We start from the raw sequence: 72,089 nt of genomic DNA, 5'->3' as shown, positions 1-72,089 counted from the left end.
TATCACCTTACCTGAGCCTCTGTGATTGATCGCCTGGTTCAATGGAAAACCGTTAACTCATCCTCCAGTCACAGATCAGAAAAGTGGCTGGCCTCTTTTGAATGACAATTCAGTCAGAGGTCTTTCAGAGCAGAAGAAATGATGTGGTCTCTTCCCCGTATGGTTTCATGCCACCTGGCCCATCTGACCTGAGGCAAAGTGAGAGTTTCCAATCCGAAGGACTAATCTGTCAAAGGAAAAACAACTTCAAAAAGATCAACGCACGGCAGGTTCAGGTTAAGGCACTTTAATCTCGCAGCAAGGAGACAAAAACGTGCTAATACAGAGTTTGTCTAACTAGAATCAGGAAGTGAAACTATTCTTATACATTTCTTACAAGACATTGCCTACTAAGCTGACGTAATAAATCACAAGTTCTTTCAATATTATTTCATAGCAGCTGTTTGTCCATGATTTTCTGCTGGCATATCAAGTTTACAAAAAATAACTTCCTAAGAAAAACAACGTGGCCTTGATGACCACCGGTCAGATACAACTTCTCACTATGCAATGTTACCATTCAAGGTACGATGGCTAATTCGAGCACAAAGCAAGTACAGATTATAGTTCATTTCTTCAAGCAGTCTTTGTTCAACTGTATCTATCTTTTCTGCAGCTGTGCATGTTCTCATAACACGAACAGAGCTGATTGTTCAAGTTCAATAACATTATAGAAAACAGTATTGTTCTATTCATTATTTTCCTGATCTAGCAGATAATCACCTGCTTCTCAGTAAATTTCCAAAAGGCATAAACATGAATTTTGCTGTGCTAGCAAATACTAGGTCAGAGAGCATCTTGCAGTTTCAGACAGCATATCGCAGTTTGAAAAGCATCTTGTAGTTTCATACAAAACTAAGCTGTACATAAAATAGAATGAAATGTGTTAACCCTTTTAGTTTCTAATAAGCACTAAACATATAAATTAATACATATTTTTCTAACAACTTGCAACTATATTTATGCATTTTCCACATTTCTTGACTTCTCATCTGGTTCTTCATCTTATATTCTTTCTTTTACTTTTTGGCACATTCAGTTGCTGTCTGATTTTTATCTACTTATGGTTTGATTTCCATTCCTGCTTGATGCCGATATGGTTCTGCTAGATTAAGCAGAGAAGTCGTCTTAGATTTATTCTCCTCATGTTTCAAAACTTTCACTATGTTTGGGTCTTGTGAGGTCAGCAGATATGTGTGGAGTCCCACGATTGCAGATCTATACATGTAATCAGTTTCAAGGAGGCCCATCCCTCCTTCAGAATGGAGAATATATAATTTGGTGTGCACTGATTTTTATAAATCAATTGGTGAGCATGAAGCATCCTTTTTGTTTTCCTATCTAATCTATCTGACACATTTTGGGGTCAGTCATTCACTCCAAAACTGTAAGTTAGGACAGGAAGAGCAAACTGGTTTATAGATTGGATTTTGTTCCTAGAGGTCAGTGCTGTTTTCAGGATTAATTTAAGTCTTCTGATGTATTCCTTACTAAGTTTTATTCGCATTTGTTCGTGTTTTATTGTTGATCCTTCATCTATACCCAAATATTTATACACTCCTTCTTGCTCAAGTTTTTTATATCACATTCTTGTCCCAAACTGATGTTTCCCTGATGTTGTGGTTTGCCTTCTTTAAACGTTGCTTTAGAACATTTATCATGACCAAATGACATTCTTATATCATCTGAAAAAGTTCTGACAACTTATAGTTTTGCTTTCAGTTCCTCATCTGATGAGCCATACAGTTTTAAATCATCAACAAAGTGAAGATGAGAAGTCTTTACACTTTGTTGTTTTCTAGGAGCCAGATTATATCCATGGCGTAAGCTGTTAAGTAGACAGCTTAATGGGTTAAGGGCAAAGCAGAATAGCAGCGGTGACAAAGAGTCACCCTGAAATATCCCCCCTTTGAATTTTTATCCCTGGTATAATAATTTGCACTTTATCGTGAGCTTAATTGCAAAGTGGTCTGCCACTGTTTCATGGTCACTGTAATGTAGTTGATCAGCGTACGGTGTTATCCATGAATGTGGGATACTATCAAATGCTTTTTTGAAGGTAGTCCATGCCATACTTAGATTCATCCCCTTTTTACTGTTCTCCACTATGACTTTATCTAACAACAAATGATCTTTTGTTCCATATGACTTTTTTATTGCCCTTTTATTCTACTGCCATAATTGAGTTTTCCTCGAAATGACTATCAACTGAGTCGGTATCAATTCTTGTGTATAATTTATACGTCGTCAGAAGGCAAGTTATTGGTCTATAATTTTTAGGGTAGCTTGCAGGTTCACTCTTAAGTAGGAGTATTGTTTTTCCTGTTGTTAGCCAGGTTGGTGTCTGTTCAGGGTGCACATACAGTATAAATGGTTCTTACACATGGCTAAATCTTCCTGCAAAGATGTTAATATTTCTAGCCAAATGTTAGGTACTGCATCTTGACCTGGGTTTTCCAATTAGAGACTTTTCTTAACTTTGTTTCAATCTCTCTGGCTGTTACTTCATCCCATTTCATATCCTGTACCTTTAAACTTCTTATTTTTTCTTTAACTTTTTCTATCCATTTAGCATCTTTGTTGTGTTCCACAGGATCTTCATAGATACTACCGAAATGTATCTATTTCTGTTTTTTTTACAGTCTTTCAATTCCTTTTACCTTGTTTCCAAATTCTCTATAAAACTTTTTTGGGTCATCAATAAATTGCTTATTTTGTACTTTTCCTTTATATTTATCTTCTTGTCTTCTAAGTTTTTCTGCTTGTGCTGAAATTTTTAGTTGGTTATTTGCGATAGTGCATGACAGATCCTGGTATGTTCTAATACTGCACATTGCTTTTATCACATCTATCTTTCTTAGTATTTTTGTTGATCTGTTCCCTCTTTGATCTGTTCCTCTTCTATATTCTTCTAACAGTGACACTTCTTGTCTTAACTTTTTCTCTATTTGATATTTCCATGATGGTATTCGATTTCTCCCCTTCCTTTCCCTCACTACTCTGTGTTCTTGTAATAGAACTTTATCAGTTATTAATTTAGCTGCACAGTAACATATCCTGTTTACTTCTGTTATATTGCATGGATCTCTATGGACAGTCCTAATTACTGTGTTCATTTATTTTATCAGACTTCTGACTTTTTGTGTTTTATTAACCTTCTGCAGTCTATTTCATTGATCTTGATATATCTGTCTATGTCTATTAAATCAAGTAACTCTTGTCTTAGCTCATTTTCTTCTAAATTGAGGGCACATCCCTTGTTTTCCGTTTCCTGCAGGCATTCTATAGAAAGTTCTATAGCATCTTCCTGTGGCACATTCTCTTCAATTTCATCCTGTGTCATCTGTTGCTCTGTCATACGGGAACTCACTGGCCTATCACTCCACAACATTGACTGCATCAGAGTTTCCACAGTTTCTTGTTCCCTCCTTTGCTGTCTAACTTCAAGTGAACGTTTAAAATGGTTTCATGTGGAAGGCTCCAAAATATCTCCATATGGCACCTGACCAATTGCTTCCTGTTCCACTGGTTTCCCCTTAATTTGGATATCCATTGCTCTATATGGTTGTGGTGCTTTCTGAATTAGATTTTCTACATTGAATCCTTCACTTTGCAGGTACTCTATAACCTCAGTCTCTATTTCTTTAACTTCTCCATTACTAATCTCCTTTTCTACTTTTCCTCTTTGTCTTCTTGTTTTTGTATTGTCCTTTGCTTATATTTCTCATCAAATATCGTTGGTGCTGCTCTTTTTATATTGGTTAGTTTTGCTTTCTCCTTTGCATAAATATTACACCATTAAATCTCTTTTTCTTTCCCATGTCCATATTTCTTCTTCAGATGTTTCCTGATCTTTCTGCTTCTCCTTACTTTGGGGACTCATTCATTCATGCTGTGATGTAACCTGTGTTAGACCTTCTACACCAAATCCTTGACTTCGCGGGCACTCCGTAACTTCAATTTCTATTTTTTTTTAACTTCTACTTTACTAATCTTTTTTTCTACATTTCAACTTTGTGATATAATTTTTCTTGTGAAATTTTCCATATCTGGATACCTTTGCCTGTATTTCTCTTCAAATATCTTTGGGGCTGCCTTCTTTATATTGATTAATTTGGCTTTCTCCTTTGCATAAATATTGCACCATATCAATTTCTCTTTCTTTCCCATGTCCATATTTCTTTTTTATACTTTTCAAATATCTTTTGGTTTTGTTGTTTATATTTTCGCACTTCCTCAAATACTTTTTTTTTCCAAACAGATCAAAGTTTCTTGATCTATATCCTGTTTTTCACAAATATGTTGTATTAATGACCCCCTTGTATATGTTCTCAAATGTAACGTGAGAAAATAACTTGCTCAGAGCTGCATAATATATAAGTAAAGTTTGGAAGAATCAAACCTAGGCATAAAAAATTTAACATGCCACCAGCCCACAACATTAAGTCTGTATACTGTCAACATGTCATTAAGCATCATTTGGTTTCTACTGCTTCTTTAATAATGGATTTCCTTAGCCAGTAAGTTCACTTGTTCTGGCCTGGATGGTACCTGACCATCAACAGAAACATATTAAATGTTTCCAGGTAGGTTTTATTCACAAGTTAACACAACTTAAAGAGAGCCATAACATTCAGGAATGACTTCCTTCTTGCCACTGGCATATTGTTTATTGTTCTGTCAACTGCTTTTGCCAGTTGTGGGCACTCTGAGCCTAAGACTGATTATTGCTGTGATTTGTAAATTTGTACTAAAACCTCACATTCTTGTCTTCTCAAGATATAGCCGATACATTCAGCTCTAGCCATATTCCTCGTCACCTATTAACTGTCCCCAATTTATTAGTACACCCTCAGTACCCCTCTCTGATCACCTCTGGGTAAGTCCTGAATGCTCTCTCCAGTGCCAAGAAGACAAACTCTGTGGGTTCTTATAATGTACCAGGCTGCCTTCTTGTCAATGTCTGGTAGATTCACTACTAAAGCCTATTCAGCCTCTGTCCCTCTGCTGGATTTGTGCCAGAGAATGAAGACCTGTGGTAATGATCCCAGTCCACAAGGAAGGTTCTACTACTGATACAGGAAACAGACCATTAAGCCTCAACAGCCTTGTCTGCAAAGCAATGAAATTCATTTTTATGGACCTTATTAACAAGCATACAGACAGTCTAGAACCCTGGACACAAGCCAGTTTGGATTTGTTAAAGACAGAGCCTACCTCCTGAACCTGGTGGGATTCTTTGAAGCAAGTCACTGAGGAATTAGACTCAGAAATCACATCACGATACCTACCTAGACCTGGGCAAGGGCTTTGATACCATCCCACATTTTGGCATTATTGGTAAGCTGATAAAACTAAATTTGAACTTCTATATTACCCACTGGATAATAAACTGACTAATGGACAGAACCCACTCTATTAGTGTGCACTGTATGAGGCATGCTGTCTTCAGAAAGAATAGTTAACAGCAGTGTCCACCTGGGGATGGTCCCAGGACCACTTCTCTTTGACATTTACTTCTCTGATGTCAACGCTGACATGAAGTGCACGTGGCTGACCAAATCTGCAGATGATTGTAGACTTGCAGCTGAAATTAACTCTCCCTCTGACTTCCAGATGCTTTTGGAAGGGCTAGTGCCTGGACCACAGTCTAAAACAAATTGCTAAAAAATGCAGCATTGTGTCCTTTGACAAAATTGGCCACTAGTGTACCTATCACACAGGTGATGCCACTTTGAAAGTTCACTTAATTTTTAATGACCTGAGCACTTTTGTTGACAATAAACTATCCTTTGACCACCAACTAGAAGATAATTTTACTTAGCCAGACTAATCACCAAGGAGATTTCTTCCAAATATAAAGAAGTTATTATTATCCCTTTTAACTCCTCCTTCATCTGGCCCATAATAGAGTATAAGGTCTTTCCTGTTATGTACTTGTCTAAGTATATGACTCGGCTTGAGAGACTGCAACATTTCCTCAATAAGATATGCAATGGCAAGGTTTCCTTGAGCTACCCAGACTGACTTAAAGCACACTCTCTCTCGCTTTTCTGTTTTCTACAGACTCTTAGAAGTCACCTCTGACTAGCCTACAGAACCTTAAAGAATCTAGTTCTGCGTGACCTGCTTCACATACACAGAACTAAAATATTGTAAATAGCTGCTCAACAGAACTTAATTTCTACTGGAGTATAAATATCACCTGCTGATGAGATAAATGTGTATCTCTGAGAACCCCTCTTTATGGAAGACTTCCTTTGGATATAAAGCAAAGTAGCTCCCTGGCCCTGTTTACCTGTAACATAGATAAATGGATGAGCAATCATAAATACACCCTGAAATGGGTCAGTACTAGGTATAAATCAGTCAGCGGGTACCTATCTTTAAGGATATTGTGAATAAGCTACAAATTGCACTCTGGATAAACAGCTTAGTATTGCCCTATGAACCTATAAGCTCATTCTATCAAATTGTACCATCAGAAATGAATTGGATGACTATATGGGTATCCACAAGTCCCACTCATGTGGTCCAGCTCCTCACTGGCCAATAGTTATTTTGAACTTGTTCCAAACTCTTCAGTCTCTGTACTTATGGATTAGTTTCCAAACTCCTTCCCTTTTAGACTTCCACTGCTGCAAGTTCTGCTCCCTTGTTAAGCTCTCCTTCTTCCATTATGATATTATTTGCTGTAAGAAGACTGCATATTTTTTTTTCCTCAGTTCACAAGGGAGAAACCTATCCAGCCTTGGAAACGTGTATCTTAATCACACCATCTCTGTCCTGCAAAATGACAAGATAAGCTTTCGGCTCCAGAAACAGCTTCACATATAATGTAATCATCTGTATATAGTTACTATTCTGCTGCACTGAGTTAGGCTGCCACAGTCTGATGTCTGTGTACTATATGCTGCCTACCACTTTATTCAGCCAGACTAAAGGTTTTTTTCCTATTTTATTTTTGGCCCTTTACCAGATGAACACCAAGGCTCCACTTGATTAGGAATTTTCCATTTTCTTCTGTTATTTAGGCAGCTATAAGGATATTTTGTGCTTTTTCCAGCATCCCACCAAAAAGACCAATCTTGAATGACCAAACCCTACCTTCTAGGGTGGGGTGATTGAAGTACCGTATTGCTAGAGTGACATACAGTGCTCTTCCCTTGCAAGTCTGAAGCTCTACACATTTCTTCTGAAGGCCACCACCGATTGTTGATTTGGTGTACCTAATGTCCACCCCCAGGCCATCCCTTTGCATCACCTCCTCTCACTTTAGCTAGACAGTGGCAGAACGTGTGCATTTTTGTGTGTGTGAATAATCTCTGCCCCAGAATGGGTCTGCTTGTCTTCCCTACAGACTTTAAAATATGCTTCTTGCAAGGGCCTATGTTGGGGAGGGGCTGCACCTTGCAGCTCTAATATTGAACAATCATCGAGGAAAGGGCATATTTTCCTACCCCAGGGATTACTGATCACATACACACACACACACCTATTGACCATCTGTCTTTTCAACCAAAGCATGTCAACAAAACAACAGTTGACATTACATCCTTTTGATATTTTGAACTAATCTCATATATGAATTTAGAAGCTCGAAATATTGAAATATTGAAATTCGGTATTTTGAGTCCATAAAGTGGAATCCTGACAAGACCGAATCCTCAGAAGCGCGAAATTCAAAACCTTGCATACCGGAGGTTTTGAATTAACGCTTATAGGTTCTTAGGTTCATAGGTTCATACTAGGCTATCTGCCCTAGGGCATTTATAAGCCTAGCCAGAGTGTGTGTGGCTTTCACCACCCCTTAGGATGTGCCTCTGTCCAGCAGTGACACAGAGATGATTCCCGGGGTAAACCTACGATCTCCCATCCACTCGTCAAGATTTCTCTTGAACAGAGTCAGTGAGGGGCTCTGCCTCACATGGACTGGGATTCTGTTCCATAGTGTAGGGAGTCTCTGGGTGATGAATCTGTCCCTCCAGCACGTCCTATTTATATCTGTGTTGAGGTTTAAGTCTCTTGCTCTCGTGGCCCTGGTGGATTTGGATTTTTTGAGGTGGAGCATGTCCATTAATTTCGGGTTGGACATGGCCTTGTATGTCAGGCACAGATCACCTCTGAGCAGACGGTATGTGACTGAATAGAGCTGGAGTTTCTTCAGTCGGGCATCGTATGACATATGTTTGAGCCCCTTTATCCTTTTGGTGAGGAACTTTTGGGGTCTTTCCAACTGCTGCAGGTGTCGGGTAAGGTACATTCCGAATGGGGCGTTGTACTCAATCATTGGTCTGATAAGTGAAGAGTACAGGGGTACAATGATCTCTCCTGATCTGGATGTGAATCCCTTCATGATCAGGTGGGCAATGTAGAAGGTCTTCCTAACCACTTTGGCAATGTGAGCGTCAAAGAGAGGTTACTGTCAACTTGGGTCCCCAGGTCCCTGATAACTTCTTCCGTGTTTAATGGATTACCACCTATGTGGTAATTAGGGGTTACCTTGTTTTTCCCAAAGGGTATGACTATACATTTTTTGGCATTTAGCTTAAGGCCATGGCTCTGGCACCAGTTATCCATTTCTATGAGACCTCTCTGGAGGATGTCTGTGTCTGATGGAGTGTCAATTATGGTGCCCAGTTTGCAGTCATCTGCAAATTTTGTCAGCCACAATCCCCCTATGTTTGCCTGCACTTCAGAAAAATAAATGCCGAACAAGAGGGGGCCCAGGACTGAGCCCTGTGGGACACCGCTCGTGACCGACTTAGAGTCTGACATGGCACCAGCAACTCTAACCCTGTGTGTTCTGGTGTTTCGTTGTGGTTATGGATTCAGGTAAGAGTTGATGTGCTAAGAGTTTTGGGTAGGGGCTGTGTGTGTTAGTGTGTTTTGTTGCTGTGATGTGTGAGTGTGGGGGTACCCCCTGCTTATATGTAGTACAGAGCTTGTGTGTGTGTGTGTGGGGGGGGGGGGGAGGTGTGTGTTTGTAGACAGCAGAACTGCTAATTCAAAATCTCCGATATGCGAGATTTTGAATTTCGCACTTCTGAGTTTTCGTTCTTGTTAGGTTTCAACTTTATAGCCTCAACATACTGAATTTCAATATTTCAGTATTTCGAGGATATAAAGTGAATCCATATATATATATACATATATATATATATATATATATATATATATATATATACATATATATATATATATATATATATATATATATATATACATATATATATATATATATATATATATATATATATATATATATATATAAGTTACGTGCTCTGTTATTGGATCAGTGCTTTCATACCGGTCAACAAAATGAATTAAATAAATAAGTAAACAAACAAAAGAATTCTTGCTGAGAAAACTATTTTGTACAATATGTCTAACATGTCGGTTTCTTAAACCTGCCCGGAAAGATTGCTTTCGTGGTTTACTAATACTAATCCTGCATTCATCATCATCTCTTAGAACTTCTTCGGTCAGTACACATTGCAACTACTTGTTCTGTCACCTCCAGTAATTAAATGAGAAGAGAGGAGGCAATGTCTATCAGAGTCACTTTCAATTTCATCTTTTTTAAATATTCTCAGCCTAACTCAAGCTAAATTATGCTTTCACAAACATGTTATACAGCCAGATTTATGTCCACTCCCAGTGGTGTAAATACGACCATCTTCCAACAGCAAGACATATATGTCCTGTGTTGGTTCAAATCTCACGATCTCTTGATCAGTAACTGTGTCCATGCATGTGTCATGGCACCAGCCAGAAACATGGAACCTGGGTTATCTGCTTTGTACAGTGCCCTCTATGAGTTGCTCAGCCTTTCAAATGGCAATCTGTCTAATTTACCTACTGTGTAACTCTGTCTAGGCAAGTCACTTAAGCATATTGTGCTGCCAGGCTGAGTCGGAAAAAAGGTCCATGTGGATCAGTGCTCTAACTAAATAAATGAGCAATATGGCTAGACACAGTGTCACAGAATTGACAGTCATGATAGCTCCTCCCCAGACAATCAGAAATAAAATGGCGCTTTATGATAGCAAAGCCTTGTCTATGTTAACCGAGTAGTAAGCTGCTAATGCATTGTTTTTTATCATCTAGAACACTGTGCAATGATGTTTGCCATTTTACTACAAATATTATGTCCACCTTTTACTCCTGCCATCCTTTTGTTTGCTCCTTCTTGTATGTGCTCTATAATTGAATAATCTGAGGAAAATGCATCTCACTCATGGAAGGCAGGTATCCTAACATGGGAGGATATTTAGCAGAGCAAACCATGAAAGAGAAGCAGTAGGTGAACACTGCCAGGAAGGCCAAGACTGTTCTAATGACGAAAATTAATTTCCTCGATATCTGTCATTATAACACAAAATATTTCACTGTTCTTGCAAGCTGCAAACGACAACAGTATGAAACCATTATTTCAAATGCACAGAGTATTGCATCAAAAGATACTAATAAAATGACAACTGAAGTCTTGGAAATAGAATTCTGCACCAGATGTTTTACTGGCTGCAAAATGTGTAGCCCATATTATATTGTGTTCATTATGCTACAGTTTTATGAGACAAAACCGTTCGGATAAGGAGCTTAAAGCAAAACTTTCATGCAGTGTGTGATGTCAGTCCCTACTCTTCAAGTTATTAACCTTTCTTATTCTCCTATTCTCTCTGTTTGATGTTTTATAATCAAATGAAGGCAGGGATTCATTTTTCCAAACCTTTTAATGAGCCTGCCCTCTCTGTTTACTAGCTTCTCAATGTAAAGAAGGGGCTAATAGAAAATGTTTATCTGCTGTCAGTTTATAATGCCTCATCACTAACCTCAGAGGTCAGTGGGGATTGACACCTTCACCCGTTGGCCTAGGGCCTGATTCAGTTTCCTTACAGATGCACCAGGCTGTCAGTAATGTGGCCAAGGGTTTATTCATTTAAGATCTTAAGATCTGAAAAGATAATCTGGGAATAATTGGGAGTTAAGGAACTCTGAGAATCTCCTTTTCTTTCTGCTGGTCTTCCATTCAGAGAACAGATGGACATCTTATTTCTGTTTAATTTAATGCATTTCTTGACAAAATGACAACAATTGCACAGTGATACAATAATGTGCCAGTCAAATGTGTTGAGAGTTTGTGTGTATTTCTGCTTAATTAACCACTTATTTATTTCCACTTGGTGTACATTTCTATTGCACTGTCTGCTTCCATGGCATGTCAGCATTCAGTGCAAAATAACTTCAGTTATATTAAGTGAACTATTGTCAAACTTTTGTGCTAAACAGATGTGATATTATTTTTGTGAGTTTGGCTTACAGAGACACAGTATTACAATGAATGCTAAATGCAACTAAGAAGTGCTAATAAATGTTTGTCCCAGTATGAGAAGGCAAATGTTGTACTGCACAAATCCAACAGGCAGTTTCTTGATAGAGTGATTTTTTTTTTTTGCAGATGCCCTCTGTTTGCATAGCAAAGTTTGAGTATTGTGGAAGTATTGTTTTTCCGGGTAAGCATGCTGGCTTCAGCTTTCTGAGACTTTTTTTATCAAAACCCAGTCCACAAGAGCAAATGGCAAATATGTATCTATACCTATATCTATGCAAATTGAAGAATCTGTCAAGTATCTTCTGTTATGTTGATGGACCTTTCATCAGCTTCTTTTCCCCTATGTTATTAACAACCTCTGAGCATGTTATATTAACTTAAAGGAAACAGAAAAAATATGCATGTATACATGCATGTACAGACAGATACAGATATAGATAAGGATATATATATATATATATATATATATATATATATATATATATATATATATATGTATATACACACACGTGTATTGAACAGTATGCACGCATATAGTTGCATATCTGCATATACTGTATATTACTGAATCTCCTAGTACACTTTACTGAAGTACAAAAATTCTGAACTCCTCAGACCAATATCCAGAAACTGAAAGTAACTGGAGGACAATATCCTGAAAGGTGACCTTATGATATTCCAAGATTGCAATTCCCAAAACATCTAGAACGAATTAGCAAAAATGCAGTCTTACATATACTAATTCTGAAATCAGGGTGTCTTAGTGCATTCTCTTTTCTCTGAAGTACAGTAGTGTTACATATACTAATTCTGAGATTAGGGTGTTTCAGAATGTTCACTTTTCTCTGAGGTACAGTACTTTTACATATATTAATTCTGAGATCATGGTGTTTACATATACTGACTCTGAGATCAGGGTATCTCAGAGAGTTCTGTTTTCTCTGATGTACAGCAGTCTTACATATATTAATTCTGAGATCAGGGTGTCTCATAGCATTCTCTTTCCTCTGAGGTACAATAGTCTTATGTATACTAATTCTGAGAGCAGGGTATCAGAACATTTACTTTTCTTTGAGGTACAGTACTCTTACATATATTAATTCTGAGATCAGGTGTTACAGTAGTTTTACATATATTAATTCTGAGATTAGGGTGTTTCAGTAGTCTTACATATACTAATTCTGAGATCGGGGTGACTCAGAGAGTTCCTTTTCTCTGAGGCACAGTAGTCCTACATATATTAGTTCAACCTCAGCTGTAGCTGAGCTATGCTGTTCAACCTCAGCCTCTCCAATAGAATAGTGCACAGCAACGGTTATTCCACTCCACAAAGGAGGGTCCACAACTGACCCTGGTAACTATCACTCCATAAGCCTGACTAGCCTGGTCTGCAAGGCTATGGAGCGCATTATCATGGAACTCATTAACAAAGACATTGGGAACCTCCAAACACTTGACTTGATCCAGTTCAGAATGTTAAGGGCAGATCATGCCTACTAAACCTGGTTGACTTCTTCGAGACAGTCACCAAGGCAATAGATGAGGGAAAGGTGGTTCACACAGCCTACCTTGATCTCGCCAAGGCGTTTGACACCATTCCTCACTCGGGTATTATAGAAAAACTCACCAGCCTGAACATAAACCCCTACATCACAAGATGGGTTGCCAACTGGCTTACAGACAGAACTCACATGGTAAGAATAGCGGGCTCTAGGTCCAACTCTAAACCAGTCACAAGTGGTGTCTCGCAAGGCTCGGTTCTGGGACCCCTACTGTTTAGCATATATTTCTCAGAAGTACAGGCAAACACAGGAGGACTATGGCTAACCAAGTTCGCCGATGACTGCAAACTGGGAGCCATAATTGTCTCTCCAGCTGACACGGACATCCTTCAAAAAGGCCTTACTGAGACAGACACCTGGTGTCAAAGTCATGGCCTCAAGCTAAATGCCAAAAAATGCATAGCCATCCTGTTTGGGGAAAACAAAACACCCATGAATTACCACATAGGCAGCAGCTCCCTTAATACAGAAGAGGTAATAAGAGATCTAGGGACCCAGGTAGATAGTACTCTCTCCTTTGACAGTCATATTGCCAAAGTAGTTAGGAAAACCTTCTATGCGGCTCATCTAATTACTAAGGGGTTCGCATCTAGAAATAAAGAGGTTATAGTGCCCCTCTACTCATCACTCATCAGACCCATCATAGAGTACAATGCCCCATTTGGGATGTACCTCACAAGACACTTCCAACAGCTGGAAAGACCACAAAAGCACCTCACCAAGAGAATTACTGGCCTCAAACATATGTTCTATGCAGCTCGACTGAAGAACCTCCGGCTGTACTCAGTGGCATATCGCTTACTCAGAGGTGCTCTCTGCCTGACTTACAAAGCCATGTCCAACTCAGAATTAATGGACATGCTCCACCTAAAGAAATCCAAGTCACTGCGACCCACGCGCTCTAGTGAGCTAAACCTCACCACAACAATAAATAGAACATGCTGGAGGGATAGATTCCTGTCACAGAGACTCCCCATGCTTTGGAGCAAAATTCCTAACTACATTAGGCAGAGCCCCTCACTAGCACTCTTCAAGAGAAGCCTTGACGAGTGGATGGGTAACAGAAAATACACCCCTGGGATCACTTCATTGGCTCTGCTTGACAGAGGCTCAGTTAATTAATCAATGGGGCGGCGAAAGCCGACACACTCTGGCTAGGCTTATAAATGCCCTCAGGCAGATAGCCTAGTACCTACCCATGAACCTATGAACCTATTATTTCTGAGATCAGAGTGTTGCAGTGGTGTTATATATATACTAATTCTGAGATCAGGGTGTCTCAGAACGTTTTTTTTCTCTGAGGTACAGTAATCTTACATATATTAATTCTGAGATCAGGGTACCTCAGCAAGTTCTCTTTTCTCTGATGTACAGTAGTCTTACATATACAAATTTTGAGATCAAGGTATCTCAGAGAGTTCTCATTACTCTGATGTATGGTAATCTTACACATACTAATTCTGAGATCAGGGTGTCTCAGAGTGTTCCCTTTTCTCTGAGGTATAGTAGTCTAACATATACTAATTCTGAGATCAGGGTGTCTCAGAGTGTTTTCTTTCCTTTGAGGTATAGTAGTCTTGCTAAGGTGACCTTATGATATTCCAAGACAGCAATTCTCAAAACAGTGAGACCGAATTAGCAAAAATGCAGTCTTACATATGCAATATTAATTCTCTTATCAGGGTGATGCAGTAGTCTCATATATACTAATTCAGACATCAGGGTGTCTCAGCGTGTTCCTTTTTCTCTGAGGTATAGTAGTCTAACATATAGTAATTCTGAGATCAGGATGTCTCACAGAGTCCTCTTTTCTCTGAGGTACAGCTGTCTCACATGTACTGACTCTAAAATCAAGGTGTCTCAGAGTGTTCTCTGTTCTCTTTTTCTCTGAGATATAGTAGTGATAGTGTTGGAGATGGTATATATATATATATATATATATATATATATATATATATATATATATATATATATATATATAATATATATATACAATATATATATATATATATATATATATATATATATATAAGCTCCATAAGTATAAGGGGGGGCAGTGATGCTTGACATTTCCTGTTCTGTATTTTCATGGGGTTTTGTGGTAATTTTGGGCTTACACTTACGAGTCTCAAAATTACAACAGGAAGTCACCCAAAAACCTAACTTCCTACCTACTTTACTCTGAAATTCTACAGAAAGAAAAAGTGAATATGAAGACAAAGGCCCAAAATAAGGGATCATTTTTAAATATTACTCTAATTCACTTACAAGGTAAAAGAACAAAAGGTTTTGTATCAACATATATTTTCAGAACAATAAAAAATGGGAAATTTTAATGTCTGGCATTTACTGACCCTCAGTAATCTCATTGATTAACCAGAATATCAAAAAAAAAAAAAAAAAAACATAAGATATGACAAAAATATGAGGCAAAATAAGTGACAGTTGAGAGGTATGCTTGAAAAGAACACTATTAAAGACCTAAAGGTTACAAACACTAGAAAATAAAACCACTAAATACTACTATCATCACTAGATACATAGTTCATAGGTTAGTACTAGGCTAACTGTCCTTGCGAGCCATTTTAAGCCTAGCCAGTTATCCCCTGTGAGATTCAAACCTTGTACATTGTGTTTGTAAGGCAAACACCTTAACCATTAGGCCACCCTCCCAAGGGCCATGCCCCCTGCATTCCTCATGTGGGGGGAGGACTGCACACTCCACGTCCGTGACCCTTAATTAATGCACGGACAGCTTTGGACATAAGTGCAATCACAGGTTTCAGCTGAATCTGAGTGCTGCCCTAATCTCCAAGAATGTGTTAGCTCAGAGTGTGAATATTTAAGAAACAGCTGTTGTAGATGGGTGCTCTCTCCCATGATGCAGCTTGTACAGGGGCTATACCTCCTACATATGCACTGTTAAACAGATCATATTCTTCAAAATTCTCTTTTTAAGACCAAATTCAGATTTTTTCAGTATTCTTTGCTTTATGTTTATTCTCTTTCGGGGTTTTCTTCTTCACAGAAATGTGCCCCAGTAGTCTGTAAAGTTGCATCTCTCTCTCTCTCTCTCTCTCAGTTATCCTGATCTCATTGAACTAAGAGTCTTTTTACTATGGCAGTTGGCTTACAGGATTAATGAGCTGTTTTCTGTGGTCCAGTGGTGCAAGGTTTGATTCTCTCAGTGTCCAATGTCTAACCGTGTAACTTTGAGCAAGCCACTTAAGAAGACACCAATGCCAGGATGAGTCTGAAAAATTTCCATGGAGATCAATGCTCGATAATGGAAAAGAAATATAAATAAAACAAAAACAAAATAAAGGGGTCTTATTAAGTTCAACAAGGACAACTATGAGGTCAGGATAGGCTTGCAGGCTAATGACAATCACAATCACAAGGCCTTCTTCAACTATGTCCAGAACCTTAAAGGCATACACAGCAGTATATTGAACTGGTGGTGTATGGTACTGCTTTCACTGATCAGGGTGACATAACAAACCTACTGACTGATAAATTTAGCTCAAACTCCACCCTCCACTCCCTCCATCTTCACCAGGTGAAATCCCTTCCAGCATACATCCCCCAGCTATTAGCAGGGGCCAGGTACTTCTATCACTTGCTGAAGTCAAGACCACTGCCTCCTAAATGGTCATTCGCCACCACAAGGGTGGACCACCAGCTGACCCAGGGAAGTATAGACCCATCAGTCTAACAAGTCTAATATGGAAAGCAATGAAACAAGTCATCATGGAAATAATAAACAAGAGAGTTGGCAACACGCAGACACTGGACCCATGCCAGTTTGGCTTTGTTTATGAAGGCCATGGCTGCTTAACCTGATTAGCTTCTTTAAGCTGGTCACCATATTTTGACCTAGCCAAGGAGTTTGATACAATACCACACTCAGGCATTGTTGACAAGCTGTCTGAGGCATTAATCCCTACATAACTCACTGGACTGCTGGCAGGCTCACAGACAGGACCCAAAAAGTCAGGGTCAGTGAGATCACCACCTCCATTAAGAGACCAGTCACCAGCAAAGTACCCCAGGGATCCATGGTGGGCCTTCTCCTGTCTGGCATCTGCATCTTGGAAGTCAAGACTAATGCTTAAGGCCTCTGGCTCACCAAATTCACAAATGACTGTAAACTGGGAGCTATTATAGATTCCCCCAAGATACCAACATCTTGCAAGAGGGTTTAACATAGAAAAATAACTGATGTCCAAACCATGGCCTAAAACTCAATGCTAAAAGTGCATATAATGCCCTTTGGTAAACTATCAACTCAAGTTAATGACTCCATTGATAAAACACCCCTAAGAGTCATCCAGCAGTAAGGGATCGGAGAACATATGCAGATAGCAATCTAACTCTTGGTCAACACGTAGCTAAGATAATAAGAAAATCAGTCTATGTTGCCCAACTTATAGGCAAGGGTATGGCATTCTGGTCCAAGGAAATTATAGTACCACTCTACTTGTCCCTTAACAAACCTGTCATTGAATATAGTGCCCCTTGGGCATATTTCTAACCAGGCATTTGCAACACTTGGAATGCCTACAAAGATTTCTCACCAGGAGAATTCGGGGCATGAATACCCTGTCCTACACTGATCACTTGAAGGCACTTTGTGTTTGATCTCCTAAAGGCTGCTGAAAGGGGATCTTTGCCTGGGCTTCAGGGCTTCCTCAGACTCAGTCCTGATGGATCTATTGTACATGTGCAAAATAGACAGCACCAGAAACACTAAATCCAGGGATCAGAACTTCATTTGTGACATAAACAGACTGTGCAGGAGGGACAGATATGTGTCCAAAGGATCCCCACACATTGAAATAGACTCCTCATCCATGTAAAACAGAGCTCATCCCTGACCCTTTTCAAATGAACCTTGAAAACAGGATGAGAAATCATAAATTCACCCTTGTTCTGGCCCCCATGTCACCTCCTTACAAATCCTTGGGTACTTTCTAACTAATATGCCTCCCTATAGATGCCCATGCTACTCAGGGACCCAAAGGTGCATGATTGGGCTTATAAGGACCCTAGTGGTCATTAGCCTGGTTACAACTGATGAAGCTATATTGATAGTTACATATGCTTATATCATCACTGGTAGAAATTACAAGTGAGAGAAAAATCAACAACACAAATGTGAGACACACAAAATATGAGAAAGGCTTACAAAACACTGACAACCTTTTTCCTTCTATGAGTAAATCCCAGCTACAAAACCAAGATCAAGCATAGTCCTAATAATGGTACTGTTAGGGAAAGAGGTTTTAGTAATGTAATGTTTAGAGTTAAGGTTAGGCTTAGGGTCAGAGGTAGGGTTAGGGAGAGCACACATGAGGAAAATTCCCATTGTTAAACCACAATTATCTGAGTAGTGATACTGTTAAGGGAAGGCGAACACCCCTGGCCACATTACTCAGCATGCTAACCCTAAATCTGTGCCTTTTCCTTCCCTCAGAGCCAATAATTAACTTGCAAAAACCCCTTTCCCTAATGGAATCAGTAGACAAGACATTCAGATATACAAACATGCACCATTAAACATATGCAACACTACATCTACACCCTCACCTTATTCTTATCCTAAAAAAGCTTTGTACCTTTTGGTTCAGAGGTTGGTACTAGGCTATCGGCCCTAGGGCTTATACAAGCCTAGCCATAACAATTCCCTGGCTATTTCTTCCCACACTATTTACTTCCTGTGGACCCCTGTCTATCAGGGTGACTGACGTGATCTCTGGGGTGAATTTCCTTTCTCCCATTTAATCGTCAAGGTTCCTTTTGACCTTACACAGTTCCTGAACATAAAATTGTATTATTTGCATGCAGCTCCTGTCCTGTTAAAACACTATCCCAAAGGTGTATAAGCAAGTCCCATTGCTGTTTTCATGTTTTCATAGATTCAGTTCACCTTGTCCCCCTTCTGTTTCAGTCTGCTTTGACAATATTACTTTCTATATCATGACCTGACTTTAATAACCATCTTTGGCTGTTGGATTATGGGAAATGTACAGTTTCCATCTTAGAGGTAGTCTAAAAGCCACTCTTATCTCACTTGCTCCTGATGAGTCTACATTGCTTTCTGACACACCTTTATTTTAATTTGCCTTCAAGCAACTTATGTAGGTATGTCAGTCTTCTTAAAAATGCCAGAACAAAGTCAACAGAACCACTTTTCTACACAACCTTTTCCCAGCTGAGGCCCATAAGGTTGGGAATCACATGGAAATGCATAAGGTTTCATTTCTGCATTTCTTTTTCTTGGCTAATTCCTTGCCATTTGGTGTAATAGTACTGTTTTTCATGTGGTCTCACAATGTGGACCCCATATGTTACAACATTTCAAGGTCCACATGTCATAATATCATATAAGTATGCTAATGATTCAAAAACCTATTTTCACAGCTGATGCTCCTGATTATAGATGCCTTTTCAAGTAGTTCTTATGTTTTCACTTCCCCACAGCCTCTGTCATCAGCCTTATTGGTTTGGTGCTAGAAGATCAGAAGGCTGAGGGTTCTTTTCCCACATCTGGTAGTCAGATGGCGCAGAGGAGGGGGGTTACTGCACTCCTCGGTGTAGCATCCTTTGGATGAGACATAAAAGAAAGTTGGTGGTAGCTCAGGTGGATGTGAGAGACCCTGCAACAGTTATTGAAAAAAGTACAGGAGTTCCCCAGTGCTCTGCCCAAATTTCTCTTAGTGAGTATGACTGCCACCTCAGGTTTCCTCTGAAAAGAAGCCATTGACCTAAGGTGGACTAACCTAGTCAACAAAGTGTGAATAAATAAATTATATTATCTTAATTTCCTGACTATTATCCACACAGATGGTATTTATGAGACAGCACACTTCCCAACAGGGGGATTTGATGTCTGAATTTCTTATCAGTTTTGAAATAAGCAGCCACAAAGGAAAACGTTACATTTGGACATTCCATTTTCTGTTTTTAAATAACTGGTCATCAAGCCACCATCTGCAGATCTTGTGAATCCCACATAATCACATTGGTTTTCAAGGTGTCCTTCACCATAGATGATTCTTGTATAACTTATGACATCAACCTGTGTGGACATCTATAAAATTCCAGGTGGTGCTGGTCTACTAAAGTCATTTTTGTAGTTATTAGTGATCTGCGTGCATGCCTGTAAATGTTCAGAGGCTTTGAAACATGTACGTGTTCAATACCAGCTTCAACAGACTGTCACTCCAAGCCACATAATTCAGATTTGTAGTATCCACATCCAATATCTGGCATTGCAGTAGTGATATCATAACTGATGCTGCAGCTCAGCCCTTCTTGTTCATTCCAGTTTATGTGGTCTGTAAATATATCTGTAAAATCATTAATTTACAGAAAAGTCAGTTCTGCACATAGTTACTGGTCTGCCTCTATCACCATGTGTGAAGCTTTAGGAGTCCTTTACTCAATTGTGTATCATATCAAGTAAAGTTAGAGGAGATACTTCAGCTCTGCAGTCAGATAGAAACTTCATATTAGACACCAGGTACCTCATCTAATAGGTTTTGAACATAAGCATTCTGTTTCAGACTCGAATTATATTAGTTTATCAGTCCTACACTCAAGGTAAACTCCTTGGCTCAGGCACTGGGCTTATGGGTTTATCAGTTTAATCTAAGGTCTGTTTATTTGACATTGAGTAAGTAGAGCTTTCAGATAACTAACTTACTGGTGTTTCCTTTACAAGTCTTCCTTTGTCTGCAAAAATCTGTTTTTAGGGTTTGACTTGCTTGCTTTAAGCAGAGAAAGAAACAGAATAGCCAGCTGAACAGCCTGATAAGTTGAGTCTACTCTGCACAGAATAAGGAACATTTCTTGGATCATTTCCATCAGTCATTGCACTGTATATCTAGAGTTTGCAAGCCATCTCAGTTTTACATTTATATAAACAGTCCATAGTTTTTGTAGGTGCTTCAATCCTTTCAGGTGCTGGAATCATCTCCTCTGGTGCAGTACTTAAATGATGATGGTGATGGTGATGATGATGATGCTGATGATGATAATGCTGATGATGATGGTGATGGTGATGGTGATGATGGTGGTGATGATGCTGATGATGATGGTGATGATGATGACGGTGATGGTGATGGTGATGATGGTGATGGTGATGATGCTGATGGTGATGATGCTGATAGTAATGATGATGATGGTGATGATGATGATGGTGGTGGTGATGGTGATGGTGATGATGATGATGACAATGACGATAATGGTGATAGTGATGATGGTGGTGATGATGATGGTGATGATGATGGTGAAGATGATGATGATGGTGATGATGATGATGGTGATGATGATGATGATGGTGGTGGTGATGGTGATGATGGTGATGATGATGATGCTGTTGGTGATGATGCTGATAGCAATGATGATGATGATGATGGTGGTGGTGATGGTGATGATAGTGATGATGATGATGCTGATGGTGATGATGCTGATAGTAATGATGATGATGGTGGTAATGATGATGGTGATGATGATGGTAATGATGATGATGATGATGGTGGTGGTGACGGTGATGGTGATGATAATGATGATGGTGGTGATGACAATGACGATGATAATGGTGATGGTGATGATGGTGGTGATGCTGGTGATGATGTTGATGACGATGCTGATGATGATGCTGGTGATGGTGGTGAGAGTGATGATGGTGGTGGTGATGATGATGATGATGGTGATGATGATGACGATGGTGATGGTGATGATGATGGTGGTGATGGTGGTGATGATGATGGTGATGATGATGGTGGTGATGATGATGATGGTGATGATGATAGTGGTGATGATGGTGGTGGTGATGATGATGGTGGTGGTGATGATGACGATGATGATGGTGATGATGATGATAATGATGATGATGATGATGGTGATGATGATAGTGGCGATGGTGGTGGTGGCGATGATGATGATGGTGATGATGTTAGTGGTGATCATGATGGTGGTGGTGATGATGATGGTGATGATGATAATGGTGATGATGATGGTGATGGCGATGATGATGATGATGACGACGATGATGATGATGGTAATGATGATAGTGGTGATGATGATGGTTGTGGTGATGATGATGATGATGGTGATGATGATAATGGTGATGATAATGGTGGTGGTGATGATGATGACGACGACGATGATGATGATGGTGATGATGATAATGGTGATGATGATGGTGGTGGTGATGATGATGATGATGATGGTAATGATGATAGTGGTGATGGTGGTGGTGATGATGATGATGATGATAGGGTTTAATCCTGCTGCTTTCTAGTTTCTTGTTTTAACTTTCACTGTTTTTGTAATACCTTTTGTTTTTTTTACTGCTGTCTTCCCTTAGGCATAGATCTCAGTGTTTATATACTTATTACATGACTACTGCTCCCATGTCTGAGTAGTACTATGTAATAAACTAGCAATTCAAACAGTGGTGCTAATTATTCTTAAACTACTGTGTGACTTTGGGTTTGGTATAAACAAAAAAAAGTAAAGACGCTTTCTGCAACTATCAGGGTGGTATTACACAAGGTTACCCTGATGTTATCTCTGCTCACTCACTAAATGTATACACTGAAATTATCCATATTTAATGACCCTGTTTTGTGAGTGTCAAGCAGGTGCTGATAATGTTCATGTAGAAAACTAAGGAGTCTCAAGGTCAGTGACGATCATGGGCAATAGTGGGAGAAGCCAAACAATTAAAAATGTACCTCTAAAGGTAATCTGTTTGTAATCTATTTGTAAATGTTCTTTTGAAGAGTCATTGCTACCTTGTGGCCTACTTCATGGGTGAAACTCATCTTTGGTCCAGTTCACTACCTGGTTAACAAAGCTAAATTACATAAATTAAAACAAAATAAAATTTCCGGCTCTGTTCAAAATGGTGGAAAAGACAGGTAATTGTCTGAATGCAGTGTGTAGGTTGCTTTAGTATTATGTTTAGTCCTGACAGCCAGTTATATAGAAAAGTTATAGGAAAAATTATTTCAGTGGCAGTTTACTGAAGACTGCAGTCACAGTATTGGTCTATAGTACCTCACTTGTTTAACCAATGGCACGGCCCATGAATACTAATGAAAAGTTACTCTGTTCTGTGATTGGTGCTGCTTACTAGATGTTGTATACAGAGGAGATCAAATCCATTTGTATTTTAAATTAATATGAGAAGCTGTATTCTGATCCCTGAAGATATTTTTTCTTAATTTGGTTTCTGGTCTCCTTGTAAATAAGATATCATTAATGAACAAGTTCTTCTTCAGTAGCTTTAGAGGTTGTTTTCCTAAGTTTATTTTCCTCTTTACTAATTTACCAGAATGTAATTCTGAACTTTATATCTGACCGGAAACATTCAACTATTTGACACTTTGTATGTATCAAAGCCTACGCCTGTGTACATTGAACACTGAAATTACTGCAGTTAATTTAAACTTTTAAAATGGTTCTGAAAAGATTCCTGAAATTAAAAGTGTGTCTCTGCAGGGAAAGGTCCTTGTGACAGCTAATTGTATACCCAAAGATTATCAGAAGACTTAAACAAGTGGTAATAACTAGATAAAGTAGCTGTTAAACACATGCAAAACAATGCTAGAGCTCCAAATGTAAAAAAAAAAAAAAAAAAAAAAAAAATCAGCGTTAAGAACCTGATAAATAAGAGAGGCATTTTAGGACCATTATATGGTGGTGTCAAAAGGAAGAAAGTGCTGTAATCTAAAATAAAGTAGATTAAACCAATATGATCAGAAGTGTCCACATTAAATACCATGAAAAGGCAAGTTGGAGAGAACAAAAGGAATGGACTTCAGACAATGGCTTAATAGTCAACTCTGACAAATCAGTGTCATGATGTTTGGCTCAACAAAGAAACTACAATTTTTCCCACATAATAGTCAAAAACCCATATAATAATGTATTTTCAAATGTTACTGTTCTAAAATACCTGGGCATAGCACTCAGTCCCCATTCCCCTTCCTAGAACATGCCAACTACATACTTAGCAAGGTACTAACCCAACTAAAACTTGACAGCACAACAATCCCTAGTCAAAAATGTCTCCACTCCTAAATTGGAATATGATCTACATCTCCTATCCTTACACTTAGCAATGACTAAACGATAATTAATAGAAAATAAAATATTCTGCTTTGCACTCTTAGACACCCATTATACATGCCACTGTGACTTACTCAAAGTTCTTCACTGGCTCTCCTAGAGAACAGAGCAATTTTTACTATTATTACCCTCTTATTCAAAATTCTGTTTCGAGGTCATTGTCTCCATTTCAAATCAAAGCTGCAAGTTACAGACTCAACTTATACACTCAGAAAATCCTAAAGAGAGGGGCTGCTTCTCCCCGACCCAGATTCAGTACCTCCACTGGAAAAAAAGCCTTTATAAACAATCACCTCAACTACCTGCAACTACCTACGCCAAGAGTTATGGTCTATGGACACTATACAAGAATTCAAGTCCAACCTAAAAATATATCTTAAGAATGAATCAGAATGTACCTCTTTCAAGGATGCATGTTAAGGAACAAGAGAACCCCACTATCAGATATCAGTAACATGACATGACATTAAATAGATGCAGATTGTATACACTGCTCTTCATTGTGATTTGGATGGAAATCTCTTCTATATATTGTAAATATATGTTTTAGGTAAAAGTCATATTTAATGTTGCTGTAAACAATTTCTATGTCAATGGTAAATCTCTCGGTTGTAAATCTAGCAGTCAGTCAAATAACGCTGAGATGAAATCAATAAAGAAAGCACTTAAAAACACTCTTTAGTACGAAAATCTTCTAGCACCTTGGCAATTATGCGTTCTCTGAAAATGAAGGTGTTTATACCAAGCAATATCTTTATAGGTTTACTTTCTTGTTTTCTACTATGTTTATTTATTACAGTGTTAATCAAATAATGTTTACTATTAGTGGTGCTGCGGTAGCATTGTCGCCTCACAGCAAGACATTGTCCCATTCAATTCTCAGCTAGAGCGTCTTCTGTGTGGAGGCATACGTGAATGGGCATGCCTTCGTTGAAGATTGTGCGTCAGGGCTGGTAACTCAGCACGTAAAAATCCTCTACCAAACATTAGCGGACCGGAGTTCCTCTGTGGCGACCCCTAACCGGGATAAGCCGAAAGACACAACAACAACAACAACATTATTGTGAGGAAAGAAGATTCTGCTAGCACAGCTACCTAGAATTTTGTAAATAATTATATGTCATTGGTGAACATCAAAATGGTTTATACAAGTTGCCATGTGTATATCAAACTGCTCTGCACAGATGTTTGTGTTGAAAATGTATCTGCAAAAGTGATGTGTTTGAAATGTAACCACAGTGTGCCCTACTGGAAGAGAACAGAAATGTACATACTCTATTGTAACTTTTTAAATGTATATATTTTAACAGTTGAAACTGGGATACAGGAGGTTAAGCTCAGTCTAGTAAATTTTAGAAACATATCTGAAATTAAATTACTTTATAAAACAAAATAAAGAGGCTACTTCTCAAGTTTTAATTCCAGCTAAAGACACAGAGTCTCTGCAAGGAAGCTTTCTGTATTGTCCTTGGAGTGAACTAATTGCTACTTTTGAAGCATGGAGGAGTACAGTTGTTTTATGACTTCTAGCATCTGCCAAAGATCTGAGGAGAAATCCTTATCTGTATATTTTTACAGGCAGATGCTAAATGCTGCCAGCTTCTAGCAATGGGGATTTTGTTCCGGAACTAGAAGTCAGATGACCAGAAATGATGTCATTCTGCAAGCTATCCCAGCAGTAATATTTTAGATATTAATTTCAGAAGTCTTTTAGTGAGGCAGAACATTCTGAATTAATTCTTGGACCTGACAACAACAACAAGAACAATTCACCACAACATCTGCCTTGCTCTAATGAAGTAAGTTCTAGGGTATAGTAATTCTCTTAGATTTAGTCTGGAATATAGTGAAACTTAGTTTAGATATTTGTCTTTATTTATTTGAGACTGTCCTGCAATTTTGTTTTAAATATTTCATGTGGTTTTGAACTGTGATGTCACTGTGAATATATATTTAATATTGTCTTGTTCTTTTATTATTTATTATTAAATATATTTAAACCTTTCATTGTGGCTGATCTGTGTAGAAATATTTAAGTTTTGGGAGAATTTGCATATTTATTTGGTGACACTGTGTGGGATGCTCATAATTGCCTTGCTCTTGGTCGAACTACCATTTGTATTAGTATTAATATTACACAGTAAAATTGGAAACCCTTTGTTAAGGACCTTAAAGTAGCTGATAAGGGGTTCTGGTGGCAGTGGTAACTACCTTATAGACTGGACAGAAGTGGGCATAGCTAGTAAACTTGTGCCAGCCTTTCCCAGGTGTGTGTGTGTGTGTGTGTGTGTGTGTGTGTGTGTGTGTGTGTGTGTGTGTGTGTGTGTGTGTGTGTGTGTGTGTGTGTGTGTGTGTTTGTGTTTTTATGTGTGTGTGTGTGTAAAACAAATCTCCAAGAGTGTGTGTGTCAGCTACTTTGGTAGAGACATGAAGCACTGGTTGGACAGAAGGAGTGTTGGAGAACTTGGCTTGGAACCCTGGCTAAGGACTCAACTCTATAGCTGTGCAAGTGGAGAGTCGTATTGGTGATCTTGAGAAAGGGGGAGAAACTAGCCCTGGACTGACTGTGGTCTCTGTGTTCTTAAGGGAGATTGCACTTGATGCAGAGAGCTGCATCTGGAAATACTGTGTGTGTGTGTACTTGTCATCCTCTCAGTGAACATCTCCCACTGTTGCAGTGTTGAGGACTGAGGATCCTTGATTACTGGTCCAGTGGAGGGTCATCACAATTGTTATAAATTATATAATGCAAAATCTGCTTTTACTTATCTTAAATATATGATGTAAATTACTTTATATTTTCAGCTCCCTTGGTCCCCAGGTCAAGGGTCAGTTGACCAGGCCACTTACTCAGTTCTCAAATTTCAATAAGTAAATAAATAAACTATAAAAAAATGAAAGCAGATATGTGTTCTTGATGATAGGTTTAAGGAAAGTTAAAGGTTTTGAATTGGAAATTTGTTGCAGAATGAAGAGCTTCGAGATTTTGGCTGATTTTGTTTTAATTTGCTTATCACCCCCCACCCTCTATCATCACCAGAGGGCTCAGTGTCTGTTATTTTAAAAGTGTATTAGTTCTGGTATAAGCACTTGGGCTTCAGGCCAGTTATTTTACATTAAGAAGGTTCATGGTCTGCACTCTTGTGGGAGGAGAGGCTGGACTCTGCCCTTCTGAGCTGGGAATTTCTGGTTAAAGGCTTATATTGCCTGCCTATTTGATCTGTTTCTTACTGAAATTGGTACACCTTGTTTGCTGTAGCATAGACTAGATCCAGGCCTGCTGAATCTAGCTTTATTTGTATGCTACTTGTTTGTTTGCTTGTTATTTCCCTGAAACACTAATTCCACATAAAACGCGGCTTTTCAGTGATTCTGTGGATCCCTAGTGATATCTGCATTGCTTACTGTACTTATTTCCTTGTTTCACTTGAAAGAAAGTTACTGTTTGTCGTTTTTGCATTTAAATTACCTGAAACACATTGCATTTAAGTTACCTGGCACTTGCTCACTAAAGCAATTATATAAGTCAGCACGAAAATATTAAAAGCACTACACCCTCACAAACTCCCCTTGAGTACCTCGTTCCCCATTGGCCCTTTTTTTCAATTATAAAGGAATTCCCAATACTATTCTAGCATGTCCAAAGGTCAGTTGTCAATCTCCTCTCCGGTCCAGCTGGTGAATCTGGGAATCTTGAGGCAATGTTACAACTGCCTCATGTACACAGACAACCCTCTCCTCCTCCCAACAAATTCCAACACATGTGAGAGATGCAACCATATAGCCATACTGGAGGCTAAGCTCTCTCAACTCAGTACTGGCGAAACCAGTCAGGAGGAGAAGGAAACCACACTCACTACAATTCCAGTCTCACATAGACCTACCACGACAGCAAACCAAACACATAAACACACAAAAACATACTGGAGGCTCTAAATAAAAATCTGCCTAAGCAGCAGAGACCTCCAAAGCAGACACCCAAGCAACCGCTACCCCAAAACAAAACACGTGCAACACATAGCTCACAAAGCCAGTGTGCCGAACAGTCACAGCCCTTAAGGCTAAACAACACACCTGATACACTTGTAATAGGTGACTCTATCATCAGGCACACTGACGTCCCGCTCACCAGGCTGAACAATGAGAAGGTCATGGTGAGCTGCCTGTCGGGCGCTAGGATCCGCCACATAACACAAGCACTCAGGTCACTCCAAGGCAAGTACAAATATGACTCAGTCATTGTCCATGCTGGTGTGAATGACCTGAGACGTACCTCCCTGGACTACATGAAAAGAGACATAGAGGAGCTCTCTGAGCATGTAGCCCAGGCCGGTATGACCCTGACCTTGAGTAGCATCTTACCCTCACCAAGAATGATGCCACAATATGAAGACAAGATGATCAATTTCAACAATTGGCTTAAGTATTGGTGTCATTCAAAGGGGATCCAATGCCTGTCAGCCTGGGATGACATGCTCGACAAGCCACGATGCTTCGCTAGGGAAGGCTTGCACCTGTCACCCCTTGGCTTTCGGATATTGGCAAAGGCTCTTGCTACCCCCATAGTGCCTTTTTTAGGCAAGGCTCAAAAGACAAACCCACCTCCATAGGTATCACAAGGGATAAGAAACTAAGAGTAATTCTACTCAATGCCAGAAGTCTAAACCTCAAGATGCACGCACTCGAAACTCTCCTTAGCATGGAGAACATCGATATCTGTGCAGTAACAGAAACCTGGTTCAAGGCTCCCGAGAGCACCCCAGCACTACCAGGTTATACCTCATACCATGCTTTTTAGCCCCAAAACTTGGACCGTACCACAAAAGGAGGGGGAGTATCAATATTCGTCAAAGATACCCACACCTCCAGGTTGGTGGCACAGCACGAAGCATCAGAGACTATCCATATGCAACTAACAGTGGGTAAAACTGCCTTCCAGTTTATAGCCTGCTACAGACCACCCTCCCAAACCCAGGAACCCCACTCGGCCTTCCTGAGAACACTGGAAAATATGAAGGTCTCTCCAAACACCATTATATTGGGCGACTTCAACTACCCAAACATAGACTGGGAGCATTACTCTAGCTCCAACACCCTAGCCCAAAGGTTCCTAGAATTTATAAACTCAAATGCTATGGAACAACTTGTTACCACTCCCACAAGAGGGGAAAACATACTGGACCTGATCATCACCAACATGGGGACTCTATGCTCCAGACCAGAAGTGTATCCCTCACTGGTAAGATCAGACCATAAACTAATCTCACTGGATATTCACATCCTGACTCCACCCCATGCCCTGAAAACCACAGTGAAAAACTTTTCTAAAGCAAATTTCACACTCCTCAAAACCGAGGTGGAATCCTTCAAAGCCCCCGGGCCTGTGGAAAATACGGCCCAGACCGCAGAATCCTTTATAAACGCATTCTATGAACACCTTCAGGAATGCATGGATCATGCAATCCCAAATAAAACCAAGACCCAATCCTCCAAAGGCAGACGTCCTGTCTGGTGGACCCCAGCAATAAACAAACTATACAATAGAAGGAGGAAGCTACTACATGATAGAGCAAAATCTCAAAAAGGGAAGGCATCTCTGATCAGTATTAACAAAAAACTACGGCCACTCATAAAATCGTCTAAGGCCAGCTTCGAGAGAAAAATTGCACAGGACACTAAGGATAATCACGAGGCTTTCTTTAGTTATGTTAGGAACCTGGGTGGGAGTTCCCAGATATGCTCAGAATTAGTCCAAAATGACAAAAAATACACCGAACCCACAGACATTGCCAACATCCTAGCTGACAGGTTCAGTGCAAACTTCTCCCCCCTCCCCACCCAAAGGGCAAATATTTATCCCAGCAGAGTGCTGCCCCTCTGACATCTCAGATGCTCAGGTAAGAGCTGCCCTCACCAAAGCAAAAAACACAGCATCAATGGGACCAGACGGTGTCCCGGGCTGCGTCCTACATGAACTCCAAGAAGAGCTAAACCCAAACATAAAACTACTGTTCAATCTCAGCCTTGCTACAGGATATGTACCCAAAGAGTGGCGTACAGCAACAGTGGTCCCTCTCCACAAAGGTGGTGCATCAACGGATCCTGGAAACTATCGCCCCATAAGCCTGACTAGCTTGGTCTGCAAAGCTATGGAAAGGATCATCATGGACCTCATAAATAATGATATTGGGGACCTACAGACACTGGATCCTACCCAGTTTGGCTTTGTTAAGGGCAGATCCTGCCTCTTAAACCTGGTTGATTTCTTTGAAACAGTCACCAAAGCCATTGACGAGGGGAAGGTGGCCCACACAGCCTACCTGGACCTCGCAAAAGCCTTCGATACAATACCCCACTCGGGCATTATAGATAAGCTCACCAGCTTAAATATAAACCCCTATGTCACTAGATGGGTTGCAAACTGGCTCAAGGACAGAACCCACATGGTTAGAATTGCTGGAGCCATGTCAGACTCCAAACCAGTTACAAGTGGCATCCCACAAGGCTCAGTCCTGGGACCTCTCTTGTTCGGCATATATTTCCTGGAGGTACAGGCCAACACGGAAGGACTGTGGCTGACTAAGTTCGCAGATGACTGCAAACTGGGCACCATAATCGTCTCTCCAGCCGACACAAACATCCTCAAAAAGGGCCTCATAGAAACAGACAACTGGTGCCAGAGCCATGGCCTCAAGCTAAATGCCAAAAAGTGTATAGCCATCCCCTTTGGCAAAAACAAAGTGCCCACAAATTACCACATAGGTGGTAATCCATTAAGTACAGAAGAAGTAATTAGGGACCTGGGGATCCAAGTTGATAGCAATCTCTCATTTGACAACCACGTGGCCGAAGTGGTTAGAAAAACATTTTATATAGCCCACCTAATCATGAAGGGATTCACATCTAGATCAGGGGAGGTCATCGTGCCTCTTTACTCATCCCTCATCAGGCCCATAATCGAGTACAATGCCCCTTTCGGGATGTACCTTACCAGACACCTGCAGCAACTGGGAAGACCCCAAAAGTACCTCACCAAGAGGATCATAGGGCTCAAACAGATGCCATATGCTGCCCGGTTAAAGAAACTCCAGCTCTACTCAGTGGCATACTGCCTGCTCAGAGGCGATCTGTGCCTGACGTATAAAGCCATGTCCAACCTGGAATTAATGGACATGCTGCACCTCTGAAAATCCAAATCCCATCGAGCTATGCGCTCGAGAGACTTGAACCTCAGCACTGAAATAAACAGGACATGCAGGAGGGACAGATTCATAACCCAGAGGCTCCCTTCATTCTGGAATAAAATCCCAGTCCAGGTTAGGCAGAGTCCCTCAGTGACTCTCTTCAAGAAGAATCTTGATGAGTGGATGGGAGATCATAGGTTTACCCTGGGTATCACTTCTGTGTCACTGTTAGACAGAGGCACAGTATACTAACCTCGAAAAAGGGCATAGCAAAATTGATTTAAAATGGGTAGCGAAAGCCAAACACACTCTGGCTAGGCTTATAAATGCCCTAGGGCAGATAGCCTAGTATGAACCTATGAACCTATGAACCTTAGAAAGAAACTTTCTGTAATGCTACCTGTAATGCCCCTGCACTGTCGCAGTAATCAAGGAGCCTCAATCCTCACCACTAACACCAGTGAAGGATGTGCACATTGGAAGGATGAACAGTACATACACAGTAAAGTACAATTTCACTTGAGAGCACACAGAGATCATAGTCAGTCTGGGGCTGTTTTTTCCCTCTCTCTCCAGATCGCCAATAAAATTCTCCACTGGCACAGCTATAGTGTCAGATCTCAGCTGAGTGGTCAAACCAAAATCTGCAGTACCCTCTCTGTCCAACCAGTGCTTTGTATCCCTGCCCAAGTAGCTGACACACAAACTTTGAGATCTGATTTATATACAAACACACAGACACTCCTGGGGAAGGTTAGCACAGGTTTAATTGCTATGCCTCCTTCTGCCCAGACTATACGGTAGTACCAGCTGCCACCAACCACTCTTATCATCTACTAAAAGGCCCTTCCCAAAGGGTGATCAATTCTACTGTGTAATGTTACTATTATCCAAATGGTAAGTGTGACTAAGGCTTGAAGGCTATTGAAATGGCTTGTACAGTATCACCAAATACATATGCAAGTACTTTAAGAACTTAAATATCCTTATATAAAACCAGCCACAATTAAAAGGCTTAAATATATTTTATAATAAATAATAAAAGCATGAGACAATACTCATTAACAACACAGTGACAATCAAGTTCAGAATCACAGAAAATAATTTAAAACAACATTGCAGAACAGTCTCACATAAATACAAAAAACATATACACTAATCTTGCTATATTCCTATCTATCTTTAAGCGAAACTATGTTCTATAACTTACTTACAGAGCAAGGCAAGTACTGGTGAGTTGTTAACAGGTCCAGAACAAGATACAAAATGCCCTGACTTTCGATCTGAGATAGTTCTTAAATTAATAATACACATTACTGCTGAATGAATCATCCCAGATTACATCATTCTTGTCACCTCTGCCTAAGTTTCCCAGGCTAGCAGGAACTTAAATTTTAACATGTCTCTGTTAAAAATACTTATCTCTCAGAAGCTGACAATTTTCTCTTAGTAAACACTCCAAACACTTGACCTGACCCAGTTCGGCTTTGTTAAGGGCAGATCATGCCTACTAAACCTGGTTGACTTCTTCGAGACAGTCACCAAGGCCATAGACGAGGGAAAGGTGGTTCACACAGCCTACCTTGATCTCGCCAAGGCGTTCAACACCATTCCTCACTCGGGTATTATAGAAAAACTCACCAGCCTGAACATAAACCCCTACGCCACAAGATGGGTTGCCAACTGGCTTACAGACAGAACTCACACAGTAAGAATAGCGGGCTCCAGGTCCGACTCTAAACCAGTCACAAGTGGTGTCCCGCAAAGCTTGGTTCTGGGACCCCTATTGTTCAGCATATATTTCTCAGAAGTACAGGCAAACACAGGAGGACTATGGTTAACCAAGTTCACCAATGACTGCAAACTGGGAGCCATAATTGACTCTCCGACTGACACGGACATCCTTCAAAAAGGCCTTACTGAGATGGACACCTGGTGTCAAAGTCATGGCCTCAAGCTAAATGCCAAAAAATGCATTGTTATCCCATTTGGGAAAAACAAAACACCCACGAATTACCACATAGGCGGCAGCCCCTTAATACAGAAGAGATAATAAGTGATCTGGGGACCCAGGTAGATAGTACTCTCTCCTTTGACAATCATATTGCCAAAGTAGTTAGGAAAACCTTCTATGTGGCCCATTTAATTACTAAGGGGTTCGCATCTAGAAATAAAGAGGTTATAGTGCCCCTCTACTCGTCACTCATCAGACCCATCATAGAGTCCAATGCCCCATTTGGGATGTACCTCACAAGACACTTCCAACAGCTGGAAAGACCACAAAAGCACCTCATCAAGAGGATTACTGGCCTCAAACATATGTCCTATGCAGCCCGACTGAAAAAACTCCAGCTGTACTCAGTGGCATATTGCTTACTCAGAGGTGATCTCTGCCCGACTTACAAAGCCATGTCCAACTCAGAATTGATGGACATGCTCCACCTAAAGAAATCCAAGTCACTGCGAGCCACTCACTCTAGTGAGCTAAACCACGCCACAACAATAAATAGAACATGTTGGAGGGATAGATTCCTGTCACAGAGACTCCCCATGCTTTGGAACAAAATTCCTAACTACATTAGGCAGAGCCCCTCACTAACACTCTTCAAGAGAAGCCTTGACGAGTGGATGGGTAACAGAAAATACACCCCTAGGATCACTTCATTGGCTCTGCTTGACAGAGGCTCAGTTAATTAATCAATGGGGCAGCGAAAGCTGACACACTCTGGCTAGGCTTATAAATGCCCTCGGGCAGATAGCCTAGTACCTACCTATGAATCCTATGAACCTAAGAAGCTTGCATGAAACTGAAAGTCGTAAAACAATTACTTAGAAACTTGTAATTACCTATGTTTCCAGTCAATAGAAAGAAGACCCTAGCCTAGAGATCCTGTCTCTTAGCTGAGATAAGCTAACTTTATAACACATCGTAAAACTCTTTACTTAACTTATTTTCTTGAAGTTTTGCAAGTTAACTCTGTATGTCCCAATTTCTACTATGAAAACATACATTTGCTTTGGCATATTGTTTATACACATGTCTGCTCTTTTCCAGCAGGGTGCACTGTGGTTACAATCTTGAAACTCAGTACAGAACATATAGTTTCTTACATTTATAAGGCAAGCATACAAATCATATTACTATTTGCAAATGCCATAGAATTATTTACAGAATTCTATCTAGCTGTGCTGGCAGTGTCACATTTCTATATAAATCATATTAATATTTTCAAGTGACATATACTTATTTACAAAATTCCAGCTAGCTGGGCTGACAGCATGTTGGTTTATCACACTACCATTACACGAGACAGGCTCAGACAATTAGACATTTACTAGCAAATTTGCATAATTTATTTATTTATTTATTTATTTTACATTTGTTTACTGGGAAATGTCTGACTGAGCAGAGCTGTCCATTTTCAGGGGAGGCCCGGGAGGAAAGCTCCATACTGTAATAAACTAGAGACATGTAAAATAGTAACATTTGCACTACCACACATTAATAATTGTACAGAGTTATACAGGTAATATAAGATTTCAAGTGACAGTAACATTTGCACCACACATGTGTAGCTGCACAAAGTTATATATACAGTAAGAGATAAAATGGAGTCAAGACTCTGCATACGGTAGTGTATGTTGTTGTTCTTGCATCTTTTGGCTTTTCCCGATTAGGAGTCACCACAGCAGAACTCCGGTCCACTAATGATTGGCAGTAGATTTTTACGTGCCGAGTTGCCGGCCCTGATGCACAACCTTCAACGAAGGTATGCCCATTCACGCATGTCTCCACACAGAAGACGCTGTAGCTGAGAATCGAACAGGACAACATCTTACTGTGAGGCGACAATGCTACCATATATATATATATATATATATATATATATATATATATATATATATATATATATATATATATATATATATATATATATATTTACTTTCAAATCTCAAAATACTGAAATTCTGAAGTTCAGTATCTAGAGATGATAATCACGGAAATCCACTACAACTAAAGATTAAAAAAATGAATGTCACTATACTGAAAGTTCATAATACTGAATTTTCAGTATGAGACATTCTGTTTTTCTTTGTGCCCTATATCATACAAATATAAATACAAACACAACCTTCCTCCCTACACCATCACAAATCACAACAAACACACCAACAAAACCCTAGTAATCTACATTTAAGCAGGGTGGCAAGCACCCCTGCACCCCCTGCTAATTATATATATATAAACTCCGAGGTTGTGCTACCATGAAAAAGCAACAAACCTACCATTACCCACCCTACACTTCCATTGCACACTTTCAAAGCCATACCCACAGCAAATACACACACTACACATCTACAAAAATCAAAATATTATGTCGAAGGCACTTTAAAGGGTCAAACAGTTCCAATAATTCCAATAATTCACACCGATCTTTATTGAGTCAAAACTATATGCTGCTTCTAAGTGCCTTCATCATAATATTTTGAGGTTCTGGTTATGACTCAGCATTATTCTCCTTTTGGAGGTTTTACATCTGTAGAAATCATCCCTTGCAAAACGAACACACACACACACACACACACACACACACACACACACACACACACACACACACACACACACACACACACACACACACACACACACTTTCACCTACCTAACCCAACCTACTCCTCAAACTTCCCAACAAAGTAAAACATAAAACATTTCTCTCAAAAACTCTTACACAATAAACACCTACCTGAAGCTTCTGTACATAACCACACATTGACCACCATATCTACATTCCGCAAACCACTACACCTTAAAGACACAGCATGCAATTCAAAAAAGACAGCACCACAACTACTATGGTTTCAGTATTCTCAGATTCATTATTTTGAATTTTCACACAACTGGATTCTCAACATTGTCATCTCAAGATATTGAAAATCTGTATTTCAGTATTTCAAGATTTGAAAGTAGAAATATATATATATATATATTTATATATATATATATATATATATATATATATATATATATATATATATATATATAGTTCCTATCGCGTGATCAAAAATTGTAAATGGCGAACACGTATTGAGTGAACCCGATTGGTCAAAACGGGCGCGTAACATGGAAATCGCTGTAAGGAATATTTTCCTTTTACTTCAATGCAGTGTGATCTCGGAGTAGGAATATTTACGTATTTAAGTAGCGGGGGTGTGGGGGGGCAGCCCCCCACCTACAGCGTTTAGATAAGTATAGTTTTTTATTTTTATTTTTTTATTATATTTTCGAAATTTCAAACATCGCTCATATGGTGTCGACCATATGGTGTTCGATGTTTGAAACTTTTGAAAATATAATATAGACCCATATATATATATATATATATATATATATATATATATATATATATATGAATGAAAATATCCAAAGCTGGAAGGAACACCACCAAATAACTGTTTCAAAGAACAGGATACCAAATACTCCTTCAGAAGTTTAAAACCAGAAAAGTTTAATGCAATAATGTGAGCGCTTTCGCGGACCACACATCCGCTTCTTCAGACATAATGAAACAAAAGAATGCTTCTACATTTGTAGTAATGGTTGACCAATCAAACAAAAAAACTAATTAATTAATTAACTAATTAAAACAAATTCAAAATGAATGACATATTCTTAAAGCAACTCCATCATCTTAAAACACTTCATAAAAAATAATACAAAATGTGTATGCTGATATATATAAAATCAACAAAATAAATATTATACATAATGAAATATAAATATCAGTACAATTATGTAACATCAGTAATATACTGAATAAATGATGTGTAGAAATACAGAAAAAACAATGTTATTAATGTTAAATAACTATTACACGGTGTATCTATCTTAAAGTTCTAGCCTTCAAATAAGGTTTAAGAGAGACAGTGTCATTCAGGCCTCTGCCGCGATGTGCGGCGAGCCTTATGATATTTAACCTCTGCTAATTCTGTTAAATTTATAATATCACCCATTCGTATATTTACTTGTTGTATATGCAGCACTTAAAATTGGAACACATGCTCAATGCCTTCCTGCATTGTGTGTTTTGCCAATGCACTGTAGTCTTGCCTCCTATTGAGGCAATATGCATGGTCTCTAATACGTTCCCTAAGAGTTCTGTTGGTCTTACCAACATAGAAACGAAAACATAATAAGCAGTGTGCCACGTAGACTACATTTTTAGAATTGCATGTGCTATTGTTACGTAGCTCCCATAATCGCCCTGTATCTGGGTGTTTAAAAAAGCGTGACTCATCAATGTATTGGCATTGCATGCAACAACCACATTTTCTAGTGCCACCAAAATTACTGGGTGTAATGTTGTCTATGTCAGTTACAAAATTATGATAGCAAAGCTGTTGTTTCAATGTTCTCATATTACTATAAGTAAAATTAGGAACTGGCCCAACAATGTCTCTCACTCTCTCATCAACCATCAAAATATTCCAATTGGAAATAATAGCATGCTTCACTCTATCTAAATTATTACTATAAGGAAGAATAATAGATTCTCTCCTCTGCTGCTGACCAGAAGGTACTGCAGCATCATTAGTGTTCCTGTCCGAATAATAGGGTCTTTCCCTAGTTCTCCTCAGAACATCCACTTGTGTAGGTTACTGCCATGACTCCCAAGAGTATTAATCCTTCATTTCACAATGTATTGTAGTCTATGTCAGGAAAAATATAGGAAAGATTGACCAAAAATAAAGAAAATACTGCCAAATAATTTCATGGGGTTTTAACAAAAATGTAATGGTTAGAAATTTATAAATGCAAATTTATCAAATAAAATAAAACTGCTATAAAAGAACAAGATCAGAGTCATTGCTGATTTTTATGTTGTTCATTTACTTCTTGATTTGGTAAACCTGCTTAGTAAAAGTGCCTCTTTCCTGTGGTGATAGGGTATCAGTATGTGATTACGTGAGTTATTTAGAGTCACATAGTAGGAAAATGGAGACTGAAGGAACAAAACACAGAGCTACAAAATAAAGCTTGTTAGCAGCATATAGCCTTAGTCCTCTACAATGAAAGGATGAACTGACTTCCCCAAGAAAGATCACAATTGTGTCCCTGTCTGTAGTGTCATTTTAGTTAGCTTTAGAGAAAGAGCAGCATTAGAAGTGAAATGACAGGGTGTCTTACTTCTGGACTCAGAATGAGCAGACACCACCTCTGGTAAAGTTATAAACTTGAATGGACTTTTGCATTAAATCAGCAAACCCAGGAAGCAAAAGACAAACTGTAATCATAGGTGGTGCAGCTGCCATTCTCCAGTAATTGTCTGTAATAGTAAAGATGTTTTTGAGGTCTGTGTAGGTTAAAGAGTAAAGAAAACAAATGATAGAGAATGGGTTCCCAGAATATAATAACGGTCCTTCTATCTCATTCCTTCCAATGGAGCTCTGGAATTTTGCACTGTTAACTTCCAATCAGCGGAGCCTAAGCTTTTTGATAAAATTAAATTATGTACTCACATTTCAAACAAATGTTCATATCATTGAAACTGTAAGGGTTACTAAGGAAATGTAAATGTTAAACTGTTCCCCACAAGCTATTTTTATAGCAATGTCAGGACACAATAGAGTGAGTCCCAAAACACAGAGCCTGAAAGGACGAAAAAACAAACCTACATATACTACGTCTGAGATGGCCATTTCCTGGAACACTCCCTTTTCTCCAAAGTATGAGATAGTTGGTCAGGGGATCACAGTGATGCAGTGATGCAGTGTCTGGAATAGTTTGTAGCATCTGTGTACTTGTCTGTGACCATCCACCTTGCATCTAGACCCTTGCACAGTCATAGCTCCTATGCCCTGCAGATACACACTGGAGGACACTTGCCTCATGCCTTCTGCATGTTTGATCCAAGTCTGTATATGCCATGTCATTCTGCTTGTGCTATAGGTAGTCCCACATTTCATGCAGCTGTGGCTTGCCCTCATGCAGGCCACACAGCATGCAGGCCACATAGCATGCTTTACAGTAGTGTGTTATGATTGCCTATGACTGGACCTGTACAACCACTAATTGATACCAAGTGTGGTACCAAGGTAGTGAAAGATCTGGAGTAATGAAGGCAATGACCACCAGTGCTCCTCTCCCTTATGGTGGGCATGTAAATCAGAGGCAGAGTGGATGATGCATGTCATTTATGGGGTTCTTATTAGAAAACCGAATGCTTGAAATGTCGAATGTCATATGGTCGACACCATATGATCAACATTTCAAGAGTTCGAAGGTTGAACGTGATGGCGCCGTACAGTGCAGAATGGGAGAATTTCCCTTTTCTGCACTGAAGTGCGGTCTCGGAGTTGGTATATATAAGTATGGGGGTGTGGTCGTTAAGGTAAGTTTTTCTTTTTTTTTTTATTGTATATTCAATCATTCAAACTTTGACCATATGTTGTCGAACATATGGGATTCGAAGTTTTGAAAGTTTGAAAATATAATATAGACCCCATTTATGGTGCTAACCCCTGTGTCACCTTACAGGAAGGCCAATGTTAACATAGGCAATGCTAGTTTATCCTACTCTCCACACTATTGCATCATATGTGAGGTATGTGTGCCTGTCCTCTACTATTAGCATTGCTGACAGTGCCGCTGTGTCATCTGACTATGCCATGTGCACATTGCCCTTATCACCAGCAACAGGCGACTTGCTGACATCAGCCATGTGCTATCCTTTTGTTTTGGACATTCTACAAGTAGAACATCTGAAAGCATAATGATAACATAACTATTACACTACTGGAATATATGCTTTACATCACCGGCTCATGGCATATATAATAGTACATATCATTCATGTAAACAGCAAATAAGTACATGCACAGCTTGTGATGCAAGATGTTTTAGCTGCAGCTCTAATATAGTAGGAAGACAGGTATGCATATGCATTCTACTGAATAACTCCTTGTCATGTTGCAGCCGTGTTGACTTGTATGCTGCATCCTCTACACACAATCAAACAGTCACAACCGACCTTCATTCCACACCCACGCTACCATCAGATATGAGAATTTAATCACCCATGCCAGCCAGAGTTACTGGGAACTTTTTCACCTCTGTGAGATTCTTCTGTATTGATGGCCCAGTACCTCTGATGGATCCGCCATGGCAATGTCTTGTGCATTGTTCTCAGCATGTATTATGATAATGGTGACCCTGTGATGCACCTGTACTAGTGTCATATTATGCAAAGCTACAGCACTGATGCTGTGCAACAAAACAGAGCCAGAAATTTGGGCTTGCATGCCATATGTGTGTAGAACCTGCAGGAACACCTCCACCTGTTAGGTGATGAACTCTTCTAGCCATTTCCACTCTCTTTGACCCATGACAATATACATACACCTGTGGACTACAAATGTTGGTCGGATTTTGTGTGTGTGTGTGTGTGTGTGTTTGTGTGTGTGTGTGTGTGTGTGTGTGTGTGTGTGTGTGTGTGTGTGTGTGTGTGTGTGTGTGTGTGTGTGTCCACATGAATGTTTACGTGTGTGTGTGTGTGTGTGTGTGTGTGTGTGTGTGTGTGTGTGTGTGAGACCACATGAATGTTTACGCATGTGTGTGTGTGTGTGTGTGTGTGTGTGTGTGTGTGTGTGAGAGGGCTGCATGCGCACATATGACTGGCTGTCTTTGGTTGAACCCTATGTTTCAACAATTTGGTGACCACATACATTTCTGCTGTTGTGCTGTGATCATTCTCATACTAACAATAGCAATGGGTACTTTACCACTGCCCATCTTTTTGCAGCAGTAGTGCTGTGGACATTTATTCATCTTATTTATTATATTGACATTTGATTACTGGGAAAGTAATCCCAGCCAGGGGCCCAGGCATAAAAGCTCCAAGGTATTATAAAAACATTCTAAGAACAATAACTTTACAATCTTCAAAATAATACAAGAACATTTACAGTTTAAATAACTACAATGAATTAGGCATAATGTGAAAACATTGGTTTAAAAAGAGATACAACTTATATAACAATGGTTTAAACATTTTTGCCAGTTTAGATAAACTAAAGGTAAATTTGTATAATACAAACAGGAATTGCAATAGGAAGTGAGAGAAAAAAACAGGGTTATGGCATATTTAAATAGACAGTCACGGGAGAGAATCTGACAGAATTAAGGAAGTGAGTGAAGAAGGGCGAGTAAGGAGGTGTAAGGTATGAATAGGTACTTGTCCGTATTTAAGGATATAGTTTATCCTGGAGTTGGGCAACAACAGAGCCAGATTGTATCTGGAAGTCTTTCAGAGTGGGTTTAAAGGCTGTACCTCTCCTCTCTTTCCATATACAGGATTATGTCTTGTTATATGTATAGGGCCAATTATTTCCCATGTAGCATACCTTGTTTTCTATATGCATATGCAAAATTCTGTCCTCCCCCGGGGCATTTACTTGTCATGCTCTTGTGCTATTGTCTGTGTCACTGTCAGCTCACCTTCGGGTAGACATTTATTTGTTACGGTCTTGTACTATGTTCTCCTTTACAGTGAGACCCCCACCAGCACATTTACCTGTCATTTCCTTGTGTTGTGCTCTATACCATTGTGACTCCCCACTGGTCATGTATCTGTTATCCCTTTGGGCTATATTTCATCAACCCACTTTTGATGCCTTGCACCATGTGTGCTCAGTGCGATGCACAAATACCTTACCATGTAACTGGTCCTTCCTTCGGCAACTCCCTCTCAATGATGCTGTTCTTACATTTAATAACATTTTCCTAGATATTCTCAACTCCCTAACACCTATCAGGAAAATCAGAATTAAAGCCAATTATGACCCTGGATTTCCAAAGAAACTTGGGCTCTTATGCACAAAAGAGATAGCGCTTGGGAATCCTGGGCTAAAACCAAAACACCATCCCTCCTCCAAAACTATAAAGAGCTATGTAACCTCAACAAATAACTAGTCAATAAAAACAAAACATCTTTCTACAACTCACCCCAATTTGACCGAATATCTAACCCACAAAAATTCTGGGCCTCCTAAACAAGATCCTCTACCCAGGCAACCCATCTACCCCCCTCCCCAAACAATACCCCTCTGGAAACTGCCACCCTCCTCAAAAACTACTTCATTGATTCCATCTAAAAACTTAACGCACAGAAGTCATAACTCTAACCCCTCTCCAACCTTCCTTACTCCAATAAACAACACTCCCTTCTCCCTAAGACTCGTCTCCACTGCCGATATTAAATCACTCCAGCTTAAGCTTAAACCCTGTTCTCCCTCTGCAGATCACCTACCACCTGTCTTTCCTAAACTTTCTGCTGAATCCATAGCCTACCCTGTATCCCTACTCATAAACAGATCCATCCAAGAAGCCACTGCCCCTGACATTTGGAAAGCCTTTTACACCATCCCACTGCATAAAGGCAGCAATTCCACCGATCCATCAAACTTCAGACTCATAGCCATACTTTCCCTCATCACAAATACTTGAAAAGTGCATTCATGCTCAACTACTAAAGTTTTTCCTTCAGGAAAACCTACTTACTCACACTCAGCATGGCTTCAGACCAAACCACAGTACTTCTACTGCACTGTTGGCTTTTATCTACACAGTAGCTGAAGCCAGAGACAACAACAAGCTTATATCCTGTCTTTTCCTCGACCTCTACAAGGTCTTTGATGCTGTTTCCCACTCCTTACTCCTCTCTAAACTCAATTATCTAAATCTCGCTGCTACTTCTTTTACTTGGTTTACCAGCTACCTTTTCAATAGGCAGCAATCAGTAAGATGGCTCACTTCCTGTTCCTCCTTTTTACCCATAAAATGTGGCATCCCCCAAGGATCCATCCTAGGCCCCCTTCTGTTAAATATATTCATAAATAACCTCCAGACATCCTGTAAATAATCCTCCCTCATTCAATATGCTGACGATTCTACACTCCTCTCCATCTCCAACAACATATCTGACCTCCATACACACACCCAAGACTCCTTCCTGTCTGTGGAAACATGGCTCACCAAAAAATCAGCTGTTCTTAAATCCAAAAAAAAAACAAACTATTACTATTCCTTCCTCGACCTCTCTCTCACCATAAATATTCCTTTGTCATCACATCCCTTGACAAGATCGCCATCCAAGCCGAACCCCACACAAAGCTCCTAGGCACAATTATCGATGATGAGCTTAAATTTAACCTGCATATCCAGCAAAATATTTAAAAAAACACCAAAAACTAGGACTACTATACTGAAATAAGACACTTCTTACCTCATACACTAGACTCACCGTAGCTCAGTCTCTCCTCCTTCCCGCCCTTTTTCTATTCTCACCTGCATTCACTCCACATATTTATCTAAACTCCAACAAATGTGCCACAAAGTAGCCAGATTTGCCACTAACTCACCGCACAACTCCCACTACTGCCTGGCACTCAACTCATTTAAATGGCGAGAATTCCCCCAACAACTCCAAATGTCTCAATTTCAAATCATACACTCTGTTCTATACAAACCTACTTCCTGCCCCTCTCTCACCTCCCTGGTATCCTATTACACCCCAAACTGCACTCTTCGAACATCAAATCAACAATTCCTTGACATATATAAACCCAAAATTATTGTGGAAAACACTTTACAAATGCAGTGTAGCCCAAGCCCAGAACAAACTCCTCTCACATATAAGAACCATCCTCCATCCTAAGCACTTCAAAAAAGAGCTTAGACTGCATTTACTTAACATAAAGTCTTGCCCCAGTCATGACCATACCTAACCCTCTACACCTTTTTCACCCCCCCCCCCCCAAGCCATTAATAAACTCCTTTAAGCTAGGAGATTACATGACATGAAGTATGGAGTATGTTTTGGTTATTATTTACCTGCTTGCTAAAAAAAAAAAAAAACACCCACACATTGCCTGGAGTACAAGAATTATCTTACTATGCTTTTTTACTTTATCTTATTCTTATTTTCTGTACATATAATTAGCTGTTAATTGCGCTATTACTTCATTTGAATTGTGTTTGATTAACTGTTAACTATGCCATAATTGTCTTTTTATCTGTAAAATCTCTGTAGCTTTTCTCCTCGGGTCTCCACTGAAAATGGGCTTTTGGCTCAGTTGGACTAACCCGGTTAACAAATGCCAAATAAATAAAGGTATCATCTTCTTTCACTATGCCTGTATCAAAGTTTGAATATTTCTTCAATGAAACCTTATTACTGATCAACTTTCCTGTTTTAACTCATTCCCTCCAGTACAGCTTTTTTTGAGTATGTATATTTAGAGAATATGGGCAATCTTTATATCAGCACCCTGACTGGAAAACAAACATTTTACAGCAGGGTGTTAATGTAGAAGCAATGCCTGCTGAAAAAAAAAATCTGACACACCACAGTAGCATATTAAGCTGCTGTGGACCTCAGACAGAAAAAAATAATCAACACCATTGTTTTGCACTTGCTAAGCACCATTTCTGCTGTTTAATGAGTGTAAAACGTAAAAAATAAAATAAAAAAAAATAAAAAAAAAAATGAGTGTGTGGTGTAAGTGTATATGTGCATGTGAGTGAAAGCGAAATCGATCGAGTCATTATTTTACACTCACTAAGCAGCGCTTTTGCTGTGTAAAAAAAATAAACAGGAAAAAGTGTATATGTGTGTATGTATGTGTATGTGTTTTTATGCTTCTGTCTGTGTGTGAGTGAATGTGTATGAAAGCAAGAGACTGTGTGTTTGTGTGCGTGCGTGTGTGTGTGTGTGTGTGTGTGTGTGTGTGTGTGTGTGTGTGTGTGTGTGTGTGTGTGTGTGTGTCTGAGTGAGAGTGTATGCATGTATGAAAGCAGAACAGACTATGTGAGTGAGGGAGAGAGAGAGAGAGAGAGAGAGAGAGAGAGAGAGAGATTGAAAAGTGAGAGCAATCCCTGACAGCAGCAGCAGCAAAGATGTTTGCGTACCTCCTGACAAACCTCTCTCTCAACTGTATAGAATTTTGCAGAATGTCCAGATTTTTGCCTCATATTTTTGGTATGGTCTTCATATAATTTTGTGTTTTTTTTTTTTTGGTAAATCGCTGGCAAAGCGTAGAGAAATGAAGTCAGAAAATAATGACAGGCATTTGAATTGCAGACTTCATTCCCATCAGAAAATGCATGTTAATGCAAATCCTCTTATTCTATCAACTTTCTAAGTTTGTAAAAGCAATATTTAACAATTGTCCCTATTTTTGGGTCATTGTTCCCCCATTATTTATGGCTTTGTCCAGACTTCTTGTTCTAAGAGTTTAAGAGGTATGATCTCGACCTCTTACCTCAGCATATGTTTTTATATATTTTTGATGTAAAATGCTTCCTCTAAGACCATTAACATATATTACAGCAAGTTTGAAACATTAGACGGAGGAACTATTTTACATCAAAAATATATAAAAAAGTAATATAGTACTTAAAAAAGTAAGTAAAACACAAGAAGTTTACAAAGAGCCCATTCTCTAAGTGCAATAATGCCCTCCATGGTATGTGTTAATGTGTAATTAATGTCCTTCTAGGGGTGTAGAGGCCCAACGCCACCTGGTCGGGCATTAATTACATGTTAACACACACCATGTCAGGCATTATTGCTTGCTTAACTTCCAGTGGGTGTGGCTTGAGCCTTACAGTTCTAACAAATACTCATTGACAGAGGTCAAGTATCAATACAATTCTTTGCCATCATGTATGCTTCAAGATAAAATATTTTGATAACTTGTATGTAGCTTGATTTTGGAATTATTAATGTAAGTATGAACAAGCAATATTTGATATCTAGGGGCACAACAGTGTGAGTTAACTACAGAAATGCCTGGAAGCAGACTCAGCTGTAATGAGTAATATCTTCAGGAATATGGTGATCTCAGGTTTTTATTACACAAAAACAGGCTTCATAGAATGGCAATTGTGATAATATGAGATAACGCAGTGTGACCATCTCTAAACATCTGTTATAACACACTGCACTGTTACACCCAGGCAGGGGAAGCTCATCCCTGCCCATATCCTGCACTAATGGGATATGTGCATACTGTGGTCTTGCACAGAGCCTGCGGAGCCTGTAGTGCTGTAACTCTGCACAAGTGTTATTTGCAGTACTGCACCATGCATTCAGAACAATGGCATTGCCTAACTGTCCTGCCCTTCTGGGGAGCGTTTTCTCCATTTTATTTGATTGTCCTTTCTATCCTTCATCCACTCACATGCATATCCACTTCCCCATCTGGCCTTACCCTCTCTCTTTCGTGACTGTTCACTGTACATTTTTGCCTCATCATTTCTTCCTCCTCCCCCATCCTCCATTCTGCCCCCCCCCCACTACCCACCCTCTTTCTTTCTTCACTACTGTAGATATTGTATATAGTCATAAAAAAGTATAGCTAACCTCTGATTGTATCTTAGTTAAGCATCCACTATTTTATTTCATCAAATAATTTATAACTGAGACTATTTTGTGCTATGTCTACATCTCTCTCTCTCTCTCTCTATATATATATATATATATATATATATATATATATATATATATATATATACACACATATTATATATATATATATATATATATATATATATATATAAAAGGGTCTACTAGACATGCTCGAAATTGCAGAAAGCCAAAATCCATATGGCCGAGACCATATGTTCGACTTCCGCAATTTTGAACATGTAAAAAAAAAAAAGACACAACAGTAACTTACTTTCTAAGTGTTCTAAGTAGCCCCCATGTGGGGCTATACCCCCCACACCCCCCGTAACTTTAATATACCAACTCTGAGATCGCACCACAGTGCAGAAATGGAAATCTTTCCATTCCGCACTGCACGGAGATGTCCGTTACACATGGTCGGGATTACAAAAGTCGAACATGTGGTCTCAGCCATATGGGTTTCGACTTTGTGGCATTTTGACCATGTGTAGGGGACCCATATATATTTTTTTATTTATTTTACATTTGTTGACTGGGATAGTCCGACTAGATACATGTCCATTTTCAGCAGAGGTCTGGGGAGAAAAGCTCCTAACTTACAAACAGATAAAGACAAGCAAGTTACAGTATATGCACAAACATATTGTATTAACATACAAGTTACAGTCTCACACTTCAAGCCTATGAAGAATACAGTTTATATTCAGAAATATATACAAATATGTTACAGTTTCTCTTATCAAAACTATACGTGCAGCTATATACAGAGTATCTGCAAAGATGTTGCAGTTTCTCTTTTCAAACCTTTTAGTGTAAGAGGTAAGTCGCTGTCAATAAAAATTGTAGGGATATGGAAGTAGATGAGGCTTTAGTCGGGATTAGAGCAAGGATATAACCAGTGAATTTTAAAATATTGAGTTAGATTTTTTTGAACTGACTAAGGAGGGGAATTTGCAAACAAAGATTCACCAGATAGGTTGTTAGCTTTAACAGATTGAAGCAAACGTTTTGTAGTGGAACAAAGTGGCCTAGTGTTTTTGTAGGGATGGATAATGTTTTTAAGGGAGGGAGATTTTATGGATGGATAATAACCTTGAATGCCACAGTAAGTTGATTATATTGAATTAGCCAGGGGAGTTCTAGCCATCCTAAGAGGTTTAGGTTTTAACAATGGTGTGTCCTGTTGGGAGTTCCTGTGGCAAACCTGGCAATTTGATTGTAGCAGCTAGAGAGTTTGCTGAGATCATTTTTGTTTAAGTTAGTGAGTATTGCTGAGGCATAGAGTAGAGTAGAAAGCAGATGGGTACGGGCAATTGCAGTCCTAGCTAGAGGGGTGAGAAAAGATTTGTTTTTGTATAGGGAGACAAGTTTTTTATTAACGATTTTAATAATTTGGTTTACGTGTATATCATATTTGAGGTTGTTGTCTATTATAACACCCAGGAAGGAGTTTGGCATACATATCTGGTGAGATTATGGTCCCATTGTTAGATGTTATAGTAAACAAAGGTTGAGAGGATTTGTGAGTAGGAGAGAACAGCAATAGCTTTGTTTTATTAGGGTTTAATATCAGCTGTTGATTAGAGATCCAGTTTTCCACTGTATTAAAGGTTTTCTGGGTTAAACTAAGGAGATCTGTTAGGGTAGAGACTGAGCAAATCAGGGTGGAGTCATCAGCATATTGTATACAGGTTGCTTCTGGGATTACAGTGTGGAGGTCATTGATAAAGAGGGAGAAAAGAAAGGGACCTAATATGGAGCCTTGAGGGACACCAAGGGTAATGGGAAGAAGGGTGGAGAGTTTGTCCTGCCAAAGGACAGCCTGCTGTCTTCCACTAAGATAAGATTGAAACCATTGTGTGGCATGGTTGTTTAGGGATATTTTATTTAGGGCAAGTAAGAGTAGCTGGTGGTTAACCATGTCAAAGGCCTTGGAAAGATCGATAAACAGGGCAGAAGACAGTTTGTTGTTGTTATGGTTGGAATTTATGACATTAGAAAAGGAGAGGAGGGCTAAGGTGGTACTGTGCTGTGGTCTAAATCCATGCTGGGAGTTGGCCAGAAGATTCTGTTGAATAAGGTAGTGTAACAGTTGTTTATGGATACACTTTTCCATAATTTTAGCCAGAGGGGAAAGGATAGCTATTGGTCTATAGTTTGACAGCTCAATGGAGTTGCCTCCTTTGTGGAGTGGTGTGACATGTGATATTTTCCAGATAGATGGGATAGAGGCTTCAGTTATGGTTCTGTTTATCAAAATAGAGACAGTGTATGCTATAATATCAGCAGCTTTTTGCAGGTAGTCTGGAGGGAGGAGGTCAGCTGAAAGGGTGGTTGGTTTGAGTTTTTTAATTAGGGCTCTAATGAGTGAAGTCAGAACATTTTGGAAACTAAAGGAGAGAATGTCACTGGGTTTAGGGGTTTCAGCATTAGGACAAGTGGGTTTAAGTTTGCTAGCAAGGGCCTGGATGGTTTCTGTAAAGAAACTGTTGAAGGTGTTGGCAATGGATTCTGATGATATTTGGGGTGGGGCTGAGGGGGTTCATAGGTTCATACTAGGCTATCTGCCCTAGGGCATTTATAAGCCTAGCCAGAGTGTGTTTGGCTTTCGCTACCCATTTTAAATGAATTTTGCTATGCCCTTTTTCGAGGTTAGTATAATGTGCCTCTGTCTAACAGTGACACAGAAGTGATACCCAGGGTAAACCTACGATCTCCCATCCACTCATCAAGATTCCTCTTGAAGAGAGTCAATGAGGGACTCTGCCTAACCTGGACTGGGATTTTATTCCAAAGTGAAGGGAGCCTCTGGGTTATGAATCTGCCATCCAGCATGTCCTATTTATTTCAGTGCTGAGGTTCAAGTCTCTCGAGCACGTAGCTTGATGGGATTTGGATTTTCTGAGGTGCAGCATGTCCATTAATTCTGGGCTGGACATGGCTTTATACGTCAGGCACAGATTGCCTCTGAGCAGGCGATATGCCACTGAGTAGAGCTGGAGTTTCTTTAACCGGGCAGCATATGGCATCTGTTTGAGCCCTTTGATCCTCTTGGTGAGGTGCTTTTGGGGTCTTTCCAGTTGCTGCAGGTGTCTGGTAAGGTACATCCCAAAAGGGGCATTGTACTCAATTATGGGCCTGATGAGGGATGAGTAAAGAGGCATGATGACCTCCCCTGATCTAGATGTGAATCCCTTCATGATTAGGTGGGCTATATAAAATGTTTTACTAACCACTTTGGCCACATGGTTTTCAAATGAGAGATTGCTATCAACTTGGGTCCCTAGGTCCCTAATTACTTCTTCCGTACTTAATGGATTACCACCTATGTGGTAATTTGTGGGCACTTTGTTTTTGCCAAAGGGGATGACTATACACTTTTTGGCGTTTAGCTTGAGGCCATGGCACTGGAACCAGTTGTCTGTTTCTATGAGGCCCTTTTGGAGGATGCTTGTGTCTGCTGGAGAGTCGATTATGGTGCCTAGTTTGCAGTCATCTGCAAACTTGTTCGGCCACAGTCCTTCCATGTTGGCCTATACCTCCGAGAAATATATACCAAACAAGAGAGGTCCCAGGACTGAGCCTTGTGGGATGCCACTTGTAACTGGTTTGGAGTCTGACATGGCTCCAGCAATTCTAACCATGTGGGTTCTGTCCTTGAGCCAGTTTGTAACCCATCTAGTGACATAGGGGTTTATGTTTAAGCTGGTGAGCTTATCTATAATGCCCGAGTGAGGTATTGTATCGAAGGCTTTTGCGAGGTCCAGGTAGGCTGTGTGAACCACCTTCCCCTCGTCAATGGCCTTGGTGACTGTTTCAAAGAAATCAACCAGGTTTAAGAGGCAGGATCTGCCCTTAACAAAGCCAAACTGGGTAGGATCCAGTGTCTGTAGGTCCCCAATATCTTTATTTATGAGGTCCATGATGATCCTTTCCATAGCTTTGCAGACCAAGCTAGTCAGGCTTATGGGGACGATAGTTTCCAGGATCCGTTGAGGCACCACCTTTGTGGAGAGGGACAACTGTTGCTGTACGCCACTCTTTGGGTACATATCCTGTAGCAAGGCTGAGATTGAACAGTAGTTTTATGTTTGGGTTTAACTCTTCTTGGAGTTCATGTAGGACACAGCCCGGGACACCGTCTGGTCCCATTGATGCTGTGTTTTTTGCTTTGGAGAGGGCAGCTCTTACCTGAGCATCTGAGATGTTAGGGGGGCAGCACTCTGCCCTTTTGGTGGGGGGGAGGAGTTTGCGCTGAACCTGTCAGCTAGGATGTTGGCAATGTCTGTGGGTTCGGTGTATGTTTTGTCATTTTGGACTAATTCTGAGCATATCTGGGAATTCCCACCCAGGTTCCTAACATAACTGAAGAAAGCCTTGTGATTATCCTTAGTGTCCTGTGCAATTTTTCTCTCGAAGCTGGCCTTAGACGATTTTATGAGTGCCCGTAGTTTTTTGCTAATACTGATCAGAGATGCCTTCCCTTTTGGGAATTTTGCTCTATCATGTAGTAGCTTTCTCCTTCTATTGTATAGTTTGTTTATGGCTGGGGTCCACCAAACAGGACGCCTGCCTTTGGAGGATTGGGTCTTGGTTTTATTTGGGATTGCATGATCCATGCATTCCTGAAGGTGTTCATAGAATGCATTTATAAAGGATTTTGCAGTCTGGGCTGTATTTTCCACAGGCCTGGGGGCTTTGAAGGATTCCACCTCGGTTTTGAGGAGTGTGAAATTTGTTTTAGAGAAGTTTTTCACTGTGGTTTTCTAGGCAGAGGGTGGGGTCGAGATGTGAATATCCAGTGAAATTAGTTTATGGTCTGATCTTACCAGTGAGGGATACACTTCTGGTCTGGAGCATATAGCCCCCATGTTGGTGATGATCAGTTCCAGTATGTTTTCCCCTCTTGTGGGAGTGGTAACAAGTTGTTCTATAGCATTTGAGTTTATAAATTCTAGGAACCTTTGGGCTAGGGTGTTGGAGCTAGAGTAATGCTCCCAGTCTATGTTTGGGTAGTTGATGTCACCCAATATAATGGTGTTTGGAGAGACCTTCATATTTTCCAGTGTTCTTAGGAAGGCCGAGTGGGGTTCCTGAGTTTGGGAGGGTGGTCTGTAGCAGGCTATAAACTGGAAGGCAGTTTTACCCACTGTTAGTAGCACATGGATAGTCTCTGATGCTTTGTGCTGTGCCACCAACCTGGAGGTGCGGGTATCTTTGACGAATATTGATACTCCCCCTCCTTTTGTGGTTCGGTCCAAGTTTTGGGGCCGAAAAGCATGGTATGAGGTATAACCTGGTAGTGCTGGGGTGCTCTCGGGAGCTTTGAACCAAGTTTCTGTTACTGCACAGATATCAATGTTCTCCATGCTAAGGAGAGTTTCGAGTGCATGCATCTTGAGGTTTAGACTTCTGGTGTTGAGTAGCATTACTCTTAGTTTCTTATCCCTTGTGATACCTATGGAGGTGGGTTTGTCTTTTGAGCCTTGCCTAAAAAAGGCACTATGGGGGTGGCAAGAGCCTTTGCCAATATCCAAAAACCCAGGGGTGACAGGTGCAAGCCGTCCCTAGCGAAGCATCGTGGCTTGTCGAGAATGTCATCCCAAGCTGACAGGCATTGGATCCCCTTTGAATGACACCAATACTTAAGCCAGTTGTTGAAATTGATCATCTTGTCTTCATATTGTGGCATCATTCTTGGTGAGGGTAAGATGCTACTCAAGGTCAGGGTCATACCAGCCTGGGCTACATACTCAGAGAGCTCCTCTATGTATCTTTTCATGTAGTCCAGGGAGGTACGTCTCAGGTCATTCACACCAGCATGGACAATGACTAAGTCATATTTGTACTTGCCTTGGAGTGACCTGAGTGCTTGTGTTAAGTGGCGGATCCTAGCGCCCAACAGGCAGCTCACCATGACCTTCTCCTTCTTCAGCCTGGTGAGCGGGATGTCAGTGTGCCTAACGATAGAGTCACCTATTACAAGTGTATCAGTTGTGTTGTTTAGCCTTAAGAGCTGTGACTGTTCGGCACACTGGCTTTGTGAGCTATGTGTTGCACGTGTTTTGTTTTGGTGTAGCGGTTGCTTGGGTGTCTGCTTTGGAGGTCTCTGCTGCTTAGGCAGATTTTTATTTAGAGCCTCTGAGTATGTTTTTGTGTGTTTATGTGTTTGGTTTGCTGTCATGGTAGGTCTATGTGAGACTGGAATTGTAGTGAGTGTGGTTTCCTTCTCCTCCTGACTGGTTATGCCAGTACTGAGTTGAGAGAGCTTAGCCTCCAGTTTGGCTATATGGTTGCATCTCTCGCATGTTTTGGAATTTGTTGGGAGAAGGAGAGGGTTGTCTGTGTACATGAGGCAGTTGTAACATTGCCTCAAGATTCCCAGATTCACCAGCTGGACCGGAGAGGAGATTGACAACTGACCTTTGGACATGCTAGAATAGTATTGGGAATTCCTTTATAATTGAAAAAAGGCCCACTGGGGAGCAAGGTACTCAAGGGGAGTTTGTGAGGGTGTAGTGCTTTTAATTTTTTAGTGCTGACTTATATAATTGCTTTAGTGAGCAAGTGCCATGCTTTAGAGTAGGAATAGGGTGTTTATTATGAGAACTAGATCAGTTCTAAGGGAAAAAGTGAAGAGCAGACTTTGTGGAGCTGAGAATAGTTTAAACCCAATTAAGCGGAGCTGCCCGATGCTGCGCTATGCGCAAAATCGCGCAATGCAGCGCCAAAGCGGGTTTTATACAGGGGGACTTGAAAGAGCTAGAAATTGGCCCAAAACGGCCAATAGACTACCAGATTCTTGTGCTGGGAACACTTCTCCAGGGATAGATAGGCTGCTCTAAGCTCCCCACTGCCACTGGTGAACAAAGAAGCCACCCTTTATCCAAGAAAGAAAATGGGCAACACAGGAACTTTCCAAAAGTCCAGAATACAGCAAAGCCTGTATTTGGACTACTCTAGGTTAGGAAAGATGGGAAACAAGGATAATTGTTTTGTTTTTTTTTTTCCCTTTTTTGCAACAAACAGCAGGAAAATGCAATAAATATGTAACACAGGCTAGCGCACTTGAGTGTGTAGCCTCAACAGGTAAATGCAACAAACAGGACAAACTTTAAAAGTGCAGGTGCAAAAACAACTTTAAACAGTTTAAAACAGTTCAAGAAGCAGAAATACTTGCAGTTTAGCTAGATCGGATAGTTGCTCAGGTAGTAGCAGGAAAAAAACACTTTTATCAGGTTAACAGTTGCTCTTTTAGCCTCTCTGCTGCTAGCACCACTCTGCAGGACCACGAGGAGCTTGGCTGAGTAGTAACAAGTGCAAACACCGTGCCAAAGCGGGTTTTATACAGGGGGACTTGAAAGAGCTAGAAATTGGCCCAAAACAGCCAGTAGACTTGTGCTGGGAACACTTCTCTAGGGATAGATAGGCTGCTCTAAGCTTCCCACTGCCACTGGTGAACAAGAAGCCTCCCTTTATCCAAGAAAGGAAATGGGCAACAAAGGAACTTTCCAAAAGTCCAGAATACAGCAAAGCCTGTATTTGGACTACTCTAGGTCAGGAAAGATGGGAAACAAGGATAATTGTTTTGTTTTTTTTCTTTTTTGCAACAAACAGCAGGAAAATGCAATAAATATGTAACACAGGCTAGCGCACTTGAGTGTGTAGCCTCAACAGATAAATGCAACAAACAGGGCAAACTTTAAAAGTGCAAGTGCAAAAACAACCTTAGACAGTTTAAAACAGTTCAAGAAGCAGAAATACTTGCAGTTTAGCTAGATCGGACAGTCACCCAGGTAGTAGCAGAAAAAAAAACACTTTTATCAGGTTAGCAGTCACTCTTTTAGCCTCTCTGCTGCTAGCACCACTCTGCAGGACCACTCTAGGTCAGGAAAGACGGGAAACAAGGATAATTTTTTTGTTTTTTTTCTTTTTTGCAACAAACAGCAGGAAAATTGAATAAATATGTAACACAGGCTAGCGCACTTGAGTGTGTAGCCTCAACAGGTATATGCAACAAACAGGACAAACTTTAAAAGTGCAGGTGCAAAAACAACTTTAAACAGTTTAAAACAGTTCAAGAAGCAGAAATACTTGCAGTTTAGCTAGATCGGACAGTCGCCCAGGTAGTAGCAGGAAAAAAAAACACTTTTATCAGGTTAGCAGTCACTTTTTTAGCCTCTCTGCTGCTAGCACCACTCTGCAGGACCACGAGGAGCTTGGCTGAGTAGTAGAAAGTGCAAAAACCGCGCCAAAGCGGGTTTTATACAGGGGGACTTGAAAGAGCTAGAAATTGGCCCAAAACAGCCAGTAGACTATCAGATTCTTGTGCTGGGAACACTCCTCCAGGGATAGATAGTTTGCTCTAAGCTCCCCACTGCCACTGGTGAACAAAGAAGCCACCCTTTATCCAAGAAAGGAAATGGGCAACACAGGAACATTCCAAAAGTCCAGAATACAGCAAAGCCTGTATTTGGACTACTCTAGGTCAGGAAATACGGGAAACAAGGATTGGAGTTGTGGATTGCCCTGTGTGGAAGAGTTTGTTAATACCTGCCCAGAACTTATGTGGCTTGCTGTGGTGTTTCTGCTGTAGAAGGCAGAAACGGTTGTTTTTGTCTAGTAATATTGATTGTTTGTATCATTCCTATATTGTCAAAATTTGAGTTGATCTTGTGGGGCTTTAGAGGAAACACCAGGTGTTCCAGGCATTATTTCTTTGGATGATCTTTAATTTGGTTTCTTTAGTGAGTCAGGGTCAACTTTTGTTTTAATTCTAATAGAGTGCAGGTACATGGTTGTCAAGGATGGCCAGGAATATGTTATTAAACTTTGTTACTGCCTCATCTAGTGGTAGAAACACACTTGAATGTGTTATTAAAGTGTGTTACTTTCTCATCTAGTGGTAGTTGCTTTAGAATTGACCACCTATATACATATATACATGTGTGTGTGTGTGTGTGTGTGTGTGTGTGTGTGTGTGTGTGTGTGTGTGTGTGTGTGTGTGTGTGTGAGTGTGTGTGTGTGTGTGTGTATAAAACAGCACTCTTAGTAGGTTCACTTCTCCTTAAACTCCTATATCAAGACACTCTTACTCTCTCAGTTAAACTATATCCTGTTATGCCCAGATAAGCCTCAAAAGACAAGCCTTATAAGTACCTGCCCTGAAAATACCCAAAACAAAATACCATTGCACCAGCCAGAGGTTCTCCATAATAGTCCCCAATATCTGTTAGGATGTCCCCTTAACCTTAAATGATGTTCCAACCTAAATCAAATTCAGACATTAGTTTAAGGCTTACTTGATTAAACATCATTAGTATAAATGCTATAACTCAGACCACATAACTCCTCTAAATATCACATGCATCTGTTGTCTTGTCAGCCTTGTCTCTCTGCTTAGAGTTGAACCTGTATGCATGCACATAATACTGTGTTCTTCTCTCAGACATTCTTGTCTTATCTAATATTTCTATTACTGTATTCTATATCAGCATTGTTTATATGTTCTTGTTTGTTCACACTTTAGCTAAACCATTTTTGCATATTATGTATCCTCTATCTGCTATGTTATATAACTTCTTTACTTGTTGTACACAGGCTGGAACAGGAATTGGTCAATACCGATCAATGCCCTACTGCTGTAATGAAATTTAAATAAAAAAATGAACCCTGAGAGCCTGAACCTGAAAAAAGTCCAGATATATCAGTGTTCTATCCTAGCTAACAACGAATATAAAGTTAAATAAATAAAATTGCTACTTGTGTGATGTCCCAACATGTGACTATGTGCTTGGGCTACCATTTTAATTGCTTTAATGACTAATAGGAGGACATGTCCTTTTTGGTTACTGTGTTCAATGGACCTCTTGCCTGGTCCTGCCAGGAAGTCAAGATGTTTTAAAGATATTTAAAGATAAAATCATTTAAATAAAATAAAGATATTTAACCTGCTTATTATCCCCATCAAATACTTCACTTTATCGTAGTACTTAAACTACTACACCTACTTCTAATTATCACAACCAAATTACTATTCCATCACTACTTTATTTATTTATTTATTTATTCCAGTTTGATGACCAGGGAGGTCCACTGGGCTTGGGGAGCCTGTTTTCAGTGGAGGCCCAGGGAGAAAAGCTCCACAATACAAAGTTTAATTACATGATTAATTACAAAGAAAGTTAGGATTACAAACAACAGGTAGCATTCTAAAGAGAAGAAGAGAAAAAAAATATTTACAGTTTAGTTCCACTGGGCTTAGGGAGCCTACTTTCAGTGGAGGCTTGGGGAGAAAAAGCTACACAATACAAAGTTTAATTACATGAATGCTTTCAGTGAAGGCTCGGGGAGGAAAGCTCCACAATACAAAATTTAATTACATGATTAATTACAAAGGAAGTTAGGGTTGCAAGCAACAGGTAGCATTCAAAGGAGTGAGAAAACAAAAATATATACAGTTTAGTTCAGGAGTAAAAACAGGCATATAGTATCGTGGCTAGATTTTGCTGTTTGGTTGCATATATAATCAACAATTTAAAGTGAGGTTAGGATGGTAAGAAGGTTACCCTGGGGTAAAGGGAGATGAGAGCATGAGAGGAATGGGAGGAAGAGTACAGTTGCATTTCCAGTTTAGATAGAGGTAAGAATGAAGTTGAGTTTTGAAGTTATTAAGGTTGTCACAGGTCCTCAGTGTGGAGGGCAGAGCATTCCATTTTATAGCTAGGGAATAAGATAGCAGAAGCTGTCCAGCAGGGCGCTTGGGTTTATGGACGGTGATCAAGTTTTGGTGGGTAGATCTAAGGGGTCTGAGGGGGTTATAAGGTTTCAGAATATTGGATAGTGCAGGGCAGTTAGTAGGTTGGAACAATAATTTGTGGGCTGTGGTGATTTGGTGAAGGTCAAGTAGATTGGGGAGTTCAAGCAAGTTTAGTGAATGTAGGGAGGTGCAGTGATGAGAGGAGGATTTGGCATTCGTGGCGAATCTGGCTATTTTATTATAGCATACTTCCAATTTGGAGGTGAGTGTGGAAGATAAATTAGTGAGCAGAGGAGCGCCATACAGTCGAGAGGGAAGTAGATAGGTTGTGGTGAGAGTTAGTCTGGTGAAAGGAGAGAGGAAGTAATTGTTTCTGTAAAGCAGGCCTAGTTTTATGAGGGTTTTCTTGATATTTAGCTGGATGTGATTGCTAAATTTTAGGTGTTCATCAATGGTTACACCAAGAAGTTTGGCGGAGGGTACGACCTCGATAATGGAGTTGTTAAGGCTGGTGATTTGGAGTAAGTTTGGTAAGGATGTTGAGGGAGAGAATAGAAGGATCTTAGTTTTGTTGGCATTTAGTGACAGGTGATTTTGGAGCATCCAATTTTCGGTGGTAGAGAAGGCAGTTTGAGTTAGAAGTTGGAGATCTTTTAGGTTAGAGGCATAACAGATCAAAGTGGAATCATCAGCATATTGCACAATTTTGGTATTAGGTATGGCTTTGTGGAAGTTGTTAATAAAGATATTGAATAGCAATGGGCCAAGAATTGAACCTTGGGGTACTCCAGTGGGGATAGGGTGGAAAGTGGAGGTGGCCTGGCCCCATTTCACAGCTTGGGATATATCAAAAAGGTAGCTGGAGAACCAGGAAAGAGGTTTATGGGAGAGGTTGAGGTTAGACAGATGATTTAGTAGGTGACTATGGGAGATGGTATCGAAGGCTTTAGATAAGTCTAGCAGAACAGAGGATACCATATTACCACAGTCATGAGCTAAATTGACAGAATGTCTCTATTAACACTCACGCTTTCTTATCTCCTCTAATACTTCACTCTATTGTATTTCTTAAATTACTCCTACTATTTTATTCACTTCTTTTCTATCTGTAAAGTCTCAGTACAAGGCTTGTAAATTTCTTGTTTGTGAACATCAATACAAATTTTATTATACTGATTATCATGCTCCCCTGGATTTATGAAGCCCTTTATAGCATGCAGGAATAGTTTAAGAGCTATTTTTGGCAATATGGCTGATGTGCGATCCAGGAACGAGCTCCTGGGACGTGCACGTGAGCTCTTAGGCTAATCCTGCATGGACCGAGCTCCTGTATGCAAATTACCCTCATTTGCAGGTGAAAACCATGCAAATGAGGGTAATTTGCGATCCAGGAAGCTGGCAGCTGTCCGTGCAAGATGAGTGCAGTGTGCAGAAATGTACTTGGTTAGTAACCGAGTACATTTCTGCAATCTACAAAACGGAGCTATGACACCTCCAAAAAAGGCTGCATATCATGGAGGAAGCATGCCAATGTCCAAGTAGAAGGCCATTGGCATTGCAAACTGTTTAAAAAAAAATAAACAACTTTTAATTTATTTTTTGGCAATCTCGCCTGTTTAAGCATAGGGCAGCGACGTGCAAACGGGATCGGGGGGGGGGAATAATAAAATAAACTTCAAATAAGCATTCTAACTAAAATCAGTATTCTGCCATGCAAGTCAATGGCAGGCAGAAGACAACCTGGCCAGTGAGTAATGGTTGCTAAGGGTGAAGGCTCAGTGTGGGACATGTAACTATGCATTAGCAGACAATCCTATGCAAATGAGGGAAAGGTTAGTGAATCCCAAATTTTCCCAGGATGTGAGGCAGGTCCCAAGAGTGTAAGAGTATAAATAGCTGGGGGCAAGACTAGGATATGGGTGACATCATAGGAGTGTGTGTCAGGCATAGTGTAGGTGGATTGGAGACCTGTGGCTCAGGATTGCTCCTAGTTTAGCACAGCTGAGTTAGGGATGTGTCTAAACCTGCCTAGCACTCTTTACAAAGTGTAAGTGGGTGTGCGTGCTGCGCACTGAGTTTTACAGGAAGAAAAAGGAAGTTAAACCAGGAAAAAGCAGCTCTGTGCACATTTGAGCACTCCGTTTGTGCGGCACGCACACACGCCTAAACAGGGAGGCAATGGGAAGGGGAAACAGCAGTAGGAAGGTAGTCAAGGAGAACTAGCTTAGATGACAGGTGAAATGTATCAGAATCAGCCAATTACACAGGCAGCAGACCAGCCCAGCACACCACTATAAACTATGCAAACACCTTTTCCCCTTGTTTTTCCCAAAAAATCTGCACCACCGGTGTATACTGACGGGGAAATTTTACAAAACGAAAGCAAGAGAAAAAATGTTAGGGGCTGCTTTTGATATCATAAACCAACATGTGTATTTGGCTGAATGCTGCTGAGCAACCCACAGTGAGGAGACAGTGAAGAGTGTACAGACCCAGGGTAACCTACCAAGGGCTACATGAGCTGGAGATAGTGGAGCACTATAGGGTGGACAGGGACCTCCTACAGCATATTGAGCTGTGCTGGCCACGCGTGACACACAGAATCAACAGAGGGGAACCCATCCCAGTGGATATCAAGGTATGTGTAGGCCTAATAATACTAGCTACAGGTACCTTCCAAAGGCCAACTGGGGATATGATGGGGATCTCACAGACATCAGCATCCAGGGTACTCCACCAGTTCCTGGATGCCATGTCAGCACATGTCGGTGAGCACATATATTTCTTCATCACCTGTGAGGTGTTTGCCAGCAATATGCATCTCTTCCACCAAATAGCAGAATACTCTGAAGTAGTGGGTGCAATAGACTGCACACACATATGCATTAAAGCACCACCAGGTGAGCAGGGTAGGGTCTACATCAACTGCAAGGACTTCCCCTCTATCAACTGCCAGGTCGTGTGCGATGCCCAGGGCATAATAATGAATGTGTGTGCTGGCTGCCCTGGAAGCTACCATGATTCTCACATCTGGCATCTGATGCAGCTGTACCAGACATTTGCCAATGGGGACATCCCACATGTTCACCTAGTGAGGGATGCTGGAAACACACTGGAGCCATGGCTGATGACCCCCATCAGAAATGCACACACACCTGAACAAGAACGCCATAATGTGGCACACGTACAAACACGAATCATAATAGAGCATGTGTTTGGGATGCTCAAGTCATGGTTCTGGTGCCTGGACACATCCAGTGGAGCCTTGCAGTACTCACCAACTACATGTACCCAAATTGTCATTGTATGTGCCATGCTTCACAATATGATCCTGCGGAAACAGCTGCAGGAGGAACAGCATGGGGCAGGGCCACACAGCCCCCCACCAGTGCCAAGGTCTGCACAGGCACAGAGTGACTCGGAGGTGGAACAACCTGAGCCTGCCCCTATAGGCAGAAGGAGGCATGCCAGTATGCCCTGGCCTTGGCAAAGAGGCAACGCATAGCACATGCACTGACACAGTAGGGACCCAGGGAATGACACCTCTCTCCGACTCGCACATACAGTAAAAGGAATGCCAAACATGACACTACCTGTGCTCAACCATGTATAGGGAGTGTACTATGTGCATCTGACATAGGCAGCCATGCAGCACCACCCTCATTACTGGGACACCCACAGGGTAAGTGACTCACACATGTCAGTTGGGGGGGGGGGCACATACCCAACAACAGTCACAGCCAGCAGGATAGGTGTTGACAAACACAAACAAATGCTGTAATATGGCCTCTGAAAGAGCCCCATGGATAACCCCTACCCCAGCCCTACACAGACAGACTACAGCAGGCCAGCCAGTTGGGTGTAAGTTGTGAAGGCTAGGAAGTCAGAAAGTAATATGTAGGTAATAAAAGCTACGATCTGTAGTACACTGATATGCCTCTAGCCAGCATGATAGGTAAGACTACAGACTGAAATGGTGTACCTGACATACCAGTACAGTCCTAGCAACTGTGTAAAAGTGTAAGGTGTGCCCCACCATCCTATGTACACTTATAGTAACAGTCAGTTGTGCCCCCCACCCCTGTGTAGAAATGTAGAAACAGTCAGGTGCCCCCTCCCCCCGCTATGCAGAAATGTAGCAACAGTCAATGCCAAATGACCGATGTAAACCCTGCAGACACAGCATGCTACATCAGCACTGTAGTACAAACTACCTGGACTTGATCTACACATGCAATACAGATGGCCATACTGGGCATGCTCACACACAGAGAAATGAAGGCAATGTCAGTCAACAACATACTGAAAGGCCATACTGGGCATGCTCACACACTTAAACACATGAAGGCCATGTCAGCAAACAACAGTGGACCAGACATATCTGGCAGTTGCAGTTCTTAGTGCAGACACATGTCAGTAAGCACAACTCCTGCCTTGCACACACAGTGGATAGGAATACAGACATATATTTAAGGACAACACACTATAATAAGCCAAAGGTAGACAGACATGGATGTGTTGAAGAGGGTGACTGGGAAAAAGAGCTATCTGGGCCTGTCCCACCCAGCACACAGCCAAAGGGCCTCACACACATGAGGTGCAGGTGTCACTCACTGCAGATACTAGCCACAACTATCTGTCAGCATAACATCGTGTTGCACGTGCCAGCTGTGCAACATGACTGTACAAGGAAGTTGCCACCTAGTTGCTGTATACACGACACTGTGGCATATGGCCCTGTATGTGCCTGCATGCGGCATGTCAACCCCTACATGAATGGGTTATGGCCCATGCACACACCGCCCTCCCCATAGCAGTATCATGACAAACATGTTGAGGTCATCCAATGTGAAATACACCTTTGGGAGAGCTGTAGCTCAGTAATCCCCATGGCGTGTCCCATAACTGCATACTGCTGTACTGATAAACTAATTAGGTACTAGTCCTAACCCCAGACTTGGCAACTGTGTGATTGTGTACATGTGTGCCTGTCTCGGTCTCTGCCTGTGTAGAGAGAAATGCTGTTTAGGCTACTCTTACTCAGTGCAGTTCATATACACAACATTGGCAAGGCTGCTGATGTCACGCACCTAGAAATACACCTCTGGGGAAATCATAGCCCAGTAATCTCCATTGCACGTCCTGTGACAGCCTCCTGCTGTAGTGTGATAAAGTAGTTAGGTAGGTGTTCTAACCCCACACTTGCCAGCTTTGTGCTTGTGTGTGAGTGTCTGACTGAGTAGAGAGCAATTCTTTTTAGGCCACTCACACCACGTACAATTCATATCCTCAACCTTGGCAAGGCTGCTGATGTCACTCACCTAGAAATACACCTTTGGGGAAACATAGCACAGTAATCTCCGGAGCGCATCTTGTAACTGCATACTGCTGTAGTGTGATAAAGTAGTTAGTTAGGTGTTCTAACCCCAGACCTGGCAACTGTGTGTGTGTGTGTGTCTGACTGAGTAGAGAGCAATGCTTTTTAGTACACTCACACCCCGTACAATACATATACTCAACTTTGGCAAGGCTGCTGATGTCACTCACCTAGAAATACACCTCTGGGAAAGTCATAGCCCAGTAATGTCTGTAGCATGTCCTGTAGCTGTGTACTGCTGTATTATGATTTAGAACTGTGGTAGGGTTCCATCACCACCCATGGCAGTTCTGGATGTTTTGCATGTGTTTCAATGTCTGTGTATGGAGCAATGCATCATAGGCTATTCACATGCAGTACAATTCAAATGCCTTACTTTGCCAATCCTGCTGATGTCATTCATTGTGAAATACTACTTTGGGGAGAAAGTGCCCTGTAATTCCTGTGGTGTGACCTATAACTGCTCCATGCTGTAGTGTAATATAGGTCTTGGTCAGGGGTTGTATACCCACACATGACAGCTGTGGATGTTTTGTGTGTGTCTCACTGTTTGTGTAGGGAGCAATGCATTTTAGGCTAGTTACTCCCAGTACAGGTGAAGTTCCCTACTTTGGTAATCCTGCTGATAACAGTCACAGTGAAATACACCTTTGGGGAAGAAATATTTCAGTAATGTCTGTGACGTGTACTATGACTGTGTAGTGCTGTTGTGTAATAAACTAGTTAGGTAGGGGTTCAACTCCCAGACATGGCAGGTGTGTGTGTGTGTGTGTGTGTGTGTGTGTGTGTGTGTGTGTGTGTGTGTGTGTGTGTGTGTGTGTGTGTGTGTGTAACTCGTATCCTGTGTAGAGGTGAGTGTGTGGCCAATGTAGAGGGAGTTTTGCTCATTACTTTTATGGTGACCCTATTATATATCACAATGTCAACCATACAGGGATAACAGATGTAAATTAGCTGGGAGGCTGGGGTGCAAAGCCATACCCATACATGTGACATCAAGGCCAGTCAATCTAAATTAGCAACCCCACTATTTCCCAGAGCACACACTCAACCCATGTGTCATATGCACACACATGCCTAGGCAACAGCCAATATGTGGTTAGTACACTGCATATTGGCCACTGATAGTAACTATGCAGTGATAGCAGTGGGCTACAGAGGGCATGTCACCTTGGCAATCTGTCCAATATGCACATACATGCAGACAATGCACCTCCACCATGTTCCCCAATGGACACCTGCACCACCTGTGGGCCTCCACATGTGACTCACAATGGGCATACCATGCCTGACAACATGCTCTGTATGGACAGATGACACTGACATCAGGGAATGCTGTTGGCATTCAATCAATGTAGGTCAAGGGTAAACCTGCTGCCCATTACCAGTTCCTGCCACAGGTGGGCAAGACTGACACATCTGATGATAATCTGTGTTCACAACATGGGCCGGACACCCCAGGTGCAGTTCTACATGTCACTGTGCATGCATGTGGGAGGTGTGCACATCCCAGAGACTATCCATGTCATGGACTAAGGGACACATACATGGCATGTGGTGTACAGCATTGGCCACACACAATAGTCACCCAGCTGACTGGATGGGGGATGCAATACACACCTGTGTGGGCAAATGCAATAACTACAGCCCTGAACCACAATGCAGACCATTGTCATGTGGCCTGATGCCATGGTATACCCATACCTTCCCTTGTACAGCCTGCTGGCACAGTTGACCACCACACACCCGTGTAGACATGCACCCATGCATGTCAGAACTGACACCTTGTGTGTACGTGTGTGTGTGTTGTATGGTGAGTATGTCCACATCCACACCCACTACAACCCTAGGGCATGCTGTAGCATGCTGTCTGATGTCTGACATCTCCTTATACTCTTTGCCCATACGGCCTCCGTATGACCCATGTGGTGCATGTGATACCTGCACATTGATGTGTTGTGGCAATCCCACTACTGATGAGTTGCACTCCTGGCCCTGACAAGTGTGTCAATGTGTGTGCGCCCCTGTGTGAGTGTGCCTGTGCTGATGCTGGCACCTGTTCATGCAGACAGGCATGTGTACGACATCTACCATATATTTACCATATCCCTGTTGCAGATGTCACTCACCCTGACATATATGTTCTGTGTGCTCCACATCAGATAATCCATGTGGTTCATCCAATAACTGCATCAAACTGTGATAGCACTACATAGTTGTCAGAGGTTTGATACCCTGTGCTGGTAGGTGTGTTACACAAACATGTTTCAGTTTTACCCTCCCACCCCTCCTTGACATGTGTCTTCCTCTGTCTGCCTCCTCCACTGCCTCTCTGGTGGATGTGGAGACTTACACCTGCTTTGCTTAGGCAGCAGCATGTGTATGTTACGTGATGCTCATGATCAGCTGATGGCCTCTGCACAAATTGCAGCCCACACCTTAGCTGATTGCATGTGGAACAGCTGTGGTAACAATCCCATAGCCAATTACATGGAAACACACTCCAATATCTAGGAACATTATGGTGGTGTTGGGCCTTTGCAGTCACTGTGAGCAGGATCTAGATTTGACGTTTGGCAAACAGCATCCCAGATGGATTGAGGATTTACCTCTAACAACATACACTGTGGAAAGAGGGCAACAAACAGGAGGGTGAAGTGCCTGACCTGACTTCAAACTGTAAGCGCTGCTATACTGCATTTGGAGTAATGTTGTTTTAACAGTGTTTGTCTGGATATGCCTGTCGTACATATCGCAATACCTGCCATGTCAGTTCCATGTATATGAAGAATCCCCATCTGCAGGGTCATCTGCAGATTGGACAGTGTTGTGCCTATGGTTTCATGTGTTAGCCACAGTGCATCAATCCATGGAATGCAGAAGGTAGTGTGAGAATTGCAGTCTGTAGATGGTGAAGGCTGTGACAGTTACTGATGTCATATCCCTCATAGGACATATGTTGACACAAACCCTGTTACAATGGAAATTATATGGCGTTATCACAGCAACATGTCTATACTGGCCCTGTGTATGTGCTGTCAGCCACACCTCTGTCACCCTTTGTATATATGGCATGCATGAAGTGGTGCATATGTGCTGTACACCATAAATACTGTCATCATATCTGAAAACAAGCCAGTGATATATCAGATTGCTACACATGTCATGTACAGTAGTGGTTATATTTCATGACATAAGCTGGACATTCTGTGGATGATTATACAGTACTGAGGTCTGTGTAGTGATGGTGAATGTCGGCAGTGTGTGTATTGTTAATATGTACTTCAGCCTGTATACAGACTGTGGTAGATGTCATTGTTCTAGCTCCCCTTCTCTCAGATGTTACATGCTGCCCCACTGTATAGTACCGTTTTGCTGTACATGTTTGTAGGGCCATACACACACACATGTCCCATACCACAGACAGCCATCATGACAAACTGTGTAGCAGCCCACTATATGTAGGGTCATTCTGTGAGTTGCACATATGAGGATAGTGTAGAACAGATAGTCCATATACTGTAATATTATGCTAGCTTACCATACGTGGCTGTGGCTGTGTTCACATTGGTTGTGGTTATGCACTGTCACACAGGTGTATCTTACTCTGTGCTGTGCCATGGCTGTTGAGCCTGCTATATATGCAGGTACATGTGCATTATGCCATACGAGATGTAGGCCAGTGTTGAGCCAGTCTGCCTGTAGCCTGCACAGTGCATTGTTACATGCTTAGCAGCTTTGTGTACTTAACCAATGGGATGTTATGTGCAGATACTTGCCAGATGTACTGCTGCTGAGCCTCCCTTAAACATCATGTATGTCAGACAGAGCAGTGGGATGCTGTACAGATGTATGTCAATATCTAGTGGGTGGTATGTGTCCATGGCACCCCTGTACCAGCAGTCATTATGTGTCAGGCCAGACAGGAGTGTGTGAATCCAACACCTATGGTGCTAAGTGTATACCAGTCGTTATTTGTTATACCCATCTACATGGCTGTCTACATCCATATTGTCAGGCCTGGTACACATGTGGTGCACTAAAGGATCATGTGTATACCTCTGAACTGTAGAGGGTGTGTCCGAAGTTACACATATAGTGGCCAATATCTCTGCTGCACTTCACAGGGACATTACATGCTAGCAGCGGTACCTTACAATGATTTCCTTAGGATGTCTGTCAGAAGCCAATGGCACACATGTTATAAGCAGATGTCAGCATCCACACACACCATGTCTGTAAAGACAATCCTAATGACAGTAGCAACAGTTTAGTAATATAACTGCTATACATAGCTGTCATCCCCTTGCACTATTACTGTGGGACTGTAGGGACTGGCATATGGCTCCACTCCATGTCCAGGACATATGGTGGAAATATATGTACATATACTTATCCAGATAGCCATATATATATAATTACACATGTGTACTACATTGAATTACCACTGTCATGGCAACCACCCACTATAACTCCCTAGAGCATGTGGCCGTGGTCCCGTTACATTTCCTGTGTGATGGACATCCATCCTGTGTGTGGGCATCAGTGATACAGGCAGCAGGTAGCAATACCTCTTACAGGAGAATCTGCACACTCAGAGCGGACACATATTTGTAGGAGGATCAGGAACTACAGACAGACTGTGGGGAGAGTTGTGTAATGCTTTGCATAGTACTGGTGTTACAGGGTGTGTGTGAGTACATACTAGTGTACCTTGTAATGCAGTCTGTCTGCATAGCTCACTACTGTGGGCCAAACCTCTTGCTGGACAGAGGTATGCCTATCATGTGTTGCTCTTCCACCACATGGGTCCTGTGTCAGGTATTACACTGGCAGTGTTTGTGTTGCATGCTATCAGTACATGGCTACATCCATGTCTATATCTAACCTCAATTCCCTGACTAAGGGTATGTTTCAGACTATCCTGTAACACCAGCACCTTGCATAGCATATGGCAACAGTGTTCCACATATGTGCCTGTGTTCCAGCCTCTGTCCTTCATCTACATACCAAGCTTTGCACATATGTCATGCTGTTGGGGGTTGTTCTGTAGGGCTGTGAGTATATCACACTGCCATTGCTGCCATTAGTACACTGCTGTTGTATCCCCCACATATACAGTGAGGCTGGGGCCATATATGAGTGGGTGTCACCTACACAACACATGTGCGCCCTTATGCATTGCAGAGGCCAGTGTATGTAACAGTGGTATATGGGTCTGTATTAATGAGTCTAGGTAGGGAGCACCATAAATGACCTAGGCTGTTACAAAATGTGGGGGTATCAGGGGTGAGCTGCCACAAGGTATGTGGATGTACAGTACCATATACTCCACCTATATTGACATTACTTACATGACTTGGGGTACTGCAAGCCTACTGCCTCATGCCATACAGACTGCTCTGTGCGTTATGCCTTGTTATGTTCCGGGTACAACTCATTTGATCACAAAATGTCTTTACCTCCTACAGAGTTTGTACAGAGTGTAGATAGAGGCTGCTAAACTACACACCTGCAGTACATACTGTTGATTGTGTGGTACCCTGTGGTCCAGTCTGTCTGCATTATTGTACATTCTGAAGGGCTTGGCCTAGACTGCAACAGTTGTGAACCTTTCCAGACTACTGTATTAGTGTAACTGTTTCACAGTTGCAGTACTCCGTTTATATGGTTGTCAGTATTTGAACAGCTACATGATATGGCATATAGGAATGTTATAGTACACAATTAAAGGATTCCCATTTCTGCAAACCTGTGTGTGGTGTCTTTCCTATGACCTTTCTATGGGTATATGTTGCAGGCAATGATTGACATTAGTATGTGTCGCCCATACAATGTCCAGTTGTTCAGGTGTTAACTGTAGGCATAGTGGCTGTTCCATATTGTTTGGACCTCCTACATATGTATCTTACTGTACATATATCTGCGTGTGTATGTGTAGTCACATGTGTGTGTATATATATATATATATATATATATATATATATATATATATGTGTGTGTGTGTATATCTGAATCTGTATATATGTGTCTATGTATCTGTATCCTGGGGACGTTGATGGCTTCCACATATTACATGTCCTATGGGAGGCAGACTGTACTTGGCAGTGTATTGCAGGGCGTATGTGTTTGGCTGTGGGGGGATGCCTATTCGTACAAGACATATAGTGTGTGACGCTTCTTAACCCTATTAACAGTGGATGTGGACATAGGTGTATTTGTTAATCTGCAATTGCTATCTACAGATACATGGCCATATATACCTATATAGATATAGTTATCTGCTAATAGATATATATGTATATGTGCATAAATAGTGATATATATGTATATAGAGTTAGTAAAACAACATATATATTTATATATATATATATATATATATATATATATGTGTGTGTGTGTGTGTGTATATACACATATATGGGTATGTTGTATCTGTTAAGGCTGCACTATAGTTACACACCCAGACATCTAGATGTTGGTATGCATTCTCTGTACTGTTGCATGAAAGGACTGGCTGATATGTTTCTGAAACATTTAATATCTGTGTATCAGTCATGGCTTAGTGGTACATTAGGGTGTACAGGGTCCTTGGTTTGAGCCTTGCAAGAGCTGTTTAATTTGTTGCTGGCCAGAAGATGTCCCATTGGATAGAGAGTGATTAAGACACCTTAAAGCAGTTGTAAGCAGGTTTGTGTGTTCTGCTCAGCAACAAAATAAACAGCTCCTACAAGGCTCGAAACCAGGACCCTGCACATCATACACAAAGTGATTTCCCACCAAACCATGGCAGATATGCATAACCATGATGTTTTCACATACATATCATCCAGCCCAGGTATGCAACACTACAGGGAATGTATTCCACCATGTAGATATATTTTTTTGTGTATATATATTCATCTTTAAATAGATATAACATATCTATATATGTAGATATAGGTATATATATATCTATATATATATATATATATATATATATATATATATATATAGAGAGAGAGAGAGAGAGAGAGATACATATACCTACACACACATATATATATATATATATATATATATATATATATATATACATATATATGTCAATAAATGCATATATACATAGATACGCATACATCCATAGATATATATGTATATATCCACATGTCCACATATATACAGCACTAGGAATGTATATATGTCAACATATATATGGCTCACCTTTCAGAGGGAGAAATCTATGTGTCCAGAAGCTGGAAGGCCAAATGCATGTTCTCAACATTGCACAATCTTGCAATACATGCATCGAATGTGCAATGAGCAAATGTCACTATGCATTCGCTCATTGCAGATGAGGCAATTTGGTTGCGGATGCCACTATAGTGGGAAAGGGGAACAATTGCCTATCCCCACTGTAGTGCATACTAGGAGTTCATATATCACAGTAGGGGGGTTGTTGGGGGCCAGCCCCCCCCAGAGGGGTGTGCAGGGAGTCTTGCCCCCCGGCATTAAGGTGCTTTTAGAACTACAGTTTTTTTTTAACTGTGGTGCAGTAAGAAATTATGGGTTAGTCCTTTCGGTTTGCAGAAAGGGCAGTTTGAAGGAATGATGTCCCCCTGTCAAAGGTGAACACATATATATCAATATAGGTATATATGGACATACATCTGTAGATGGAACTGGGAATGTAACCACAGCGTATATGTCTACATGCACCATTGATGGGTTTGAGAGACCCAAACAACATACATCTGGTAAGGATAGGTATTCCCCTCCCAGTCAAATACGTCTGGCCTGCAATACAATACCGACCTTAGCAGATCCCATAAACAGGACCCTACACGACAAGGGCAGTACATGATAAGAGTACTCCATCCCACCTGTAGGATGTAAGGCTGGCATTACTAACATATCATGCAGTACAGCCAAGTGATGTGTCATGCTTGGGGAACCCCCTGGGCAGGTGCAATAAGTAGCTGAGATCCTTCATACGATCCAATAGCCCTACACTTGACAATGGATTCACCAATGTTGGCAGGGGCAACCACAAACCCACCATGTCATCTGGGAACTACCACCCAGTAGCCTGATGACCTTGGTCTGCAGGGACATGGAATATATCAACAATGAACCCATGGCCAACGTCACTGGTAATCTCAACACATGGGACCCCACCAATGTTGGACTTGTCAAAGGCAGACAATACAACCTGAACCTGATACAACTCCTTAACCCAATCATGACAGGTGTAGTGAAGGGTTAGGAGGTGCACAATGCCTATGTAGATCATAGCAGACTTTTGTACACCATCCTGCTGGTAGGAATGTGTGTAGTTGTTAAGGGATCTACCTCCGTTCACAGAATATGTTTCCATCAGGTCTGCTTGGCATATGCCAACATACCACAGGTGCCATCCCATGGACATACAGTCCTTCACAAGCCATAGATGTATCAATGCCCTCCTCCACACTGCTGAGGTGTGCAGCACTACTGAGGTTGCTATAACTCACTGGGTGTGGCTGTTGTGGACACGATTGCCAATATTTCAGTTACTGTTGCATCTATCCCCCCCCCCATAGCTGTCTGTAATACTGTACAGTGTATGTAATCAGGGTGTTAGTTGTTGTTTTCACTATTCACAGTAGTTGAGCACCTCACACCCTCCTAAGGGTAGGGCTATGCCACCAGCATTGGCACACACGTTATTTAGGTGAGGATTGCAGTAGAGTGGGGAGAGGGACATACACATTGTTGTTAGCATGTTCAATGTTATCCACATTGCAGACTGCATATATAGCACTGTGTGGTTGTGCCTATCCTGTTTTGGTGGTATTACATGTGCAACAGATATGTTACCTGTACGGGGGCATACCTCCATGTGTACAGTCCTGTACCTGTACTGCATCCAAACCAAAGGCGCTGTGTGTTGTACCCAGCCATGGCATGTGTACCACCCATTACACTTACTGGTGTCCACTGTAGAAGGCCTGCTGACACCACTACACCCATCAGCCATGTGGCACATGGAAAAATACAACACAATCAGAACAGATACTGGTGACAACAATACAACATTGTTAATTACAGCTATGATGCATCATGGCTGCACAGCTACACCTTTCAAGATATTAGCATTTCACTTTACTGCTGACAACATGCTACACATTATTCCATTGCTACACTGTTGTACAGTCACCCTGTGCATCAGCACCATGTTAGCCTGTCCCTGCATCGATGTT

Source organism: Protopterus annectens, chromosome 2.part1 (genome assembly GCF_019279795.1).
Source record: "Protopterus annectens isolate FY-2018-M chromosome 2.part1, PAN1.0, whole genome shotgun sequence".
NCBI classification, from domain to species: domain Eukaryota; kingdom Metazoa; phylum Chordata; order Ceratodontiformes; family Protopteridae; genus Protopterus; species Protopterus annectens.
The sequence above is the reverse complement of the archived record's forward strand: the minus strand, read 5'-3'. Positions refer to the sequence as shown.